This window comes from Amia ocellicauda, unplaced genomic scaffold (genome assembly GCF_036373705.1).
Source record: "Amia ocellicauda isolate fAmiCal2 unplaced genomic scaffold, fAmiCal2.hap1 HAP1_SCAFFOLD_181, whole genome shotgun sequence".
In the NCBI taxonomy this organism is placed as follows: domain Eukaryota; kingdom Metazoa; phylum Chordata; class Actinopteri; order Amiiformes; family Amiidae; genus Amia; species Amia ocellicauda.
Window position 1 is genome coordinate 511 of NW_027102744.1, and position 71532 is coordinate 72042.

General features: G+C 41.6%; 14 non-coding genes and 8 pseudogenes across 14 annotated transcripts; 10 read left to right on the forward strand and 12 right to left on the reverse strand.

The window, feature by feature from the left end:
• Window positions 1-9083: 9083 nt before the first annotated feature.
• Window positions 9084-9198, forward strand: LOC136724327 (U5 spliceosomal RNA). Its single transcript, XR_010807021.1, has one exon. It is a non-coding gene; the product is annotated as a U5 spliceosomal RNA (small nuclear RNA).
• Window positions 9199-16740: 7542 nt separating this feature from the next.
• Window positions 16741-16859, forward strand: LOC136724333 (uncharacterized; annotated as a pseudogene).
• Window positions 16860-17075: 216 nt separating this feature from the next.
• On the forward strand, window positions 17076-17194 carry LOC136724325 (uncharacterized; annotated as a pseudogene).
• Window positions 17195-17403: 209 nt separating this feature from the next.
• LOC136724331 (uncharacterized) lies at window positions 17404-17522 on the forward strand (annotated as a pseudogene).
• Window positions 17523-17730: 208 nt separating this feature from the next.
• Window positions 17731-17849, forward strand: LOC136724332 (uncharacterized; annotated as a pseudogene).
• Window positions 17850-18066: 217 nt separating this feature from the next.
• LOC136724324 (uncharacterized) lies at window positions 18067-18185 on the forward strand (annotated as a pseudogene).
• A 215-nt stretch (window positions 18186-18400) lies between these two features.
• Window positions 18401-18519, forward strand: LOC136724322 (uncharacterized; annotated as a pseudogene).
• Window positions 18520-18737: 218 nt separating this feature from the next.
• Window positions 18738-18856, forward strand: LOC136724330 (uncharacterized; annotated as a pseudogene).
• A 209-nt stretch (window positions 18857-19065) lies between these two features.
• Window positions 19066-19184, forward strand: LOC136724323 (uncharacterized; annotated as a pseudogene).
• A 979-nt stretch (window positions 19185-20163) lies between these two features.
• LOC136724328 (U6 spliceosomal RNA) lies at window positions 20164-20270 on the forward strand. Its single transcript, XR_010807022.1, has one exon. It is a non-coding gene; the product is annotated as a U6 spliceosomal RNA (small nuclear RNA).
• A 1422-nt stretch (window positions 20271-21692) lies between these two features.
• trnak-uuu (transfer RNA lysine (anticodon UUU)) lies at window positions 21693-21765 on the reverse strand. The gene has a single exon. It is a non-coding gene; the product is annotated as a tRNA-Lys (tRNA).
• A 219-nt stretch (window positions 21766-21984) lies between these two features.
• trnay-gua (transfer RNA tyrosine (anticodon GUA)) lies at window positions 21985-22073 on the reverse strand. Its single transcript is given in 2 exon segments — window positions 21985-22020; window positions 22037-22073. It is a non-coding gene; the product is annotated as a tRNA-Tyr (tRNA).
• Window positions 22074-25317: 3244 nt separating this feature from the next.
• Window positions 25318-25390, reverse strand: trnak-uuu (transfer RNA lysine (anticodon UUU)). The gene has a single exon. It is a non-coding gene; the product is annotated as a tRNA-Lys (tRNA).
• A 235-nt stretch (window positions 25391-25625) lies between these two features.
• trnas-gga (transfer RNA serine (anticodon GGA)) lies at window positions 25626-25714 on the reverse strand. The gene is given in 2 exon segments: window positions 25626-25661; window positions 25678-25714. It is a non-coding gene; the product is annotated as a tRNA-Ser (tRNA).
• Window positions 25715-31724: 6010 nt separating this feature from the next.
• On the reverse strand, window positions 31725-31797 carry trnak-uuu (transfer RNA lysine (anticodon UUU)). Its single transcript has one exon. It is a non-coding gene; the product is annotated as a tRNA-Lys (tRNA).
• A 235-nt stretch (window positions 31798-32032) lies between these two features.
• On the reverse strand, window positions 32033-32121 carry trnay-gua (transfer RNA tyrosine (anticodon GUA)). Its single transcript is given in 2 exon segments — window positions 32033-32068; window positions 32085-32121. It is a non-coding gene; the product is annotated as a tRNA-Tyr (tRNA).
• Window positions 32122-38388: 6267 nt separating this feature from the next.
• Window positions 38389-38461, reverse strand: trnak-uuu (transfer RNA lysine (anticodon UUU)). The gene has a single exon. It is a non-coding gene; the product is annotated as a tRNA-Lys (tRNA).
• Window positions 38462-38696: 235 nt separating this feature from the next.
• trnay-gua (transfer RNA tyrosine (anticodon GUA)) lies at window positions 38697-38785 on the reverse strand. Its single transcript is given in 2 exon segments — window positions 38697-38732; window positions 38749-38785. It is a non-coding gene; the product is annotated as a tRNA-Tyr (tRNA).
• A 5969-nt stretch (window positions 38786-44754) lies between these two features.
• trnak-uuu (transfer RNA lysine (anticodon UUU)) lies at window positions 44755-44827 on the reverse strand. The gene has a single exon. It is a non-coding gene; the product is annotated as a tRNA-Lys (tRNA).
• Window positions 44828-45062: 235 nt separating this feature from the next.
• trnay-gua (transfer RNA tyrosine (anticodon GUA)) lies at window positions 45063-45151 on the reverse strand. Its single transcript is given in 2 exon segments — window positions 45063-45098; window positions 45115-45151. It is a non-coding gene; the product is annotated as a tRNA-Tyr (tRNA).
• A 5970-nt stretch (window positions 45152-51121) lies between these two features.
• On the reverse strand, window positions 51122-51194 carry trnak-uuu (transfer RNA lysine (anticodon UUU)). The gene has a single exon. It is a non-coding gene; the product is annotated as a tRNA-Lys (tRNA).
• A 235-nt stretch (window positions 51195-51429) lies between these two features.
• Window positions 51430-51518, reverse strand: trnay-gua (transfer RNA tyrosine (anticodon GUA)). Its single transcript is given in 2 exon segments — window positions 51430-51465; window positions 51482-51518. It is a non-coding gene; the product is annotated as a tRNA-Tyr (tRNA).
• Window positions 51519-71532: the final 20014 nt, after the last annotated feature.

Sequence of the window (71532 nt, forward strand, 5' to 3'; positions counted from 1 at the left end):
TCTCTCTCTCTCTCTCTCTTTCTCTCTCTCCCTCTCAATTCAATTCATTTGTATTGTCAAAGCAATTGGACATACATACATATACATATATATATATATATATATATATATATATATATATATATATATATACACACATACATACATACATATATACATATACACGGAAAATGAATAATAGAATTATGAATCACGTAATCAAGTACAGAAAAAGAAAATGTAATAAAATGTGATCTTTAATACATACAAATAAAGAAAATAGGTTTACTATTTCCAGATTCCTTTTTTGAAATACAACGACATGCATTACAAACGAGTATTTACATTATATTTACAGTCGGTGCTCGTGTGTCACTGTGTCCCTCAGGCTGTGGTAGGCGCTGACATATTGGGCAGCCAGGGTGGCTGTGTGTCCCTACCCCAGGAGGACTGAGCGTTTTTCTTTTTTCTCAGTTTTGTCACAGGTTGGGTGGGCATCCATTATGTTGTTACAGAATGTGTCCCTTATTTTGGGCTAAAGTTTTCCGTGGAGGGGAACGTGAATCAGTTTGTACCATTTTTGGGAGGATCTGCCTTGTTGGGGCGGAGCTGTGATCCAGGTGAACAGCAGATCGGGCATAGGTGGGCATGTGGGCAGAGGAGTAGGAAGGCCGGTCAAGCAAATAAGCTTGCTAAGGTACGCAGAAGCAGCAAGCAGCCCCCCCATCCAGCCAGCCAGCCAGTCTGGCTGGCAGTGACTGGGTGGTTGACAGACGGCAAGCAATGGAATGTACGTGCTCTGTGATGTCATAGAAGTCAGCTGAGAGAGGCTCGTGATGTCATCGCTGAGCTGGCTGGCTGGCTGGCTCTGTGTGTGTGTGTGTGTGTGTGTCTGTGTCTGTCTGTTTTTCTGTTTGTCAGTCTGTCTGTTTGTCTCTCTCTCTCTCTCCCTCTCAATTCTATTCATTTGTATTGTCAAAGCAATTGGACATACATACATTCATACATATATATATATATATATATATATATATATATATATATATATACATACATACATACATGCTAGAAAGTCATTACTATGTTATCTTAAAGGCTAACTAAGCAGAACATATATCATTATAGAACAGAGTTCATAGGTCTACACATGGTATTAGGGAACAGGCACGTAGGTCATTCTGTTTGACATTGTCTCCAAGGTTCTCATTGTAAATAACAAAGAGAAATCAAACTACCTTATGGCCTCCTGACCTTCTAGCTTGACCTTATCTTTCTTAAGTATACAAGAAAGAAAAACAGTTGTGAGAAAAGAAATTCTAACTTTCCTTCCACACATACATACATACATACATACATACATACATACATACAAACCAGAGGCATGCAAAAAAATATAAAGAGGAAGAAAATGTTGTATAGCACATACAAAAGGGATGGTGATGAAACAAAATACATAGAATATGTTGAGCTGCAAAGAGATCTTAAGAAAGGGATCAGGAAAGCAAAGAGGGAAATAGAAAGAAACATAGCTCTTGGAGCTACAACCAATGCAATGAGCTTTTTTCAAAATTACAACAGCAAGCGGTCAATTAAGGAGGAGGTGAAACAGATAAAGAGCAAAAATGGAGGTATCTTGGAAAACGAACAAGATGTGTCAAATATTCTAAATGAGTATTTCACAGAGGTTTTTAGAAAAGAAGAAACAGATGACATGCCACAGGTTGACAATCAATCCAGTCAAACCCTAAGAGAGATCAGGATAAATGAGGAGGAGGTACTAAAGGGACTAGCAGAATTAAAATCAAACAAATCACCTGGGCCAGATGGGATATTTCCAACAGTACTTAAAGAAATGAGGGAAATTATGTATAGGCTGCTAACTCGATTATTCCAAATGACACTTAGAACAGGGGATGTTCCCACTGACTGGAAGACAGCAAATTTCATACCAATCCACAAGAAAGGGGACAAAACTGAGCCAGGAAATTACAGACCAATCAGTCTCACCTGCATCACCTGTAAAATGTTGGAAAAAATGATTAGACAGAAAATAAGAGGAGCATCTCAATGAAAACCATATTCTTGGAGATAGTCAACTTGGGTTTAGACGAGGCAGATCATGTCTTACTTACTTAATAAATTTTTTTGAACATGCAACTGCAGCTGTAGATCACGTGAAAGCATATGATATGATATACTTAGATTTCCAAAAAGCTTTTGATAAGGTTCCACACCAAAGACTGATCCTCAAATTGGAAGCTGTCGGCATTCAGGGTAATGTAAGTAGATGGATTATGAACTGGTTGATGTATAGGAAACAGATTAGAGGAGTCACTTCTAACTGGAGTGAGGTTGTTAGTGGAGTTCCACAGGGATCAGTACTAGGGCCTTTGCTTTTTCTAATCTATATTAATGATCTGGACTCTGGGATACTTAGCAACCTTGTCAAATTTGCAGATGATACTAAAATAGGTGGCTCAGCAGATACAATCTTGGCAGCACATGCTATTCAGAGGAACTTAGATAAATTCAGTTGTGGGCTGACACCTCGCAAATGAAATTCAATGTGGACAAGTGCAAGGTAATACATGCAGGAAACAAAAATGTCCACTATAATTACACTATGGGAGGTACAGATCTAGATGAAGTAATGCATGAGAAAGACCTAGGAATCTATGTGGATTCACTTTCTCCATCCAAACAATGTGGGGAAGCAATACAAAAGGCATACAGAATGCTAGGGTATATCGTCAAAAGTGTAGAATTTAAAACAAGGGAAGTAATGTTAAGACTGTACAATGCGCTAGTTAAACCTCATCTGGAATACTGTGTACAGTTCTGGGCACCACACTTCAAGAAGGATATTGCTGCTTTAGAGGCAGTTCAGAGGAGAGCAACCAGACTTATTCCAGGTCTGAAGGGAAAGTCCTACTCGGAGAGACTGAGGGAACTGAACCTTTTCACCCTGGAACAGAGGAGATTACGTGGGGACTTGATCCAAGTCTTCAAAATCATGAAAGGTTCCTCAAACCAGAGGAGCTTTTCCAGATCAGCAGGGACACACACACCAGGGGACACAAATGGAAATTGGGCTTCAAGGCATTCAAGATGGAAAGTGGTAGAAGCTGAAAGTTTGGGAACATTTAAAAATAGACTGGATAGGATCCATGGATCACTTAGATATTAATGGACACCAAACGAGCATGATGGGTCGAATGGCCTCCTCTCGTTTGTAAACTTTCTTATGTTCTTATGTTCTTATGTTCTTATGAATGTTCCCTAAGCATGTTTCAAATGTTCCCTAATTTATGTTACAAATGTGCCTTAGCACCTCTCTCTCTCTGTCTCTCTCTCTCTCTCTCTCTCTCTCTCTCTCTCTCTCTCTGTCTCAATTCAGTGCATTTGTATTGTCAAAGCAATTGGACATGCATACATACATACATACATATATATGGAAAATAAACAATATGTGTACATCTCTGCATTAATGGTGCCCTAACAGATGTGCAAGTTACATGACAGACAGACAGACAAACACTCACACACACTTTCACACACACACACACACACACACACTTTCACAGACAGACAGACAGACAGACAGACAGACACACACACACACTATCACAGACAGACACACACACTTACAGACACACACACAGACACACTTTCACACACACACAGGGGAATAGGCACCCCACCCTGACACGTATAGAAGACTGGATAGGGAGATATAAATAGCAACGGGGAGACTCTTGTACTTGGTGTGGCTCTATCCATATAGTGGGGCCAGCAGCCACTTAGCAGGTGTAGCAATAGAAGCTCAGCCTGGGGAGACTGGATTTAGCATTTCCTCTCCATTTTGATAAGTATCCTTAATCATTTCTGCAAAATACTTCTATGATACCTATGTATGTTTTTTACTTGTACTATATTATACTATCAAGTATCAGTGTACACATACAATGTGACCTGTTACATTAATACAGAGGCCACGGAAGGCCAGATCACTAATAGCCACTGTCCCCTGATATTACACTTTTTTACAATCACTTTGGCACTCATTTCAGAACCTTGATGTCATTTTTCAAAACTCTAGACACTAAACTCACACCCGATGATCAAAATGCACATTTTTCAAAACTCTAACACTTTTTTACAATCACTTTGGCACTCATTTCAGAACCTTGATGTCATTTTTCAAAACTCTAGACACTAAACTCACACCCAATGATCAAAATGCACATTTTTCAATTGCTTGGATACAATACACATCAACCTCAGATCATTTGTTCATTGAACTAAAATGACACAACTTAACATCAAAGAATTACCATTTCAAAATGCAATTCACACATTACATCTGAGATCACTGTCTATTCATTTCATTACAAAGATCTAACTATCAATTGATACAGCTGCTCAAAATGATAAGTGACTGTTGCATTACTCTTAATTCATAGTTTTATGGAAACTGACGAAGAGTATTCCATGTTTCGATAATGAAAGTTTCAGGATAATGAGATCCATTGACACCAATAACCGAGGAGCATGAACCAGTTGGACTACATTATCTATGGATGTAATATTTCATCATCATTCATCATCATGTAGCACTTTTCCACACCATGTTTTCAGTGTGGAAGGAAAGTTGGAAATTCTTTCTCTAATACCTGTTTTTCTTTCTTGTATACTTAAGAAAGATAAGGTCAAGCTAGAAGGTCAGGCCAGAAGGTAGTTTGATTTCTGTTTTTTATTTACGATGAGAATCTTGGAGACAATGTCAAACAGTATGATTGAAGTGCCTGCTCCCTAATCCATGTGTTGATCTATGAACTCTGTCCTATAATGATATAAATTCTGCTTAGCTAACTTTTAAGATAACATAGTAATGACTTTCTGATTATAACCAGCTCTTTGATTTTTGTGTATAAAAGCTCTGACTGTTAAAATGAAGGCAGAGTGACTTTGGGATCTTCTTGAGTCACTGTTCCTCTCCACGCTGCGTGTATTAAAGGCATTGCAACTAACGCTCCAACCTGGTTGAAGATGATTGTTCTTCCACATCAGATTTGACATTACTGTATGTATGCAGGCCCTTGTAATTGCTTTTCCAATACTGCCAACTGGTTATTGATGATTGATTTCACATTGTGGTACGAGTATCGAGTGAAATGAGTGCTATCCACCCCAGCAACACAGTGATAACATGGAGCCGGCAGGTCATCCAGGTCACAATAGAGGTAAAGCAGTGGGAGGAGGAAGACGTGGTGGTCAAAGGAATGGAAGGGGACATGCACCCCTTCTGAGAGGTGGTCATGGGCCTCGTCATAGAGGAGGGCTTAGGGCTCACCAGAGAGGCAGCCATGGGCCTCATTTGAGAGGTGTTGGGGGAACGTGGTAGAGGACAAGGCCACGGACCAGACAGCGGCAGCAACAGCAAATAGTGTCCAGTGAAATCCGAGAAATAGTTGTAGAGCATGTTGTAAATCATGGCATGACCATGACTGAGGCAGCTACAATGATTCAATCAAACCTCAGAATCAACTCAGGATCAACTGTGGCCTCAATCATCAGAAATTTCCGTACTGAGAAGCGGCAAGTCTTCAGCATGCACAAAACATTAGGCTACTCTCAATTGTCAAATGACTGTATACTGCATACCAATGTGTAGCACAGAGTATAGTGTGCCTTTTGAAAGAAATGCAGACAGAGTGAAGCAGCTGATGACTGAATATGTTCAGGTATGTTCAGTTTCAAGATGCCTCTTGTGAAAAATGGTTGTGAGAACCTGAACCTGAACACAGGGCTGATGGAAATTTAGAAGTACGGTAATCAATCCTTTGTTTTGCTTTTTACACTAAGCCAGGTGAGGAACACTGCAGTTGACATTTTACTGTAGTTTTGTTCTTTTTTGTAGCTAATTATTGTTGCATGGATTCAAAGAAACCTATGGTGTGATTTGATTGTATTGTATTGTATTGTATTTCAGATTTTGTTCAATGATTCCACTGTGTCTGTAGTATTCTCTCTACTAGTCCTTTTACAGTGATGTATTTATGTGTAGTACCATAATGAAACATGTATCACATATTTTGTACTACAATATTTAATGATTGTACGAACAACTACACAGTGAAACTATCGGTATCTTCTGTTTTACTATGTTACTATGGTATTTCATGATAAATGAGTTATTTGAACCAACAAGTCTGCAAGTGCAAGGTTTCTTTAAAGATATGAATGCACAATGCAATGTCTTGAACATTGGACAGCCTGTGTTACAAGTGATGACCGTTTTGAGTTTTGTGTCTAGAGTTTTGAAAAATGACATCAAGGTTCTGAAATTAGTGACAAAGTGATTGTAAAAAACTGTATATTCATCCTATTTAATGTGCTCTTTTAAAATGTACTTTTCTTTTTTATGTTGCCATTTCTGTTCTACCAATGTTTCAGTTGTTAGCCAAAGATTGACAGAGTACATCTCATACACACAGGCCAGACAGCAAGGATTTCTTTTTGAAATTCAATTAAAAATGCTGCATGAACTCATCAATACGATTAGAGCTCCTGAAAGCAATATAACTAACTCACTCTACAGCATCTCATTAGCAGTGAAAAGAAACCAAGAAAGTTGGGACAGTCGACTGTTTACCACTATGTAACATCACCTTTTCTTTTAATAACACTTATTAAGCACTTGGGCACTGAAGACACCACTTGGTTAAGTTTAGCAAGCGGGATTTTCCCCCATTCATCCATTATGCATTTCCTCAGCTGCGCAACTGCACAGGGCCTTCGTTGTCTTAATTTGCACTAGTGCGCCACACATTCTCAATTTGGAGACAGGTCAGGACTGCAGGCAGGCCATGCTAGCACCCGCACTCTCTGCCTATGCAACCATGCGCTTGAAATCTGGGCAGAATGTGGTTTGGCGTTATCCTGTATGTATGTGTGTGTGTGTGTGTGTCTGTCTCTGTGTGAAAGTTAGTGTGTGTGTCTGTACGTGTGTGTGCCTGTCTCTGTGTGAAAGTGAGTGTGTGTGTGTGTATGTCTCTCTGTGAAAGTGTGTGTGTGTGGGGGTGTGACAGTGTGTGTGAGTGTCTGTCTGTCTGTCTGTCTGTTTGTCTGTCATATAACTCGCACATCTGTGAGGGCACCATTTTTGCAGAAGAGATGTACACATTTTGGAGCAACATATGCTGCCATCCAGACCTCATCTTTTCCAGTGACGTCCCTGCATTTTCAAAAAGATCACATTTTATTACATTTTGTTTATCTGTACTTTATTACATCTTATTGTGATTTATACTTGTAATGTTTCTTTTCCATATATATGTATGTACAGTGGGGGAAAAAAGTATTTGATCCCCTGCTGATTTTGTACGTTTGCCCACTGACAAAGAAATGATCAGTCTATAATTTTAATGGTAGGTGTATTTTAACAGTGAGAGACAGAATAACAGCCAAAAAATCCAGAAAAATGCATTTCAAAAAAGTTATAAATTGATTTGCATGTTAATGAAGGAAATAAGTATTTGATCCCCTATCAATCAGCAAGATTTCTGGCTCCCAGGTGTCTTTCATACTCTGTTGAAGTGCTCCTAATCTCAGCTCGTTACCTGTATAAAAGACACCTGTCCACAGAAGCAATCAATCAATCAGATTCCAAACTCTCCACCATGGCCAAGACCAAAGAGCTGTCCAAGGATGTCAGGGACAAGATTGTAGACCTACACAAGGCTGGAATGGGCTACAAGACCATCACCAAGCAGCTTGGTGAGAAGGTGACAACAGTTGGTGCGATTATTCGCAAATGGAAGAAACACAAAATAACTGTCAGTCTCCCTCAGTCTGGGGCTCCATGCAAGATCTCACCTCGTGGAGTTTCAATGATCATGAGAACGGTGAGGAATCAGCCCAGAACTACATGGGAGGATCTTGTTAATGATCTCAAGGTAGCTGGGACCATAGTCACCAAGAAAACAATTGGTAACACACTATGCCATGAAGGACTGAAATCCTGCAGCGCCCGCAAGGTCCCCCTGCTCAAGAAAGCACATATACAGGCCCGTCTGAAGTTTGCCAATGAACATCTGAATGATTCAGAGGAGAACTGGGTGAAAGTGGTCTCAGATGAGACCAAAATCAAGCTCTTTGCCATCAACTCAACTCGCCGTGTTTGGAGGAGGAGGAATGACCCCAAGAACACCATTCCCACCATCAAACATGGAGGTGGAAACATTATGCTTTGGGGCTGTTTGTCTGCTAAGGGGACAGGACAACTGCACCGCATCAAAGGGACGATGGACGGGGCCATGTACCGTCAAATCATGGGTGAGAACCTCCTTCCCTAAGCCAGGGCATTGAAAATGGGTCAAATACTTATTTCCCTCATTAACATGCAAATCAATTTATAACTTTTTTGAAATGCATTTTTCTGGATTTTCTTGTTGTTATTCTGTCTCTCACTGCTAAAATACACCTACCATTAAAATTATAGACTGATCATTTCTTTGTCAGTGGGCAAACGTACAAAATCAGCAGGGGATCAAATACTTTTTTCCCCCACTGTACATACATATATATGGAAAAGAAACATTACAAGTATAAATCACAATAAGATGTAATAAAGTACAGATAAACAAAATGTAATAAAATGTGATCTTTTTGAAAATGCAGGGACGTCACTGGAAAAGATGAGGTCTGGATGGCAGCATATGTTGCTCCAAAATGTGTACATCTCTTCTGCAAAAATGGTGCCCTCACAGATGTGCGAGTTATATGACAGACAACAAGACAGACAGACAGACAGACACTCACACACACTGTCACACCCCCACACACACACACTTTCACAGAGAGACATACACACACACACACTCACTTTCACACAGAGACAGGCACACACACGTACAGACACACACACTAACTTTCACACAGAGACAGACACACACACACACACATACATACATACATACATATGGAAAAGAAACAATACATTTATAAATCACAATAAGATGTAATAAAGTACAGAAAAACTAAATGTAAGAAAATGTGATCTTTAATACACACAAATATGTATGGCTGGTCGGATGCGTCTTGGACTCGGGTTCCTCTTCATTACGTATAACGCTTTTGCCTTTTGCTAAAGCTTTCCGTGGAGGGGATCGTGGGTGAGTTTGTACCATTTTTGGGAGGCTCTGCCTTGTTGGGGCGGAGCTGTGATCCAGGTGAACAGCAGATCGGGCATAGGTGGGCATGTGGGCGGAGGAGGAAGGCCGGTCAAGCAAATAAGCTTGCTAAGGTACGCAGCAGCAGCAAGCAGCCCCCCCATCCAGCCAGCCAGCCAGTCTGGCTGGCAGTGACTGAGTGGTTGACAGACGGCAAGCAACGGAATGTACATGCTCTGTGATGTCATAGCAGTCAGCTGAGAGAGGCTCGTGATGTCATCGCTGAGCTGGCTGGCTGGCTGGCTCTGTGTGTGTGTGTGTGTGTGTGTGTATCTGTGTCTGTCTGTTTTTCTGTTTGTCAGTCTGTCTGTCTGTCTGTCTCTCTCTCAATTCAATTCATTTGTATTGTCAAAGCAATTGGACATACATACATACATATATATATATATGTAGCGTAAGGTACACTTATAAATTTCAATTAAAGAAGTGAATTCATAGTATCACCTTATCACGAATCCTGGAGTCTTTTAGAACTCAATTTCTGTAATAATTGGACGCAGACACCAATTCCAAAGATATAAATTGTCAAATTTATTTAAAAACAAAGACTAAATGTAGCACTACACTAATTATACAAAAGGGAAAAACTAATTAAAATTCAACTCTAGATCAACAAATCAAAGACAAATCACTTCCGTGACCAAATCAAAGACCATGGGATCACATAGGATAACACACAAATCGTTAAACAAAAAAGGTTATAAACACATTGACTACAATACCGGTTAGTAATTCTAGGAATCACTAAGAAACAGTTGAAAGTGCTAAATTGCAGTTTCAGAAGATGAAAAAAAACTGTAACTGATGGGATATGTAGTACTTTATACTCGAGTGGTCTATGCGATTACACCCTGTTGGTGTTATTAAGAACGCCAAGTACCAGAATGCAGAGCGGGACTGTTTTTTGTGCCGTGACTTGTCGGGGGAAAAACGCGCAGAAAAAACGGATGAGAAGGTGAAGGTAGTATGGCGGTGATGCACGCGTTGGTGAAGTGGGAAAGCGGGGTCGACAAAGACTCTTACAGCGTGATTCCCACTGCTTGCTTTCGCAATTTTGATTTATTCAGCATTGCTGATGATGACGAAGAGACGACTCGAAACTTCAGAGCAGAGTGGAGAGACATGAACAAACCTCCAAAAGGTGGATGGCCTGTCCATGAAGCGCAGATCATTATGACTGGTAAAAATGTTTATTTAAAAAAAAAAAACATTAAAGTCTTTACATGCTATTTGATATATACAATCACAGTATATTTGAAATGAATGTTTAAGTTATTAATGTGTTGTACTTCTAACATACTCTTATAACATGGTAGGTGGTGGTGAGGGCACTAAAAACTCGTCATACTTGACTGGCATTTGTAAGAACGATTTATTGTGTGTTGTGCTTTACAATAAAATCCCCCAAATCACAAAATAAATTAAACCAGATATAATTTAACTTCAGTTTTGATTCAGTGTTGGCTGTTCATCTTAATTTGTATGGTCAAAGCACAGTATTTTTATGACAAATAAATATAATCCCCAAATATCTGTGGACATAATGCAGGGTTTTATTTATTTTATTTTTATTTTAGGAAAAGAAGGTGAACTAAGAAGAAAACTTAATGACCTAACAAAAATGCCCTCTCCTAAAATGAAGAGAGTACCTAAAACAAACAAAAAACTTCAAATTTCAGATGATAGTGACCTTGATGAACCACAGTTACCGGTGAGATAATTACTGCAAATATTAAATAAATGTATTGCAGGATTGTTTTTTTTTAATCATTTTCATATATATATATATATATATATATATATATATATATATATATATATATATATATATTCATTTTAAACTCTTTTTCTCTCTGAATACAGCACAAAATAAGAAAGAAAACCGATGGAGCTTCAAGAATTAGATCCCATCACATTCTACAGACATTTAAAGAGTCCAGTGAAGTTGAGCTACAGCAAAAAGTTAAGCAGCTCGATAAGGAAAACACAAGACTTAAAAATGAAAACCAATGTCTTCGAAACCGTATGGTTGATGGTAAGTTTTTTTATTTATAGCAAATAATTCCTTACCTTGATAAATGTTATTCTTAAGTAATTTAGATTCCAGAGTAATGTATTATAGTTGATCATACTGAAGTAATCTAGAACCACAATACAGACTCGTAATGTGCACTGTCTAATAGTTTAATAATACTGATTATTAAATAAAGTTTTTCAACATAACTTCATAATCCTACATTAATGACTATATGCATTACATTAGACCTGGTAATTGTTGTATTTTATCTTTTTTATTTTTTTCGTAGCTAATGTTAATGACCCACAAAAAGGTCAGTTTGCCAATAACATAGAGCAAGTCTCTCAAGTATAATTGCAGGCATTGATGGTTTTGTTTTCACTTTGTATTAAATATATTACTAGAAATGATTATCAATCAATTTTGGACAATCTGAAAAAAATTGTAACAAAAGCCACATTTATCAGCAATGAAGACAAAAGTGTGTCACCATCAAGTGGTTCTGACAGCCCCACAGCAAATTGTTCTGAATCTGACAAAGAATCACCAAAACAGGTGTAACACTCTTGGTCTACAATATTACAAAGACAAGGTAAAAATATATATATTGAAAACAAATATTGGTTGTAAACAATCTAATGATGCTACATTATCAGGTATATTCATAGTTATAGTTGATAATAAGAATGTAATTGAATTATGGGTGTCACAGATTCACTGACTTTATTATGTCTGTAAATTAATAAACTTAGAATTGAGACATACTGTGGTCTTTAATAACACATTTCTGTAACAAAATCACAGCCTCACTGATAATGTCTGAGTATTCCACTTAACATAATATAAGAATAGTTTGGGGATAAACTTGTTTTTTATTTACCATTGTCTTTTAGGTGGAAATATTCCCAGGCACTGGAGTTTACATTGACAAACTGTCCTGGATCCTTGCAGAGAGGTGCAGCACGAATACGTCATATGCAAGAACCCTGACGGTTGCTGTCTTTGACTTTCCAACATTACTAAAGAGCAATCTTCGTGGTGGTGGCAGAAAGAGAGATCCAACTTCGGAGACATTAAGATCCTCATTGATGTTATTGAGGATCATATACAGCTGCCTTCGGAAGGACACGACGTGTTTCAGTTGCGGGGCTTTGCAGCCCAGCGGGACCCTCTTAATGCCGGACATCAGCTGCCCGAGCCGGTGCGGATGAACAGAGGGACGTTAGACAGCGTTACCTTCCGGGCAGGAGCAGCGAGCGGCAACACCGGGGTGAAAGTGTCGTCTAACACTGTGCCATTAGCCACTAGCTGATTGAGCAGATCAGTGGTTTTTAAGAAGATAACAATGGCAGCAGACTTGATATTTTCACACCCTGCTACCTCCCCAACCGCTAACACACACTGCTCTAGGGGGCAGAACTGCACCGGAGCGATCTTGACTCCATGGCGTCGGGTCAGTTTTTCTTATCAAAGACGCATTCAGGGGGTCCGACCCCCCGACCCGGGAAGAACTACCGGAACTCCCCCCTCCCCTCCCCTGTTCCCCCACAATAAGAAAAGCACTGAAAACAGAAGACAAAATAAACAAACTGAAAAAAGTAAAGCAACAAAAAAACGCAGCCAAAGGACAGAGCTCTCAGCAGCACTCCCGCTCACTGCAGACCCCTCCCACACACTCCCAGCTGAGAGAGAGAGAGAGAGAGAGTGTTAGTGTCTGTCTGTCTCTCTCTCTCTGTAGATGCATCATAGGGAACATATGTAACAATCTCTCTTTTTGTTTACCAAAAATGAGAATTAATGTATTTCAAGTGGGTGTTGCCTTGGTTGGAAACGTTTTAAGATTATTTATGAAGTGTAAAGTGGATTTGTCTCAGTTCTCTGTAGTTTTCAATGTATGTGCCATTCAGTAGCGTTCATGTTACAGATATGCCCTATGCAGTGGTAGGGTCAATAAAATGTCAGTAAAACTTTATTTTAGCAATTATGGAGGGGAAGAACTGCAAATAGAGGGTCCCCACTAATTATCTAACTTACCAACAACGTTTAAAATTAGGTCTTGCGAAGCTGCCAAATAATGCTGTATAATCGTATGTGTCTTCATACAACGGCTGCTATAGTCTGATAGCTTTGATTATATATATATATATATATATTTTCTTGTGAACCACAAATGCTATTTGCTTGATTTTTACAGAGTATGTTATAAATACCATTCTTATGAAGCCTGACAAATTGTATGCTGTAATTATGAATATTTTCAAATCATTTGTTTGTTTTTCCTAACATGTTACAAATGTTCCCTATGTGAAAGATGCATTATATCTTAATAATGTCTAAACAATTAAAGATATACAGATTATTATTTTTGGTAAAGTTATAATACATTGCTATTAACTATGTGTGTCAGTAAAAGTTTAAATTTCCTAAAGGATTTTTATTGATCTTGCAAAATAAGTGTTTAGGGAACATTTGTAACATAGAGGTGGGTTAGCCACCGAGTAAGGGCAGCGGCTCCGGCTCCAGCACCATCACCATGTCGCTGGAAAAGCACTAAGTGAGCTCACAGTGAGCTCAGTGTAATGTCTGCTCTGGTGAGCTCACAGTGTGACCTAGTCGTGAGTTCACGTCTTCACTGGGTAGTCCTTGACAACTTAATTGACTCAAATCTTGGGCTTAATTGGTCAAAATGACCATTGGTTGAAGGTACTCAGGGACTGATGTGTAGAGAGACTTATTAAACCTGCAGGATTGTGGTTTTCCCAGATCAGAATTAACCAGATCACCACAAAGGAACATGGTAGGTGCTATTGCAACACACATTACACAAATACATTGAAATCCAAGTTTGCAGTGGTCCTTGGGCCATTGTGTGGTGATCCAGATCACTTCAGCAGGAATTTTGCAGCGGTCTGGACTACCTCTCTCTCTCTCTCTCTCTCAATTCAGTGCATTTGTATTGTCAAAGCAATTGGACATGCATACATACATACATACGTCTGATGAGTCTCGATTTCAGAGTCAGAATTTGGTGTATACAGAATGAGAACATGGATCCATCATGCCTTGTTACCACTGTGCAGGCTGGTGGTGGTGGTGTAATGGTGTGGGGGATGTTTTCTTGGCACACTTTAGGCCCCTTAGTGCCAATCGGGCATCGTTTAAATGCCACGGCCCATTGTTTCTGACCATGTCCATCCCTTTATGACCACCATGTACCCGTCCTCTGATGGCTACTTCCAGCAGGATAATGCACCATGTCACAAAGGTCGAATCATTTCAAATTGGTTTCTTGAACATGACAATGAGTTCACTGTACTAAACTGGCAACCACAGTCACCAGATCTCAACCCAATAGAGCATCTTTGGGATGTGGTGTGTAGCGTTATGTTGGGTGTATTTGGATAAGAGTATTTGGGCTCTGAGCTGAAGCACGGATCTAAAGAAGACCTCTCCCCCCCAAAGTTATCAGATTTCCTTAGCTCATCAGCTTGGAACTGGTTTGCATCAAAGTGACAGTTTTGGGGAGGATGGCACCGAGAAGAGGCCAAATAGTTTGTTATTCTGCTATGAGATGTCTGGAGAAAGGGGCCTGTTGGTGATAAAAACTCTTTGAAGTGGATGAGAGCTGAAATCCCGACATAGAGCTACGAACCCAGGCCAACCGGCATTTCCAAAAGATGGCATGGATTGACATCAGTCATAAATCAAGCCCCCCTCCAATAGGACACTGGGGGCTGAAACCGAAATCCAATCTCAAGAACTCAGGAACCAATCACCTATTGATCTGACAGACTATAAAGGACAAACACGGCCTTTCTTTCTCTCTCTCTCTCACCTGAACCAGTAACTCGCTGCCACAGCATAACCTGTAGCTCTGTTGCCAGAACCGGAATCAGAAACCAACCAAGTCTTTGCCGGCAACAGAAGAGTTAAACTGGGAGAAGGAGATTGAGCCGTACGAAGAATTCTTTTAAAGGACTTTATTAAATAAAGAACTTTACAGACTGCACTGCCCGCCTGTGCCCACCTGATCAGTGGAGTTTTACAGCTGGACAATTGACTAAGTCGACTGAATACGAAAGTGTCAGTCATTTAAATAGCTATTTGAGTCTTAAGAAACTTGACCCTTGGAACAAACAGGGCCCTGCTTTCCTCAAAGACTTCATCTTCAAGTAACTACGGTGGAACCCCAGCTTACAAAGAAGATTTTGTGCACAACCTTGGAGCCTTCAAACCAGTGGAAAATCTGTTTGGAAACGACTCTACTTTCGCGAAACCCCAACTTCCAGGTGCATCGACTGAGTGGAAGTTCTTGGACAAAGCCGAACCGGACTGCCTTTGTTCCAACCACACGGAACTCGTGCCGTGTGCTGTTATCTGAGCCGGAAGCCAGAGAGGCCTATCTGCGACGAAGTTCACATAAGTTTAACAGTTTGGAGTTCATGATTCATGACATTTGAGAAATCAATTAGAAATGTTAATCTGTGATTCATAACTCTAGAATGTGTAATATCATTTAGTTTTCTTAAATATAAATGTGTGTTGCATTAAACTGTTTTGTTGATAATTTTAGAAATAAAATCTGTCAACGCCGAGAAATATCTTCTCATTCCTGTTTTACTGTTTATTCTGAAATTGACACAAGTTAATAGACATTAGATTAGTGGTGGCCCTGCCTATCCTTAATCATTGAATAATAATCAGTTAAGGGAAATTGTGGTAACAAGTAATGATAGGATCTTTCTTGGCACCTAAACGTAAATGAGACTGATATATATATATATATATATATATATATATATATATATATATATATATATATAATGAGAAGTTACCTGACATAAATACTAACCTGCGTAGTTATTTAATGTGTGACTAATAATACTAACGAGAGACTCACCTTCGTCTTACTAACCGGTATTGTAGTCAATGTGTTTATAACCTTTTTTGTTTAACGATTTGTGTGTTATCATATGCGATCCCATGGTCTTTGATTTGGTCACGGAAGTGATTTGTCTTTGATTTGTTGATCTAGAGTTGAATTTTAATTAGTTTTTCCCTTTTGTATAATTAGTGTAGTGCTACATTTAGTCTTTGTTTTGAATAAATTTGACAATTTATATCTTTGGAAATGGTGTCTGCGTCAAATTATTACAGAAATTGAGTTCTACAAGATTCCAGGATTCGTGATAAGGTGATACTATAAATACACTTCTATAATTGAAATTTATAAGTGTACCTTACGCTACATAATTGGTGCCCCGTGAGAGGAATCTTAGACTGAAAAGAACTAAGTTCTGTAATAGTTATTGGAGAGCTTTGTCCAGAAATCCAGATTCCAAAGGTTAGTAACAAGAAAACTTTTGTAGGCACGATACACTGTTTGTACTCTAGGGGACGCTCTAGAATTGCCCACGTGGTATGTGTATTTTTCTTTTTTTTTTTTTTTTTGCTGGAAGTTCTGTCAATACCCTCCAGCCTTTAAGAGACATCATGCAGCCAGGCCTCTTGGCTTGCGGCCACACCGTTCTGAACGCGCCCGATTTCATCAGATCTCGGAAGCTAAATGGAGCAGCGCCTGATCAGTACTTGGATGGGAGACCTCCTGGAAATACCAGGTACTGCAAGCTTTTTACGTCTCCTGGGTAACTTCATCGTAGATCTTAATACTCTCTTTCTGTCTGGAGGAGATATAATTGATGAAATGTACACGTACCCGGCTACTTTCAACACCCTTTGCTGCACTGATATTTTTTCCTCCATTATTCTTTTTCTTTTTTCTTTTTTCTGGAAGTTCCGTCAATATCCGCCAGCCTTTAAGAGACATCATGCAACCAGGCCTCTCGGCTTGCGGACACACAGTCCTGAACGCGCCCGATCTCGTCAGATCTCGGAAACTAAACGGGGCAGGACCTGGTCAGTACTTGGATGGGAGATCTCCAGGAAATACCAGGTGCTGCCAGCTTTTTACGTCTCCTGGGGAACTTCATCGTAGCTCTTAATACTCTCTTTCTGTCTGGAGAAGATATAATTGAAGAATTGTACACGTACCCGGCTACTTTCAACACCCTTTGCTGCACTGGTATTTTTCCCTCTATTTTTCTTTTTTTTTTTGCTGGAAGTTCCGTCAATACCCGCCAGCCTTTAAGAGACATCATGCAGCCAGGCATCTTGGCTTGCGGCCACACCATCCTGAACGCGACCGATCTCGTCAGATCTCGGAAGCTAAACGGGGCAGGACCTGGTCAGTACTTGAATGTGAGACCTCCTGGAAATACCTGGTGCTGCAAGCTTTTACGTCTCCTGGGAAACTTCATCGTAGCTCTTAATACTCTCTTTCTGTCTGGAGAAGATATAATTGAAGAATTGTACACGTACCCGGCTACTTTCAACACCCTTTGCTGCACTGGTATTTTTCCCTCTATTTTTCTTTTTTTTTTTGCTGGAAGTTCCGTCAATACCCGCCAGCCTTTAAGAGATATCATGCAGCCAGCCCTCTTGGCTTGCGTCCACACCGTCCTGAACGCGCCCGATCTCGACAGATCTCGGAAGCTAAACGGGGCAGGGCCTGGTCAGTACTTTGATGGGTGATCTCCTGGAAATACCAGGTGCTGCCAGCTTTTTACGTCTCCTGGGAAACTTCATCGTAGCTCTTAATACTCTCTTTCTGTCTGGAGGTGTTATAATTTAGGAATTGTACACGTACCCGGCTACTATCAACAGCCTTTGCTGCACTGATATTTTTCCCTCCATTTTTCTTTATTTTTATTTTTTTTTGCTGGAAGTTCCGTCAATACCCGCCAGCCTTTAAGAGACATCATGCAGCCAGGCCTCTTTGCTTGCGGCCACACTGTCCTGAACGCGCCCAATCTTGTGAGATCTTGGAAGCAAATCGTGGCAGGGCCTGGTCAGTATTTGGATGGGTGACCTCCTGGAAATACCAGGTACTGCAAACTTTTTACGTCTCCTGGGTTACTTCATCGTAGTTCTTAATTCTCTCTTTCTGTCAGGAGGAGATATAATTGAAGAATTGTACACGTACCCGGCTACTGTCAACACCCTTTGCTGCACTGATATTTTTCCCTCCATTTTTCATTTTTTTTTTTTTTTTGCTGGAAGTTACGTCAATACCCGCCAGCCATTAAGAGACATCATGCAGCCTGGCCTCTTGGCTTGCGGCCTCACCGTCCTGAACACGCCCGATCTCATCAGATCTCGGAAGCTAAACGGGGCAGGGCCTGATCAGTACTTGCATGGGAGACCTCCTGGAAATACCAGGTACTGCAAGCTTTTTACGTCTCCTGGGTAACTTCATTGTAGCTCTTAATTCTCTCTTTCTGTCTGGAGGAGATATAATTGAAGAATTGTACACGTACCCGGCTTCTTTCAACACCCTTTGCTGCACTGATATTTTTCCATCCATTTTTCTTTTTTTTTTTTTTTTTTTTGCTGGAAGTTCCGTCAATACCCGCCAGCCTTTAAGAGACATCATGCAGCCAGGCGTCTCGGCTTGCGGCCTCACCGTCCTGAACGCTACCGATCTTGTCAGATCTCGGAAGCTAAACGGGGCAGGGCCTGGTCAGTACTTGGATGGGTGACCTCCTGGAAATACCAGGTGCTGCAAGCTTTTTATGTCTCCTGGGTAACTTCATTGTAGCTCTTAATTCTCTCTTTCTGTCTGGAGGAGATATAATTGAAGAAATGTACACGTACCCGGCTACTTTCAACACCCTTTGCTGAACTGATATTTTTCCCTCCATTTTTCTTTTTTTATTTGCTGGAAGTTCCGTCAACACCCGTCTGCCTTAAAGAGACATCATGCAGCCAGGCCTCTCGGCTTGCGGCTACACCGTCCTGGACGCACCCCGTCTCGTCAGATCTCGGAACTTAAACGGGTCAGGGCCTGGTCAGTACTTGGATGGGAGACCTCCTGGAAATACCAGGTGCTGCAAGCTTTTTACGTCACTTGGGTAACTTCATCGTAGCTCTTAATACTCTCTTTCTGTCTGGAGGAGATATAATTGAAGAATTTTACACGTACCCCGCTACTTACAACACCCTTTGCTGCACTGATATTGTTCCCTCCATTTTTTTTTTTTATTTTTTTTTTTTTGCTGGAAGTTCCGTCAATACCCACCAGCCTTTAAGCGACATCATGCAGCCAGGCCTCTCTGCTTTTGGCCACACCATCCTGAACGCGCCCGATCTCGTCAGATCTCGGAAGCTAAACGGGGCAGGCGACCGATTGTCATTTCTCACTACTTCTTTCTTAGCAGACGCCCTCTTCCTGTGCGACTTGCCAAGGCACAAGAGATTTTTATAATGGTGCAATTCAGAATCAAATTACCCACCAAGGCTTAGTACCAATGACGTGTTCAAGACGTTACACAGGTGCAGTGGAGAAATCTACAGGTCACGCACGTCCTGCAGCCCACATTGTGAGCTAATCATTGCAGACCAGGTATGGAGTCATCGTTAATGGCTCAGGGGAGGGGGGCTGTAAGGGAACATCAAGATACGATACGATACGATACGATACACCTCACCTCACCAGCGCAGCCCCGGCCGCTCCGCCTGGCGGCTGGCAGGGGGGAAGCATCTCTGCCCACTACTTCGGCGTATCGGGGATTGTAGTGGATTTCTGCTCCGTTTTCCAATGACACTTGGGATTACGGTTGATTGATTACCTCTCCGGATTTGCACATTCCCCCAGCATGCCTCTGCCCGGCATGGGGATGGGGTGAAGTGTCCCTGTCTGCCATGGTGGTACGGACGTTTGGTGAAAGAGAGGCGCTAGAGTCTCTCCAGGGAAGGCCCCCGGCCTCACCGCCAACGAGCAGGGAGTGGGACAGGCTTCCCGGCCCCAAACAGCGAGTCGCCTCGCTCCCCCGGCCCACCTGGGTACAAAGGCGGGTGCTCTCTAACCCAGCCCTTGTGTTCGCGACGGCAATACGTATAATAAAACTGGAACGATACAGAGAAGATTTGCATGGCCCCTGTGCAAGGATGACACGCAAATTCGTGAAGCGTTCCATATCTTGGTCAGTTTCTCGGTAGCGCGCCGGTTCCCATTGTCCTTGCGGGCATCTGGTGCTTGCGTCGCGGGCGGTTTCTCACACCGTGGGTATCTCTCCCTCTCGCGCCCGTGCTCGGTGGTGTCGAGTCCTCTCGCACTCCTGCGTCACAGCGGATCTCTCGACCCCGTTCGGCGCAAGCGAATTTTCCCTCCGTTTTTGTTCTTTCCACTGCTAGCGCTGCCTCTGTGAAGGCGGATGGTGCTTGTGAGAAGTCAACAGCGTGTCCACCGAAAAGGGTGTCTGACTCCTGGTTTTGGATCCGGAAGGGTTGATAACAGACCGAAACGGTTACAATATGATACTGCTTAGATTAATTGTGAATATGTATTGTGATCGTGCTCGGCTCAGGTGTGCGTTCAGTCCGCACACAAAACATTTCGGTCGCGAAACGTCTAATCAAATCGAATAAAATGGCGGGGATAGCATGTTTGATCCGTGTGCTATTGTTTTTCAACAATTGTAATGCCCTTTGTAACGTTTAACCACTTCGTTACATACAGCTTGTTATAGGATATTTTGAACTGAACCTATTTTGCTGTGAATTTATATTTACTGCGAATAGTTTATTGTGGCTGGTCTTGGTCTGTCTGCACTAAATAAATGATTTGTATCAAGGGATTATTTAGTTTGTCTGTGTACTTTTTTACCTAACCACTAAAGGCCACTCCTTGCACTTCACACATTTGCCCTTTTAATTACTCCCTTACTGACATACATTAACATGCAATGTGCGTGTGATAATAGTTTTAGCAGCCTGTTGCCATTCAGGTGAGACAATAACTAGTAAATCCTTTTATTTATTTTTTCATGTTGGTGCGCCGCGAAGGTTTTTGGTCTCAGCAAAGTGTGCCGTGGCATTACAACGCTTGGGAACCACTGGCTTGGCTTGTTGGGCATCCAGGTATGCACTGAGATTACGATCGGCACGATGATTGTCGTTCTCAGGAGAATTGTGTTTCTTTGCTGATCACGTTCTCTGTCGCTTTTTACACAGTTCTTACAAGTGGCACATTGGGGATGAGGAGCAGAGCATGCTGACATGCATAGCTGTGGACTTCTGCATGGCATGGGGCCACAGGTCATTCCAAGTATTTCAAGACGACTGCAAATGTGTGGACACGTTGTGTTGGCCCAACCCTCACAGATTGTGCCAAGTCAAGTAGAGATGCATGTTGTGCTGTTCTAAAGTGACACGTCGTCAACGGCAAAAACACCTCTCAGAGTTCCTGGCTTGACTTGCCTCTGGAAGACAACACTTGCCCAGGCTGGATATTTGCCGAAAGAAGCAAAGAGGACTAGACACCTTGCCTAGACGCAACTGCATATTTCATTGTCACCTGTAAGGCCATCCAGGCTTTTCACCATCATGGCCCTCGGTCAACAAGGCGCCCGAACAGAGACTCGAACCCTGGACCCTCAGATTAAAAGTCTGATGCTCTACCGGCTGAGCTACCCGGGCTTCAGTGAAGTGCTTCATGATTGTTCCAGACCGCTTTCTGGCCGGTTTAGAAAACTGGGCTCAGGGTGAAAAGGGTCACATGCATATGAGATGTTTGGGCAATGCGAGTTCTCCACAGCAAATCCAAATTTCCGGTGTTTTCTCCTTGTCCTCATGCAATTCCAATGGCTTGACATTTGGGAGCTCGTCCAAAACCGATGTCAAACCATAATCACGCCTTCCTTCGAGCCGGAATTGAACCAGCGACCTAAGGATGCCCGCTGCCTGAAACCTACAGTCCTCCGCTATACCAACTGAGCTATCGAAGGGAAGCTTCTCACCGTCTTCCCCTGGCAGTCTCAGTGGCCGTGCAAAGCCAAGAAGCACCGTGGCTTGGCTCAGTGGTTTTCAACCCGTGTGCCGTGAGGACTACCCAATTGTGTCGTGAGATTTTTATCCCCTGAAAAATATTATGTCATTTTGTTTGGTCAACTTCATAAATCTTGTATCAAATCAAACTTATTCAAATGTGTGAAAATATTACATTTATACATCACCTGTAGAAAGCGTTTCATAACTGAAATGTTGTGTTTGCCGGACTGAACGCACACCTACACTGAGTTGCAGTGCTATCAGTTGTATCGTAAGGTACACTTATAAATTTCAATTTAAGAAGTGAATTTATAGTATCACCTTATCACGAATCCTGGAATCTTGTAGAACTCAATTTCTGTAATAATTGGACACAGACACCAATTCCAAAGATATAAATTGTTAAATTTATTCAAAACCAAAGACTAAATGTAGCACTACACTAATTATACAAAAGGGAAAAGCTAATTAAAATTCAACTCTAGATCAACAAATCAAAGACAAATCACTTCCGTGACCAAATCAAAGACCATGGGATCGCATATGATAACACACAAATCGTTAAACAAAAAAGGTTATAAACACATTAACTACAATACCGGTTAGTAAGACGAAGGTGAGTCTCTCGTTAGTATTGTTAGTCAGACATTAAATAACTACGCAGGTTAGTATTTATGTCAGGTAACTTCTCGTTATATATATATCAGTCTCATTTACGTTTAGGTGCCGAGAAAGATCCTATCATTACTTGTTACCACAATTTCCCTTAACTGATTATTATTCAATGATCAAGGATAGGCAGGGCCACCAATAATCTAACGTCTATTGACTTGTGTCAATTTCAGACTAAACAGTTAAACAGTAATGAGAAGATATTTCTCGGGGTTGACAGATTTTATTTCTAAAATTATCAACAAAACAGTTTAATGCAACACACATTTATATTTAAGAAAACTAAATGATATTACACATTCTAGAGTTTTGAATCACAGAATAACATTTCTAATTGATTTCTCAAATGTCATGAATCATGAACTCCAAACTGTTAAACTTATCTGAACTTCGTCGCAGAGAGGCCTCTCTGTCTTCGGGCTCAGATCACAGCACACGGCACATGGTCCGTGTGGTTTGGAACAAAGGCAGTGCGGTTCGGCTTTGTCCGAGAACTTCCACTCAGTCGATGCACCTGGAAATTGGGGTTTCGTGAAATTAGAGTCTTTTCCAAACAGATTTTCCACTGGTTTGAAGGCTCCAAGGTTGTGCACAAAATCTTCTTTGTAAGCAGGGTTCCACCGTAGTTACTTGAAGACAAAGTCTTTGAGGAAAGCAGGGCCCTGTTCGTTCCAAGGGTCAAGTTTCTTAAGACTCAAATAGCTATTTAAATGACTGAACACTTTCATATACATTCGACTTACTCAATTGTCCAGCTGTAAAACTCCACTGATCAGGTGGGCACAGGCGGGCATGCGCAGTCTGTAAAGTTCTTTATTTAATAAAGTCCTTTAATAGAATTCTTCGTACGGCTCAATCTCCTTCTCCCAGTTTAACTCTTCTGTTGCCGGCAAAGACTTGGTTGGTTTCTGGTTCCGGTTCGGGCAACAGAGCTACAGGTTGAGCTGTGGCAATGAGTTACTGGTTCAGGTGAGAGAGAAAGAGAGAGAGAGAGAGAGAGAGACTGTGCACTGTTCCTTATAGTCTGTCAGATCAATAGGTGATTGGTTCTTGAGTTCTTGAGATTGGATTTCGGTTTCAGCCCCCAGTGTCCTAATGGAGGGGGGCTTGATTTATGACTGATGTCAATCCATGCCATCTTTTGGACATGCCGGTTGGCCCGGGTTCGTAGCTCTATGTCGGGATTTCGGCTCTCGTCCACTTCAAAGAGTTTTTATCACCTACAGGCCCCTTTCTCCAGACATCTCATAGCAGGATTCAACCTATTTGGCCTCTTCTCGGTGCCATCCTCCCCAAAACTGTCACTTTGATGCAAACCAGTTCCAAGCTGATGAGCAAAGGAAATCTGATAACTTTGGGGGTGGAGAGGTCTTCTTTAGATCAGTGCTTCAGCTCAGAGCCCGAATGCTCTTATCAAAATACACCCAACATAACGCTACACAGTGGAACTGCAAGGCAATTGATTAAAGGGACATGTGGTGAATTCCTTTTTATCTTTATACTGTTGTTGGATGTCTCCTGTTCCTCTAAGTCTCATTTGGCCTTGGTTTTCCCCCTCTGTGTTGAATAATCGGGCTCTAAATAGCCCCGGCGTTTCTCCTGCAGTTCTTCGTTCTTTCCACTGCTAGCGCTGCCTTTGTGCAGCTTGTTATAGGATATTGTGAACTGAACCTATTTTGCTGTGAATTTATATTTACTGCGAATAGTTTATTGTGGCTGGTCTTGGTCTGTCTGCACTAAATAAATGATTTGTATCAAGGGATTATTTAGTTTGTCTGTGTACTTTTTTACTTAACCACTAAGGGCCACTCCTTGCACTTCACACATTTGCCCTTTTAATTACTCCCTTACTGACATACTTTAACATGCAATGTGCGTGTGATAATAGTTTTAGCAGCCTGTTGCCATTCAGGTGAGACAATACCTAGTAAATCCTTTTTTTTTTTTTTCATGTTGGTGCGCCGCGAAGGTTTTTGGTCTCAGCAAAGTGTGCCGTGGCATTACAACGCTTGGGAACCACTGGCTTGGCTTGTTGGGCATCCAGGTATGCACTGAGATTACGATCGGCACGATGATTGTCGTTCTCAGGAGAATTGTGTTTCTTTGCTGATCACGTTCTCTGTCGCTTTTTACACAGTTCTTACAAGTGGCACATTGGGGATGAGGAGCAGAGCATGCTGACACGCATAGCTGTGGACTTCTGCATGGCATGGGGCCACAGGTCATTCCAAGTATTTCAAGACGCCTGCAAATGTGTGGACACGTTGTGTTGGCCCAACCCTCACAGATTGTGCCAAGTCAAGTAGAGATGCATGTTGTGCTGTTCTAAAGTGACACGTCGTCAACGGCAAAAACATCTCTCAGAGTTCCTGGCTTGACTTGCCTCTGGAAGACAACACTTGCCCAGGCTGGATATTTGCCGAAAGAAGCAAAGAGGACTAGACACCTCGCCTAGACGCAACTGCATATTTCATTGTCACCTGGAAGGCCATCCAGGCTTTTCACCATCATGGCCCTCAGTCAACAAGGCGCCCGAACAGGGACTCAAACCCTGGACCCTCAGATTAAAAGTCTGATGCCCTCCTGGCTGAGCTACCCGAGCTTCAGTGAAGTGCTTCACAATGTGTTGGCTTCATGATTGTTCCAGACCGCTTTCTGGCCGGTTTAGAAAACTGGGCTCAGGGTGAAAAGGGTCACATGCATATGAGATGTTTGGGCAATGCGAGTTCTCCACAGCAAATCCAAATTTCCGGTGTTTTCTCCTTGTCCTCATGCAATTCCAATGGCTTGACATTTGGGAGCTCGTCCAAAACCGATGTCAAACCATAATCACGCCTTCCTTCGAGCCGGAATTGAACCAGCGACCTAAGGATGCCCGCAGCCTGAAACCTCCAGTCCTCCGCTCCACCAGCTGAGCTATCAAAGGGAAGCTTCTCACCGTCTTCCCCTGGCAGTCTCAGTGGCCGTGCAAAGCCAAGAAGCACCGTGGCTTGGCTCAGTGGTTTTCAACCCGTGTGCCGTGAGGACTACCCAATTGTGTCGTGAGATTTTTATCCCCTGAAAAATATTATGTCATTTTGTTTGGTCAACTTCATAAATCTTGTATCAAATCAAACTTATTCAAATGTGTGAAAATATTACATTTATACATCACCTGTAGAAAGCGTTTCATAACTGAAATGTTGTGTTTGCCGGACTGAACGCACACCTACACTGAGTTGCAGTGCTATCAGTTGTATCGTAAGGTACACTTAAAAATTTCAATTTAAGAAGTGAATTTATAGTATCACCTTATCACGAATCCTGGAATCTTGTAGAACTCAATTTCTGTAATAATTGGACACAGACACCAATTCCAAAGATATAAATTGTTAAATTTATTCAAAAACAAAGACTAAATGTAGCACTACACTAATTATACAAAAGGGAAAAGCTAATCAAAATTCAACTCTAGATCAACAAATCAAAGACAAATCACTTCCGTGACCAAATCAAAGACCATGGGATCGCATATGATTACACACAAATCGTTAAACAAAAAAGGTTATAAACACATTAACTACAATACCGGTTAGTAAGACGAAGGTGAGTCTCTCGTTAGTATTGTTAGTCAGACATTAAATAACTACGCAGGTTAGTATTTATGTCAGGTAACTTCTCGTTATATATATATCTGTCTCATTTACGTTTAGGTGCCGAGAAAGATCCTATCGTTACTTGTTACCACAATTTCCCTTAACTGATTATTATTCAATGATCAAGGATAGGCAGGGCCACCAATAATCTAACGTCTATTGACTTGTGTCAATTTCAGACTAAACAGTTAAACAGGAATGAGAAGATATTTCTCGGGGTTGACAGATTTTATTTCTAAAATTATCAACAAAACAGTTTAATGCAACACACATTTATATTTAAGAAAACGAAATGATATTACACATTCTAGAGTTTTGAATCACAGAATAACATTTCTAATTGATTTCTCAAATGTCATGAATCATGAACTCCAAACTGTTAAACTTATCTGAACTTCGTCGCAGAGAGGCCTCTCTGTCTTCGGGCTCAGATCACAGCACACGGCACATGGTCCGTGTGGTTTGGAACAAAGGCAGTGCGGTTCGGCTTTGTCCAAGAACTTCCACTCAGTCGATGCACCTGGAAATTGGGGTTTCGCGAAATTAGAGTCTTTTCCAAACAGATTTTCCACTGGTTTGAAGGCTCCAAGGTTGTGCACAAAATCTTCTTTGTAAGCAGGGTTCCACCGTAGTTACTTGAAGACAAAGTCTTTGAGGAAAGCAGAGCCCTGTTCGTTCCAAGGGTCAAGTTTCTTAAGACTCAAATAGCTATTTAAATGACTGAACACTTTCATATACATTCGACTTACTCAATTGTCCAGCTGTAAAACTCCACTGATCAGGTGGGCACAGGCGGGCATGCGCAGTCTGTAAAGTTCTTTATTTAATAAAGTCCTTTAATAGAATTCTTCGTACGGCTCAATCTCCTTCTCCCAGTTTAACTCTTCTGTTGCCGGCAAAGACTTGGTTGGTTTCTGGTTCCGGTTCGGGCAACAGAGCTACAGGTTGAGCTGTGGCAGCGAGTTACTGGTTCAGGTGAGAGAGAAATAGAGCGAGAGAGAGAGAGAGAGAGAGAGAGAGAGAGAGAGAGAGAGAGAGAGAGAGAGAGAGAGAGAGAGAGAGAGAGAGAGAGACTGTGCACTGTTCCTTATAGTCTGTCAGATCAATAGGTGATTGGTTCTTGAGTTCTTGAGATTGGATTTCGGTTTCAGCCCCCAGTGTCCTAATGGAGGGGGGCTTGATTTATGACTGATGTCAATCCATGCCATCTTTTGGAAATGCCGGTTGGCCCGGGTTCGTAGCTCTATGTCGGGTTTTCGGCTCTCGTCCACTTCAAAGAGTTTTTATCACCTACAGGCCCCTTTCTCCAGACATCTCATAGCAGGATTCAACCTATTTGGCCTCTTCTCGGTGCCATCCTCCCCAAAACTGTCACTTTGATGCAAACCAGTTCCAAGCTGATGAGCAAAGGAAATCTGATAACTTTGGGGGTGGAGAGGTCTTCTTTAGATCAGTGCTTCAGCTCAGAGCCCGAATGCTCTTATCAAAATAAACCCAACATAACGCTACACAGTGGAACTGCAAGGCAATTGATTAAAGGGACATGTGGTGAATTCCTTTTTATCTTTATACTGTTGTTGGATGTCTCCTGTTCCTCTAAGTCTCATTTGGCCTTGGTTTTCCCCCTCTGTGTTGAATAATCGGGCTCTAAATAGCCCCGGCGTTTCTCCTGCAGTTCTTCGTTCTTTCCACTGCTAGCGCTGCCTTTGTGCAGCTTGTTATAGGATATTGTGAACTGAACCTATTTTGCTGTGAATTTATATTTACTGCGAATAGTTTATTGTGGCTGGTCTTGGTCTGTCTGCACTAAATAAATGATTTGTATCAAGGGATTATTTAGTTTGTCTGTGTACTTTTTTACCTAACCACTAAGGTCCACTCCTTGCACTTCACACATTTGCCCTTTTAATTACTCCCTTACTGACATACTTTAACATGCAATGTGCGTGTGATAATAGTTTTAGCAGCCTGTTGCCATTCAGGTGAGACAATACCTAGTAAATCCTTTTTTTTTTTTCATGTTGGTGCGCCGCGAAGGTTTTTGGTCTCAGCAAAGTGTGCCGTGGCATTACAACGCTTGGGAACCACTGGCTTGGCTTGTTGGGCATCCAGGTATGCACTGAGATTACGATCGGCACGATGATTGTCGTTCTCAGGAGAATTGTGTTTCTTTGCTGATCACGTTCTCTGTCGCTTTTTACACAGTTCTTACAAGTGGCACATTGGGGATAAAGAGCAGAGCATGCTGACACGCATAGCTGTGGACTTCTGCATGGCATGGGGCCACAGGTCATTCCAAGTATTTCAAGACGCCTGCAAATGTGTGGACACGTTGTGTTGGCCCAACCCTCACAGATTGTGCCAAGTCAAGTAGAGATGCATGTTGTGCTGTTCTAAAGTGACACGTCGTCAACAGCAAAAACATCTCTCAGAGTTCCTGGCTTGACTTGCCTCTGGAAGACAACACTTGCCCAGGCTGGATATTTGCCGAAAGAAGCAAAGAGGACTAGACACCTTGCCTAGACGCAACTGCATATTTCATTGTCACCTGGAAGGCCATCCAGGCTTTTCACCATCATGGCCCTCGGTCAACAAGGCGCCCGAACAGGGACTCGAACCCTGGACCCTCAGATTAAAAGTCTGATGCTCTAACACACAAATCGTTAAACAAAAAAGGTTATAAACACATTAACTACAATACCGGTTAGTAAGACGAAGGTGAGTCTCTCGTTAGTATTGTTAGTCAGACATTAAATAACTACGCAGGTTAGTATTTATGTCAGGTAACTTCTCGTTATATATATATCAGTCTCATTTACGTTTAGGTGCCGAGAAAGATCCTATCGTTACTTGTTACCACAATTTCCCTTAACTGATTATTATTCAATGATCATGGATAGGCAGGGACACCAATTATCTAACGTCTATTGACTTGTGTCAATTTCAGACTAAACAGTTAAACAGGAATGAGAAGATATTTCTCGGGGTTGACAGATTTTATTTCTAAAATTATCAACAAAACAGTTTAATGCAACACACATTTATATTTAAGAAAACTAAATGATATTACACATTCTAGAGTTATGAATCACAGAATAACATTTCTAATTGATTTCTCAAATGTCATGAATCATGAACTCCAAACTGTTAAACTTATCTGAACTTCGTCGCAGAGAGGCCTCTCTGTCTTCGGGCTCAGATCACAGCACACGGCACATGGTCCGTGTGGATTGGAACAAAGGCAGTGCGGTTCGGCTTTGTCCAAGAACTTCCACTCAGTCGATGCAGCTGGAAGTTGGGGTTTCGCGAAATTAGAGTCTTTTCCAAACAGATTTTCCACTGGTTTGAAGGCTCCAAGGTTGTGCACAAAATCTTCTTTGTAAGCAGGGTTCCACCGTAGTTACTTGAAGACAAAGTCTTTGAGGAAAGCAGGGCCCTGTTCGTTCCAAGGGTCAAGTTTCTTAAGACTCAAATAGCTATTTAAATGACTGAACACTTTCATATACATTCGACTTACTCAATTGTCCAGCTGTAAAACTCCACTGATCAGGTGGGCACAGGCGGGCATGCGCAGTCTGTAAAGTTCTTTATTTAATAAAGTCCTTTAAAAGAATTCTTCGTACGGCTCAATCTCCTTCTCCCAGTTTAACTCTTCTGTTGCCGGCAAAGACTTGGTTGGTTTCTGGTTCCGGTTCGGGCAACAGAGCTACTGGTTGAACTGTGGCAGCGAGTTACTGGTTCAGGTGAGAGAGAAAGAGAGAGAGAGAGAAAGAGAGAGAGAGAGAGAGAGAGAGACTGTGCACTGTTCCTTATAGTCTGTCAGATCAATAGGTGATTGGTTCTTGAGTTCTTGAGATTGGATTTCGGTTTCAGCCCCCAGTGTCCTAATGGAAGGGGGCTTGATTTATGACTGATGTCAATCCATGCCATCTTTTGGAAATGCCGGTTGGCCCGGGTTCGTAGCTCTATGTCGGGATTTCGGCTCTCGTCCACTTCAAAGAGTTTTTATCACCTACAGGCCCCTTTCTCCAGACATCTCATAGCAGGATTCAACCTATTTGGCCTCTTCTCGGTGCCATCCTCCCCAAAACTGTCACTTTGATGCAAACCAGTTCCAAGCTGATGAGCAAAGGAAATCTGATAACTTTGGGGGTGGAGAGGTCTTCTTTAGATCAGTGCTTCAGCTCAGAGCCCAAATGCTCTTATCAAAATACACCCAACATAATGCTACACAGTGGAACTGCAAGGCAATTGATTAAAGGGACATGTGGTGAATTCCTTTTTATCTTTATACTGTTGTTGGATGTCTCCTGTTCCTCTAAGTCTCATTTGGCCTTGGTTTTCCCCCTCTGTGTTGAATAATCGGGCTCTAAATAGCCCCGGCGTTTCTCCTGCAGTTCTTCGTTCTTTCCACTGCTAGCGCTGCCTTTGTGCAGCTTGTTATAGGATATTGTGAACTGAACCTATTTTGCTGTGAATTTATATTTACTGCGAATAGTTTATTGTGGCTGGTCTTGGTCTGTCTGCACTAAATAAATGATATGTATCAAGGGATTATTTAGTTTGTCTGTGTACTTTTTTACTTAACCACTAAGGGCCACTCCTTGCACTTCACACATTTGCCCTTTTAATTACTCCCTTACTGACATACTTTAACATGCAATGTGCGTGTGATAATAGCTTTAGCAGCCTGTTGCCATTCAGGTGAGACAATACCTAGTAAATCCTTTTTTTTTTTTTTCATGTTGGTGCGCCGCGAAGGTTTTTGGTCTCAGCAAAGTGTGCCGTGGCATTACAACGCTTGGGAACCACTGGCTTGGCTTGTTGGGCATCCAGGTATGCACTGAGATTACGATCGGCACGATGATTGTCGTTCTCAGGAGAATTGTGTTTCTTTGCTGATCACGTTCTCTGTCGCTTTTTATACAGTTCTTACAAGTAGCACATTGGGGATGAGGAGCAGAGCATGCTGACACGCATAGCTGTGGACTTCTGCATGGCATGGGGCCACAGGTCATTCCAAGTATTTCAAGACGCCTGCAAATGTGTGGACACGTTGTGTTGGCCCAACCCTCACAGATTGTGCCAAGTCAAGTAGAGATGCATGTTGTGCTGTTCTAAAGTGACACGTCGTCAACGGCAAAAACATCTCTCAGAGTTCCTGGCTTGACTTGCCCAGGCTGGATATTTGCCGAAAGAAGCAAAGAGGACTAGACACCTTGCCTAGACGCAACTGCATATTTCATTGTCACCTGTAAGGCCATCCAGGCTTTTCACCATCATGGCCCTCGGTCAACAAGGCGCCCGAACAGGGACTCGAACCCTGGACCCTCAGATTAAAAGTCTGATGCTCTACCGGCTGAGCTACCCGGGCTTCAGTGAAGTGCTTCACAATGTGTTGGCTTCATGATTGTTCCAGACCGCTTTCTGGCCGGTTTAGAAAACTGGGCTCAGGGTGAAAAGGGTCACATGCATATGAGATGTTTGGGCAATGCGAGTTCTACACAGCAAATCCGAATTTCCGGTGTTTTCTCCTTGTCCTCATGCAATTCCAATGGCTTGACATTTGGGAGCTCGTCCAAAACCGATGTCAAGCCATAATCACGCCTTCCTTCGAGCCGGAATTGAACCAGCGACCTAAGGATGCCCGCTGTCTGAAACCTACAGTCCTCCGCTCTACCAACTGAGCTATCGAAGGGAAGCTTCTCACCGTCTTCCCCTGGCAGTCTCAGTGGCCGTGCAAAGCCAAGAAGCACCGTGGCTTGGCTCAGTGGTTTTCAACCCGTGTGCCGTGAGGACTACCCAATTGTGTCGTGAGATTTTTATCCCCTGAAAAATATTATGTCATTTTGTTTGGTCAACTTCATAAATCTTGTATCAAATCAAACTTATTCAAATGTGTGAAAATATTACATTTATACATCACCTGTAGAAAGCGTTTCATAACTGAAATGTTGTGTTTGCCGGACTGAACGCACACCTACACTGAGTTGCAGTGCTATCAGTTGTATCGTAAGGTACACTTATAAATTTCAATTTAAGAAGTGAATTTATAGTATCACCTTATCACGAATCCTGGAATCTTGTAGAACTCAATTTCTGTAATAATTGGACACAGACACCAATTCCAAAGATATAAATTGTTAAATTTATTCAAAAACAAAGACTAAATGTAGCACTACACTAATTATACAAAAGGGAAAAGCTAATTAAAATTCAACTCTAGATCAACAAATCAAAGACAAATCACTTCCGTGACCAAATCAAAGACCATGGGATCGCATATGATAACACACAAATCGTTAAACAAAAAAGGTTATAAACACATTAACTACAATACCGGTTAGTAAGACGAAGGTGAGTCTCTCGTTAGTATTGTTAGTCAGACATTAAATAACTACGCAGGTTAGTATTTATGTCAGGTAACTTCTCGTTATATATATATCAGTCTCATTTACGTTTAGGTGCCGAGAAAGATCCTATCGTTACTTGTTACCACAATTTCCCTTAACTGATTATTATTCAATGATCAAGGATAGGCAGGGCCACCAATAATCTAACGTCTATTGACTTGTGTCAATTTCAGACTAAACAGTTAAACAGGAATGAGAAGATATTTCTCGGGGTTGACAGATTTTATTTCTAAAATTATCAACAAAACAGTTTAATGCAACACACATTTATATTTAAGAAAACTAAATGATATTACACATTCTAGAGTTTTGAATCACAGAATAACATTTCTAATTGATTTCTCAAATGTCATGAATCATGAACTCCAAACTGTTAAACTTATCTGAACTTCGTCGCAGAGAGGCCTCTCTGTCTTCGGGCTCAGATCACAGCACACGGCACATGGTCCGTGTGGTTTGGAACAAAGGCAGTGCGGTTCGGCTTTGTCCAAGAACTTCCACTCAGTCGATGCACCTGGAAATTGGGGTTTCGCGAAATTAGAGTCTTTTCCAAACAGATTTTCCACTGGTTTGAAGGCTCCAAGGTTGTGCACAAAATCTTCTTTGTAAGCAGGGTTCCACCGTAGTTACTTGAAGACAAAGTCTTTGAGGAAAGCAGGGCCCTGTTCGTTCCAAGGGTCAAGTTTCTTAAGACTCAAATAGCTATTTAAATGACTGAACACTTTCATATACATTCGACTTACTCAATTGTCCAGCTGTAAAACTCCACTGATCAGGTGGGCACAGGCGGGCATGCGCAGTCTGTAAAGTTCTTTATTTAATAAAGTCCTTTAATAGAATTCTTCGTACGGCTCAATCTCCTTCTCCCAGTTTAACTCTTCTGTTGCCGGCAAAGACTTGGTTGGTTTCTGGTTCCGGTTCGGGCAACAGAGCTACAGGTTGAGCTGTGGCAGCGAGTTACTGGTTCAGGTGAGAGAGAAAGAGAGAGAGAGAGAGAGAGAGAGAGAGAGAGACTGTGCACTGTTCCTTATAGTCTGTCAGATCAATAGGTGATTGGTTCTTGAGTTCTTGAGATTGGATTTCGGTTTCAGCCCCCAGTGTCTTAATGGAGGGGGGCTTGATTTATGACTGATGTCAATCCATGCCATCTTTTGGAAGTGCCGGTTGGCCCGGGTTCGTAGCTCTATGTCGGGATTTCGGCTCTCGTCCACTTCAAAGAGTTTTTATGACCTACAGGCCCCTTTCTCCAGACATCTCATAGCAGGATTCAACCTATTTGGCCTCTTCTCGGTGCCATCCACCCCAAAACTGTCACTTTGATGCAAACCAGTTCCAAGCTGATGAGCAAAGGAAATCTGATAACTTTGGGGGTGGAGAGGTCTTCTTTAGATCAGTGCTTCAGCTCAGAGCCCAAATGCTCTTATCAAAATACACCCAACATAACGCTACACAGTGGAACTGCAAGGCAATTGATTAAAGGGACATGTGGTGAATTCCTTTTTATCTTTATACTGTTGTTGGATGTCTCCTGTTCCTCTAAGTCTCATTTGGCCCTGGTTTTCCCCCTCTGTGTTGAATAATCGGGCTCTAAATAGCCCCGGCGTTTCTCCTGCAGTTCTTCGTTCTTTCCACTGCTAGCGCTGCCTTTGTGCAGCTTGTTATAGGATATTGTGAACTGAACCTATTTTGCTGTGAATTTATATTTACTGCGAATAGTTTATTGTGGCTGGTCTTGGTCTGTCTGCACTAAATAAATGATTTGTATCAAGGGATTATTTAGTTTGTCTGTGTACTTTTTTACCTAACCACTAAGGTCCACTCCTTGCACTTCACACATTTGCCCTTTTAATTACTCCCTTACTGACATACTTTAACATGCAATGTGCGTGTGATAATAGTTTTAGCAGCCTGTTGCCATTCAGGTGAGACAATACCTAGTAAATCCTTTTTTTTTTCTTTCATGTTGGTGCGCCGCAAAGGTTTTTGGTCTCAGCAAAGTGTGCCGTGGCATTACAACGCTTGGGAACCACTGGCTTGGCTTGTTGGGCATCCAGGTATGCACTGAGATTACGATCGGCACGATGATTGTCGTTCTCAGGAGAATTGTGTTTCTTTGCTGATCACGTTCTCTGTCGCTTTTTACACAGTTCTTACAAGTGGCACATTGGGGATGAAGAGCAGAGCATGCTGACACGCATAGCTGTGGACTTCTGCATGGCATGGGGCCACAGGTCATTCCAAGTATTTCAAGACGCCTGCAAATGTGTGGACACGTTGTGTTGGCCCAACCCTCACAGATTGTGCCAAGTCAAGTAGAGATGCATGTTGTGCTGTTCTAAAGTGACACGTCGTCAACGGCAAAAACATCTCTCAGAGTTCCTGGCTTGACTTGCCTCTGGAAGACAACACTTGCCCAGGCTGGATATTTGACGAAAGAAGCAAAGAGGACTAGACACCTTGCCTAGACGCAACTGCATATTTCATTGTCACCTGGAAGGCCATCCAGGCTTTTCACCATCATGGCCCTCGGTCAACAAGGCGCCCGAACAGGGACTCGAACCCTGGACCCTCAGATTAAAAGTCTGATGCTCTAACACACAAATCGTTAAACAAAAAAGGTTATAAACACATTAACTACAATACCGGTTAGTAAGACGAAGGTGAGTCTCTCGTTAGTATTGTTAGTCAGACATTAAATAACTACGCAGGTTAGTATTTATGTCAGGTAACTTCTCGTTATATATATATCAGTCTCATTTACGTTTAGGTGCCGAGAAAGATCCTATCATTACTTGTTACCACAATTTCCCTTAACTGATTATTATTCAATGATCAAGGATAGGCAGGGCCACCAATAATCTAACGTCTATTGACTTGTGTCAATTTCAGACTAAACAGTTAAACAGGAATGAGAACATATTTCTCGGGGTTGACAGATTTTATTTCTAAAATTATCAACAAAACAGTTTAATGCAACACACATTTATATTTAAGAAAACGAAATGATATTACACATTCTAGAGTTTTGAATCACAGAATAACATTTCTAATTGATTTCTCAAATGTCATGAATCATGAACTCCAAACTGTTAAACTTATCTGAACTTCGTCGCAGAGAGGCCTCTCTGTCTTCGGGCTCAGATCACAGCACACGGCACATGGTCCGTGTGGTTTGGAACAAAGGCAGTGCGGTTCGGCTTTGTCCAAGAACTTCCACTCAGTCGATGCACCTGGAAATTGGGGTTTCGCGAAATTAGAGTCTTTTCCAAACAGATTTTCCACTGGTTTGAAGGCTCCAAGGTTGTGCACAAAATCTTCTTTGTAAGCAGGGTTCCACCGTAGTTACTTGAAGACAAAGTCTTTGAGGAAAGCAGGGCCCTGTTCGTTCCAAGGGTCAAGTTTCTTAAGACTCAAATAGCTATTTAAATGACTGAACACTTTCATATACATTCGACTTACTCAATTGTCCAGCTGTAAAACTCCACTGATCAGGTGGGCACAGGCGGGCATGCGCAGTCTGTAAAGTTCTTTCTTTAATATAGTCCTTTAATAGAATTCTTCGTACGGCTCAATCTACTTCTCCCAGTTTAACTCTTCTGTTGCCGGCAAAGACTTGGTTGGTTTCTGGTTCCGGTTCGGGCAACAGAGCTACAGGTTGAGCTGTGGCAGCGAGTTACTGGTTCAGGTGAGAGAGAAAGAGAGAGAGAGAGAGAGAGACTGTGCACTGTTCCTTATAGTCTGTCAGATCAATAGGTGATTGGTTCTTGAGTTCTTGAGATTGGATTTCGGTTTCAGCCCCCAGTGTCCTAATGGAGGGGGGCTTGATTTATGACTGATGTCAATCCATGCCATCTTTTGGAAATGCCGGTTGGCCCGGGTTCGTAGCTCTATGTCGGGATTTCGGCTCTCGTCCACTTCAAAGAGTTTTTATCACCTACAGGCCCCTTTCTCCAGACATCTCATAGCAGGATTCAACCTATTTGGCCTCTTCTCGGTGCCATCCTCCCCAAAACTGTCACTTTGATGCAAACCAGTTCCAAGCTGATGAGCAAAGGAAATCTGATAACTTTGGGGGTGGAGAGGTCTTCTTTAGATCAGTGCTTCAGCTCAGAGCCCAAATGCTCTTATCAAAATACACCCAACATAACGCTACACAGTGGAACTGCAAGGCAATTGATTAAAGGGACATGTGGTGAATTCCTTTTCATCTTTATACTGTTGTTGGATGTCTCCTGTTCCTCTAAGTCTCATTTGGCTTTGGTTTCCCCCCTCTGTGTTGAATAATCGGGCTCTAAATAGCCCCGGCGTTTCTTCTGCAGTTCTTCGTTCTTTCCACTGCTAGCGCTGCCTTTGTGAAGGCAGATGGTGCTTGTGAGAAGTCAACAGCATGTCCACCGAAAAGGGTGTCTGACTCCTGGTTTTGGATCCGGAAGGGTTGATAACAGACCGAAATGGTTACAATATGATACTGCTTAGATTAACTGTGGATATGTATTGTGATCGTGCTCGGCTCAGGTGTGCGTTCAGTCTGCACACAAAACATTTCGGTCGCGAAACGTCTAATCAAATCGAATAAAATGGCGGGGATAGCATGTTTGATCCGTGTGCTATTGTTTTTCAACAATTGTAATGCCCTTTGTAACGTTTAACTACTTCGTTAAATACAGCTTGTTATAGGATATTGTGAACTGAACCTATTTTGCTGTGAATTTATATTTACTGCGAATAGTTTATTGTGGCTGGTCTTGGTCTGTCTGCACTAAATAAATGATTTGTATCAAGGGATTATTTAGTTTGTCTGTGTACTTTTTTACCTAACCACTAAGGGCCACTCCTTGCACTTCACACATTTGCCCTTTTAATTACTCCCTTACTGACATACTTTAACATGCAATGTGCGTGTGATAATAGTTTTAGCAGCCTGTTGCCATTCAGGTGAGACAATACCTAGTAAATCCTTTTTTTTTTTTTTCATGTTGGTGCGCCGCGAAGGTTTTTGGTCTCAGCAAAGTGTGCCGTGGCATTACAACGCTTGGGAACCACTGGCTTGGCTTGTTGGGCATCCAGGTATGCACTGAGATTACGATCGGCACGATGATTGTCGTTCTCAGGAGAATTGTGTTTCTTTGCTGATCATGTTCTCTGTCGCTTTTTACAAAGTTCTTACAAGTGGCACATTGGGGATGAGGAGCAGAGCATGCTGACACGCATAGCTGTGGACTTCTGCATGGCATGGGGCCACAGGTCATTCCAAGTATTTCAAGACGCCTGCAAATGTGTGGACACGTTGTGTTGGCCCAACCCTCACAGATTGTGCCAAGTCAAGTAGAGATGCATGTTGTGCTGTTCTAAAGTGACACGTCGTCAACGGCAAAAACATCTCTCAGAGTTCCTGGCTTGACTTGCCTCTGGAAGACAACACTTGCCCAGGCTGGATATTTGCAGAAAGAAGCAAAGAGGACTAGACACCTTGCCTAGACACAACTGCATATTTCATTGTCACCTGGAAGGCCATCCAGGCTTTTCACCATCATGGCCCTCGGTCAACAAGGCACCCGAACAGGGACTCGAACCCTGGACCCTCAGATTAAAAGTCTGATGCTCTACCGGCTGAGCTACCCGGGCTTCAGTGAAGTGCTTCACAATGTGTTGGCTTCATGATTGTTCCAGACCGCTTTCTGGCCGGTTTAGAAAACTGGGCTCAGGGTGAAAAGGGCCACATGCATATGAGATGTTTGGGCAATGCGAGTTCTCCACAGCAAATCCGAATTTCCGGTGTTTTCTCCTTGTCCTCATGCAATTCCAATGGCTTGACATTTGGGAGCTCGTCCAAAACCGATGTCAAACCATAATCACGCCTTCCTTCGAGCCGGAATTGAACCAGCGACCTAAGGATGCCCGCTGTCTGAAACCTACAGTCCTCCGCTCTACCAACTGAGCTATCGAAGCGAAGATTCTCACCGTCTTCCCCTGGCAGTCTCAGTGGCCGTGCAAAGCCAAGAAGCACCGTGGCTTGGCTCAGTGGTTTTCAACCCGTGTGCCGTGAGGACTACCCAATTGTGTCGTGAGATTTTTATCCCCTGAAAAATATTATGTCATTTTGTTTGGTCAACTTCATAAATCTTGTATCAAATCAAACTTATTCAAATGTGTGAAAATATTACATTTATACATCACCTGTAGAAAGCGTTTCATAACTGAAATGTTGTGTTTGCCGGACTGAACGCACACCTACACTGAGTTGCAGTGCTATCAGTTGTATCGTAAGGTACACTTATAAATTTCAATTTAAGAAGTGAATTTATAGTATCACCTTATCACGAATCCTGGAATCTTGTAGAACTCAATTTCTGTAATAATTGGACACAGACACCAATTCCAAAGATATAAATTGTTAAATTTATTCAAAAACAAAGACTAAATGTAGCACTACACTAATTATACAAAAGGGAAAAGCTAATTAAAATTCAACTCTAGATCAACAAATCAAAGACAAATCACTTCCGTGACAAAATCAAAGACCATGGGATCGCATATGATAACACACAAATCGTTAAACAAAAAAGGTTATAAACACATTAACTACAATACCGGTTAGTAAGACGAAGGTGAGTCTCTCGTTAGTATTGTTAGTCAGACATTAAATAACTACGCAGGTTAGTATTTATGTCAGGTAACTTCTCGTTATATATATATCAGTCTCATTTACGTTTAGGTGCCGAGAAAGATCCTATCGTTACTTGTTACCACAATTTCCCTTAACTGATTATTATTCAATGATCAAGGATAGGCAGGGCCACCAATAATCTAACGTCTATTGACTTGTGTCAATTTCATACTAAACAGTTAAACAGGAATGAGAACATATTTCTCGGGGTTGACAGATTTTATTTCTAAAATTATCAACAAAACAGTTTAATGCAACACACATTTATATTTAAGAAAACTAAATGATATTACACATTCTAGAGTTATGAATCACAGAATAACATTTCTAATTGATTTCTCAAATGTCATGAATCATGAACTCCAAACTGTTAAACTTATCTGAACTTCGTCGCAGAGAGGCCTCTCTGTCTTCGGGCTCAGATCACAGCACACGGCACATGGTCCGTGTGGTTTGGAACAAAGGCAGTGCGGTTCGGCTTTGTCCAAGAACTTCCACTCAGTCGATGCAGCTGGAAGTTGGGGTTTCGCGAAATTAGAGTCTTTTCCAAACAGATTTTCCACTGGTTTGAAGGCTCCAAGGTTGTGCACAAAATCTTCTTTATAAGCAGGGTTCCACCGTAGTTACTTGAAGACAAAGTCTTTGAGGAAAGCAGGGCCCTGTTCGTTCCAAGGGTCAAGTTTCTTAAGACTCAAATAGCTATTTAAATGACTGAACACTTTCATATACATTCGACTTACTCAATTGTCCAGCTGTAAAACTCCACTGATCAGGTGGGCACAGGCGGGCATGCGCAGTCTGTAAAGTTCTTTATTTAATAAAGTCCTTTAAAAGAATTCTTCGTACGGCTCAATCTCCTTCTCCCAGTTTAACTCTTCTGTTGCCGGCAAAGACTTGGTTGGTTTCTGGTTCCGGTTCGGGCAACAGAGCTACAGGTTGAGCTGTGGCAGCGAGTTACTGGTTCAGGTGAGAGAGAAAGAGAGAGAGAGAGAAAGAGAGAGAGAGAGAGAGAGAGAGAGACTGTGCACTGTTCCTTATAGTCTGTCAGATCAATAGGTGATTGGTTCTTGAGTTCTTGAGATTGGATTTCGGTTTCAGCCCCCAGTGTCCTAATGGAGGGGGGCTTGATTTATGACTGATGTCAATCCATGCCATCTTTTGGAAATGCCGGTTGGCCCGGGTTCGTAGCTCTATGTCGGGATTTCGGCTCTCGTCCACTTCAAAGAGTTTTTATCACCTACAGGCCCCTTTCTCCAGACATCTCATAGCAGGATTCAACCTATTTGGCCTCTTCTCGGTGCCATCCTCCCCAAAACTGTCACTTTGATGCAAACCAGTTCCAAGCTGATGAGCAAAGGAAATCTGATAACTTTGGGGGTGGAGAGGTCTTCTTTAGATCAGTGCTTCAGCTCAGAGCCCAAATGCTCTTATCAAAATACACCCAACATAACGCTACACAGTGGAACTGCAAGGCAATTGATTAAAGGGACATGTGGTGAATTCCTTTTTATCTTTATACTGTTGTTGGATGTCTCCTGTTCCTCTAAGTCTCATTTGGCCTTGGTTTTCCCCCTCTGTGTTGAATAATCGGGCTCTAAATAGCCCCGGCGTTTCTCCTGCAGTTCTTCGTTCTTTCCACTGCTAGCGCTGCCTTTGTGCAGCTTGTTATAGGATATTGTGAACTGAACCTATTTTGCTGTGAATTTATATGTACTGCGAATAGTTTATTGTGGCTGGTCTTGGTCTGTCTGCACTAAATAAATGATTTGTATCAAGGGATTATTTAGTTTGTCTGTGTACTTTTTTACCTAACCACTAAGGGCCACTCCTTGCACTTCACACATTTGCCCTTTTAATTACTCCCTTACTGACATACTTTAACATGCAATGTGCGTGTGATAATAGTTTTAGCAGCCTGTTGCCATTCAGGTGAGACAATACCTAGTAAATCCTTTTTTTTTTTTTTCATGTTGGTGCGCCGCGAAGGTTTTTGGTCTCAGCAAAGTGTGCCGTGGCATTACAACGCTTGGGAACCACTGGCTTGGCTTGTTGGGCATCCAGGTATGCACTGAGATTACGATCGGCACGATGATTGTCGTTCTCAGGAGAATTGTGTTTCTTTGCTGATCACGTTCTCTGTCGCTTTTTACACAGTTCTTACAAGTGGCACATTGGGGATGAAGAGCAGAGCATGCTGACACGCATAGCTGTGGACTTCTGCATGGCATGGGGCCACAGGTCATTCCAAGTATTTCAAGACGCCTGCAAATGTGTGGACACGTTGTGTTGGCCCAACCCTCACAGATTGTGCCAAGTCAAGTAGAGATGCATGTTGTGCTGTTCTAAAGTGACACGTCGTCAACGGCAAAAACATCTCTCAGAGTTCCTGGCTTGACTTGCCTCTGGAAGACAACACTTGCCCAGGCTGGATATTTGCCGAAAGAAGCAAAGAGGACTAGACACCTTGCCTAGACGCAACTGCATATTTCATTGTCACCTGGAAGGCCATCCAGGCTTTTCACCATCATGGCCCTCGGTCAACAAGGCGCCCGAACAGGGACTCGAACCCTGGACCCTCAGATTAAAAGTCTGATGCTCTAACACACAAATCGTTAAACAAAAAAGGTTATAAACACATTAACTACAATACCGGTTAGTAAGACGAAGGTGAGTCTCTCGTTAGTATTGTTAGTCAGACATTAAATAACTACGCAGGTTAGTATTTATGTCAGGTAACTTCTCGTTATATATATATCAGTCTCATTTACGTTTAGGTGCCGAGAAAGATCCTATCGTTACTTGTTACCACAATTTCCCTTAACTGATTATTATTCAATGATCAAGGATAGGCAGGGCCACCAATAATCTAACGTCTATTGACTTGTGTCAATTTCAGACTAAACAGTTAAACAGGAATGAGAAGATATTTCTCGGGGTTGACAGATTTTATTTCTAAAATTATCAACAAAACAGTTTAATGCAACACACATTTATATTTAAGAAAACTAAATGATATTACACATTCTAGAGTTATGAATCACAGAATAACATTTCTAATTGATTTCTCAAATGTCATGAATCATGAACTCCAAACTGTTAAACTTATCTGAACTTCGTCGCAGAGAGGCCTCTCTGTCTTCGGGCTCAGATCACAGCACACGGCACATGGTCCGTGTGGTTTGGAACAAAGGCAGTGCGGTTCGGCTTTGTCCAAGAACTTCCACTCAGTCGATGCAGATGGAAGTTGGGGTTTCGCGAAATTAGAGTCTTTTCCAAACAGATTTTCCACTGGTTTGAAGGCTCCAAGGTTGTGCACAAAATCTTCTTTGTAAGCAGGGTTCCACCGTAGTTACTTGAAGACAAAGTCTTTGAGGAAAGCAGGGCCCTGTTCGTTCCAAGGGTCAAGTTTCTTAAGACTCAAATAGCTATTTAAATGACTGAACACTTTCATATACATTCGACTTACTCAATTGTCCAGCTGTAAAACTCCACTGATCAGGTGGGCACAGGCGGGCATGCGCAGTCTGTAAAGTTCTTTATTTAATAAAGTCCTTTAAAAGAATTCTTCGTACGGCTCAATCTCCTTCTCCCAGTTTAACTCTTCTGTTGCCGGCAAAGACTTGGTTGGTTTCTGGTTCCGGTTCGGGCAACAGAGCTACAGGTTGAGCTGTGGCAGCGAGTTACTGGTTCAGGTGAGAGAGAAAGAGAGAGAGAGAGAAAGAGAGAGAGAGAGAGAGAGAGAGACTGTGCACTGTTCCTTATAGTCTGTCAGATCATTAGGTGATTGGTTCTTGAGTTCTTGAGATTGGATTTCGGTTTCAGCCCCCAGTGTCCTAATGGGGGGGGGCTTGATTTATGACTGATGTCAATCCATGCCATCTTTTGGAAATGCCGGTTGGCCCGGGTTCGTAGCTCTATGTCGGGATTTCGGCTCTCGTCCACTTCAAAGAGTTTTTATCACCTACAGGCCCCTTTCTCCAGACATCTCATAGCAGGATTCAACCTATTTGGCCTCTTCTCGGTGCCATCCTCCCCAAAACTGTCACTTTGATGCAAACCAGTTCCAAGCTGATGAGCAAAGGAAATCTGATAACTTTGGGGGTGGAGAGGTCTTCTTTAGATCAGTGCTTCAGCTCAGAGCCCAAATGCTCTTATCAAAATACACCCAACATAACGCTACACAGTGGAACTGCAAGGCAATTGATTAAAGGGACATGTGGTGAATTCCTTTTTATCTCTATACTGTTGTTGGATGTCTCCTCTTCCTCTAAGTCTCATTTGGCCTTGGTTTTCCCCCTCTGTGTTGAATAATCGGGCTCTAAATAGCCCCGGCGTTTCTCCTGCAGTTCTTCGTTCTTTCCACTGCTAGCGATGCCTTTGTGCAGCTTGTTATAGGATATTGTGAACTGAACCTATTTTGCTGTGAATTTATATTTACTGCGAATAGTTTATTGTGGCTGGTCTTGGTCTGTCTGCACTAAATAAATGATTTGTATCAAGGGATTATTTAGTTTGTCTGTGTACTTTTTTACCTAACCACTAAGGGCCACTCCTTGCACTTCACACATTTGCCCTTTTAATTACTCCCTTACTGACATACTTTAACATGCAATGTGCGTGTGATAATAGTTTTAAAAGCCTGTTGCCATTCAGGTGAGACAATACCTAGTAAATCCTTTTTTTTTTTTTTCATGTTGGTGCGCCGCGAAGGTTTTTGGTCTCAGCAAAGTGTGCCGTGGCATTACAACGCTTGGGAACCACTGGCTTGGCTTGTTGGGCATCCAGGTATGCACTGAGATTACGATCGGCACGATGATTGTCGTTCTCAGGAGAATTGTGTTTCTTTGCTGATCATGTTCTCTGTCGCTTTTTACAAAGTTCTTACAAGTGGCACATTGGGGATGAGGCATAGCTGTGGACTTCTGCATGGCATGGGGCCACAGGTCATTCCAAGTATTTCAAGACGCCTGCAAATGTGTGGACACGTTGTGTTGGCCCAACCCTCACAGATTGTGCCAAGTCAAGTAGAGATGCATGTTGTGCTGTTCTAAAGTGACACGTCGTCAACGGCAAAAACATCTCTCAGAGTTCCTGGCTTGACTTGCCTCTGGAAGACAACACTTGCCCAGGCTGGATATTTGCCGAAAGAAGCAAAGAGGACTAGACACCTTGCCTAGACGCAACTGCATATTTCATTGTCACCTGGAAGGCCATCCAGGCTTTTCACCATCAGGGCCCTTGGTCAACAAGGCACCCGAACAGGGACTCGAACCCTGGACCCTCAGATTAAAAGTCTGATGCTCTACCGGCTGAGCTACCCGGGCTTCAGTGAAGTGCTTCACAATGTGTTGGCTTCATGATTGTTCCAGACCGCTTTCTGGCCGGTTTAGAAAACTGGGCTCAGGGTGAAAAGGGTCACATGCATATGAGATGTTTGGGCAATGCGAGTTCTCCACAGCAAATCTGAATTTCCGGTGTTTTCTCCTTGTCCTCATGCAATTCCAATGGCTTGACATTTGGGAGCTCGTCCAAAACCGATGTCAAACCATAATCACGCCTTCCTTCGAGCCGGAATTGAACCAGCGACCTAAGGATGCCCGCTGCCTGAAACCTACAGTCCTCCGCTCTACCAATTGAGCTATCGAAGGGAAGCTTCTCACCGTCTTCCCCTGGCAGTCTCAGTGGCCGTGCAAAGCCAAGAAGCACCGTGGCTTGGCTCAGTGGTTTTCAACCCGTGTGCCGTGAGGACTACCCAATTGTGTCGTGAGATTTTTATCCCCTGAAAAATATTATGTCATTTTGTTTGGTCAACTTCATAAATCTTGTATCAAATCAAACTTATTCAAATGTGTGAAAATATTACATTTATACATCACCTGTAGAAAGCGTTTCATAACTGAAATGTTGTGTTTGCCGGACTGAACGCACACCTACACTGAGTTGCAGTGCTATCAGTTGTATCGTAAGGTACACTTATAAATTTCAATTTAAGAAGTGAATTTATAGTATCACCTTATCACGAATCCTGGAATCTTGTAGAACTCAATTTCTGTAATAATTGGACACAGACACCAATTCCAAAGATATAAATTGTTAAATTTATTCAAAAACAAACACTAAATGTAGCACTACACTAATTATACAAAAGGGAAAAGCTAATCAAAATTCAACTCTAGATCAACAAATCAAAGACAAATCACTTCCGTGACCAAATCAAAGACCATGGGATCGCATATGATAACACACAAATCGTTAAACAAAAAAGGTTATAAACACATTAACTACAATACCGGTTAGTAAGACGAAGGTGAGTCTCTCGTTAGTATTGTTAGTCAGACATTAAATAACTACGCAGGTTAGTATTTATGTCAGGTAACTTCTCGTTATATATATATCAGTCTCATTTACGTTTAGGTGCCGAGAAAGATCCTATCGTTACTTGTTACCACAATTTCCCTTAACTGATTATTATTCAATGATCAAGGATAGGCAGGGCCACCAATAATCTAACGTCTATTGACTTGTGTCAATTTCAGACTAAACAGTTAAACAGGAATGAGAAGATATTTCTCGGGGTTGACAGATTTTATTTCTAAAATTATCAACAAAACAGTTTAATGCAACACACATTTATATTTAAGAAAACTAAATGATATTACACATTCTAGAGTTATGAATCACAGAATAACATTTCTAATTGATTTCTCAAATGTCATGAATCATGAACTCCAAACTGTTAAACTTATCTGAACTTCGTCGCAGAGAGGCCTCTCTGTCTTCGGGCTCAGATCACAGCACACGGCACATGGTCCGTGTGGTTTGGAACAAAGGCAGTGCGGTTCGGCTTTGTCCAAGAACTTCCACTCAGTCGAAGCACCTGGAAGTTGGGGTTTCGCGAAATTAGAGTCTTTTCCTAACAGATTTTCCACTGGTTTGAAGGCTCCAAGGTTGTGCACAAAATCTTCTTTGTAAGCAGGGTTCCACCGTAGTTACTTGAAGACAAAGTCTTTGAGGAAAGCAGGGCCCTGTTCGTTCCAAGGGTCAAGTTTCTTAAGACTCAAATAGCTATTTAAATGACTGAACACTTTCATATACATTCGACTTACTCAATTGTCCAGCTGTAAAACTCCACTGATCAGGTGGGCACAGGCGGGCATGCGCAGTCTGTAAAGTTCTTTATTTAATAAAGTCCTTTAAAAGAATTCTTCGTACGGCTCAATCTCCTTCTCCCAGTTTAACTCTTCTGTTGCCGGCAAAGACTTGGTTGGTTTCTGGTTCCGGTTCGGGCAACAGAGCTACAGGTTGAGCTGTGGCAGCGAGTTACTGGTTCAGGTGAGAGAGAAAGAGAGAGAGAGAGATAGAGAGAGAGAGAGAGAGAGAGAGAGACTGTGCACTGTTCCTTATAGTCTGTCAGATCAATAGGTGATTGGTTCTTGAGTTCTTGAGATTGGATTTCGGTTTCAGCCCCCAGTGTCCTAATGGAGGGGGGCTTGATTTATGACTGATGTCAATCCATGCCATCTTTTGGAAATGCCGGTTGGCCCGGGTTCGTAGCTCTATGTCGGGATTTCGGCTCTCGTCCACTTCAAAGAGTTTTTATCACCTACAGGCCCCTTTCTCCAGACATCTCATAGCAGGATTCAACCTATTTGGCCTCTTCTCGGTGCCATCCTCCCCAAAACTGTCACTTTGATGCAAACCAGTTCCAAGCTGATGAGCAAAGGAAATCTGATAACTTTGGGGGTGGAGAGGTCTTCTTTAGATCAGTGCTTCAGCTCAGAGCCCAAATGCTCTTATCAAAATACACCCAACATAACGCTACACAGTGGAACTGCAAGGCAATTGATTAAAGGGACATGTGGTGAATTCCTTTTCATCTTTATACTGTTGTTGGATGTCTCCTGTTCCTCTAAGTCTCATTTGGCCTTGGTTTTCCCCCTCTGTGTTGAATAATCGGGCTCTAAATAGCCCCGGCGTTTCTCCTGCAGTTCTTCGTTCTTTCCACTGCTAGCGCTGCCTTTGTGCAGCTTGTTATAGGATATTGTGAACTGAACCTATTTTGCTGTGAATTTATATTTACTGCGAATAGTTTATTGTGGCTGGTCTTGGTCTGTCTGCACTAAATAAATGATTTGTATCAAGGGATTATTTAGTTTGTCTGTGTACTTTTTTACCTAACCACTAAGGGCCACTCCTTGCACTTCACACATTTGCCCTTTTAATTACTCCCTTACTGACATACTTTAACATGCAATGTGCGTGTGATAATAGTTTTAGCAGCCTGTTGCCATTCAGGTGAGACAATACCTAGTAAATCCTTTTTTTTTTTTTTCATGTTGGTGCGCCGCGAAGGTTTTTGGTCTCAGCAAAGTGTGCCGTGGCATTACAACGCTTGGGAACCACTGGCTTGGCTTGTTGGGCATCCAGGTATGCACTGAGATTACGATCGGCACGATGATTGTCGTTCTCAGGAGAATTGTGTTTCTTTGCTGATCATGTTCTCTGTCGCTTTTTACAAAGTTCTTACAAGTGGCACATTGGGGATGAGGAGCAGAGCATGCTGACACGCATAGCTGTGGACTTCTGCATGGCATGGGGCCACAGGTCATTCCAAGTATTTCAAGACGCCTGCAAATGTGTGGACACGTTGTGTTGGCCCAACCCTCACAGATTGTGCCAAGTCAAGTAGAGATGCATGTTGTGCTGTTCTAAAGTGACACGTCATCAACGGCAAAAACATCTCTCAGAGTTCCTGACTTGACTTGCCTCTGGAAGACAACACTTGCCCAGGCTGGATATTTGCCGAAAGAAGCAAAGAGGACTAGACACCTTGCCTAGACGCAACTGCATATTTCATTGTCACCTGGAAGGCCATCCAGGCTTTTCACCATCATGGCCCTCGGTCAACAAGGCGCCCGAACAGGGACTCGAACCCTGGACCCTCAGATTAAAAGTCTGATGCTCTAACACACAAATCGTTAAACAAAAAAGGTTATAAACACATTAACTACAATACCGGTTAGTAAGACGAAGGTGAGTCTCTCGTTAGTATTGTTAGTCAGACATTAAATAACTACGCAGGTTAGTATTTATGTCAGGTAACTTCTCGTTATATATATATCAGTCTCATTTACGTTTAGGTGCCGAGAAAGATCCTATCATTACTTGTTACCACAATTTCCCTTAACTGATTATTATTCAATGATCAAGGATAGGCAGGGCCACCAATAATCTAACGTCTATTGACTTGTGTCAATTTCAGACTAAACAGTTAAACAGGAATGAGAAGATATTTCTCGGGGTTGACAGATTTTATTTCTAAAATTATCAACAAAACAGTTTAATGCAACACACATTTATATTTAAGAAAACTAAATGATATTACACATTCTAGAGTTTTGAATCACAGAATAACATTTCTAATTGATTTCTCAAATGTCATGAATCATGAACTCCAAACTGTTAAACTTATCTGAACTTCGTCGCAGAGAGGCCTCTCTGTCTTCGGGCTCAGATCACAGCACACGACACATGGTCCGTGTGGTTTGGAACAAAGGCAGTGCGGTTCGGCTTTGTCCAAGAACTTCCACTCAGTCGATGCACCTGGAAATTGGGGTTTCGCGAAATTAGAGTCTTTTCCAAACAGATTTTCCACTGGTTTGAAGGCTCCAAGGTTGAGCACAAAATCTTCTTTGTAAGCAGGGTTCCACCGTAGTTACTTGAAGACAAAGTCTTTGAGGAAAGCAGGGCCCTGTTCGTTCCAAGGGTCAAGTTTCTTAAGACTCAAATAGCTATTTAAATGACTGAACACTTTCATATACATTCGACTTACTCAATTGTCCAGCTGTAAAACTCCACTGATCAGGTGGGCACAGGCGGGCATGCGCAGTCTGTAAAGTTCTTTCTTTAATATAGTCCTTTAATAGAATTCTTCGTACGGCTCAATCTCCTTCTCCCAGTTTAACTCTTCTGTTGCCGGCAAAGACTTGGTTGGTTTCTGGTTCCGGTTCGGGCAACAGAGCTACAGGTTGAGCTGTGGCAGCGAGTTACTGGTTCAGGTGAGAGAGAAAGAGAGAGAGAGAGAGAGAGAGACTGTGCACTGTTCCTTATAGTCTGTCAGATCAATAGGTGATTGGTTCTTGAGTTCTTGAGATTGGATTTCGGTTTCAGCCCCCAGTGTCCTAATGGAGGGGGGCTTGATTTATGACTGATGTCAATCCATGCCATCTTTTGGAAATGCCGGTTGGCCCGGGTTCGTAGCACTATGTCGGGATTTCGGCTCTCGTCCACTTCAAAGAGTTTTTATCACCTACAGGCCCCTTTCTCCAGACATCTCATAGCAGGATTCAACCTATTTGGCCTCTTCTCGGTGCCATCCTCCCCAAAACTGTCACTTTGATGCAAACCAGTTCCAAGCTGATGAGCAAAGGAAATCTGATAACTTTGGGGGTGGAGAGGTCTTCTTTAGATCAGTGCTTCAGCTCAGAGCCCAAATGCTCTTATCAAAATACACCCAACATAACGCTACACAGTGGAACTGCAAGGCAATTGATTAAAGGGACATGTGGTGAATTCCTTTTTATCTTTATACTGTTGTTGGATGTCTCCTGTTCCTCTAAGTCTCATTTGGCCTTGGTTTTCCCCCTCTGTGTTGAATAATCGGGCTCTAAATAGCCCCGGCGTTTCTCCTGCAGTTCTTCGTTCTTTCCACTGCTAGCGCTGCCTTTGTGCAGCTTGTTATAGGATATTGTGAACTGAACCTATTTTGCTGTGAATTTATATTTACTGCGAATAGTTTATTGTGGCTGGTCTTGGTCTGTCTGCACTAAATAAATGATATGTATCAAGGGATTATTTAGTTTGTCTGTGTACTTTTTTACTTAACCACTAAGGGCCACTCCTTGCACTTCACACATTTGCCCTTTTAATTACTCCCTTACTGACATACTTTAACATGCAATGTGCGTGTGATAATAGCTTTAGCAGCCTGTTGCCATTCAGGTGAGACAATACCTAGTAAATCCTTTTTTTTTTTTTTCATGTTGGTGCGCCGCGAAGGTTTTTGGTCTCAGCAAAGTGTGCCGTGGCATTACAACGCTTGGGAACCACTGGCTTGGCTTGTTGGGCATCCAGGTATGCACTGAGATTACGATCGGCACGATGATTGTCGTTCTCAGGAGAATTGTGTTTCTTTGCTGATCATGTTCTCTGTCGCTTTTTACAAAGTTCTTACAAGTGGCACATTGGGGATGAGGAGCAGAGCATGCTGACACGCATAGCTGTGGACTTCTGCATGGCATGGGGCCACAGGTCATTCCAAGTATTTCAAGATGCCTGCAAATGTGTGGACACGTTGTGTTGGCCCAACCCTCACAGATTGTGCCAAGTCAAGTAGAGATGCATGTTGTGCTGTTCTAAAGTGACACGTCGTCAACGGCAAAAACATCTCTCAGAGTTCCTGGCTTGACTTGCCTCTGGAAGACAACACTTGCCCAGGCTGGATATTTGCCGAAAGAAGCAAAGAGGACTAGACACCTTGCCTAGACGCAACTGCATATTTCATTGTCACCTGGAAGGCCATCCAGGCTTTTCACCATCATGGCCCTCGGTCAACAAGGCGCCCGAACAGGGACTCGAACCCTGGACCCTCAGATTAAAAGTCTGATGCTCTACCGGCTGAGCTACCCGGGCTTCAGTGAAGTGCTTCACAATGTGTTGGCTTCATGATTGTTCCAGACCGCTTTCTGGCCGGTTTAGAAAACTGGGCTCAGGGTGAAAAGGGTCACATGCATATGAGATGTTTGGGCAATGCGAGTTCTCCACAGCAAATCCGAATTTCCGGTGTTTTCTCCTTGTCCTCATGCAATTCCAATGGCTTGACATTTGGGAGCTCGTCCAAAACCGATGTCAAACCATAATCACGCCTTCCTTCGAGCCGGAATTGAACCAGCGACCTAAGGATGCCCGCTGCCTGAAACCTACAGTCCTCCGCTCTACCAACTGAGCTATCGAAGGGAAGCTTCTCACCGTCTTCCCCTGGCAGTCTCAGTGGCCGTGCAAAGCCAAGAAGCACCGTGGCTTGGCTCAGTGGTTTTCAACCCGTGTGCCGTGAGGACTACCCAATTGTGTCGTGAGATTTTTATCCCCTGAAAAATATTATGTCATTTTGTTTGGTCAACTTCATAAATCTTGTATCAAATCAAACTTATTCAAATGTGTGAAAATATTACATTTATACATCACCTGTAGAAAGCGTTTCATAACTGAAATGTTGTGTTTGCCGGACTGAACGCACACCTACACTGAGTTGCAGTGCTATCAGTTGTATCGTAAGGTACACTTATAAATTTCAATTTAAGAAGTGAATTTATAGTATCACCTTATCACGAATCCTGGAATCTTGTAGAACTCAATTTCTGTAATAATTGGACACAGACACCAATTCCAAAGATATAAATTGTTAAATTTATTCAAAAACAAAGACTAAATGTAGCACTACACTAATTATACAAAAGGGAAAAGCTAATCAAAATTCAACTCTAGATCAACAAATCAAAGACAAATCACTTCCGTGACCAAATCAAAGACCATGGGATCGCATATGATAACACACAAATCGTTAAACAAAAAAGGTTATAAACACATTAACTACAATACCGGTTAGTAAGACGAAGGTGAGTCTCTCGTTAGTATTGTTAGTCAGACATTAAATAACTACGCAGGTTAGTATTTATGTCAGGTAACTTCTCGTTATATATATATCAGTCTCATTTACGTTTAGGTGCCGAGAAAGATCCTATCATTACTTGTTACCACAATTTCCCTTAACTGATTATTATTCAATGATCAAGGATAGGCAGGGCCACCAATAATCTAACGTCTATTGACTTGTGTCAATTTCAGACTAAACAGTTAAACAGGAATGAGAAGATATTTCTCGGCGTTGACAGATTTTATTTCTAAAATTATCAACAAAACAGTTGAATGCAACACACATTTATATTTAAGAAAACTAAATGATATTACACATTCTAGAGTTATGAATCACAGATTAACATTTCTAATTGATTTCTTAAATGTCATGAATCACAAACTCCAAACTGTTAAACTTATCTGAACTTCGTCGCAGAGAGGCCTCTCTGGCTTCGGGCTCAGATAACAGCACACGGCACGAGGTCCGTGTGGTTGGAACAAAGGCAGTCCGGTTCAGCTTTGTCCAAGAACTTCCACTCAGTCGATGCACCTGGAAGTTGGGGTTTCGCGAATGTAGAGTCTTTTCCAAACAGATTTTCCATTGGTTTGAAGGCTCCAAGGTTGTGCACAAAATCTTCTTTGTAAGCAGGGTTCCACCGTAGTTACTTGAAGACAAAGTCTTTGAGGAAAGCAGGGCCCTGTTTGTTCCAAGGGTCAAGTTTCTTAAGACTCAAATAGCTATTTAAATGACTGGCACTTTCGTATTCAGTCGACTTAGTCAATTGTCCAGCTGTAAAACTCCACTGATCAGGTGGGTCTGTAAAGTTCTTTATTTAATAAAGTCCTTTAAAAGAATTCTTCGTACGGCTCAATCTCCTTCTCCCAGTTTAATTCTTCTGTTGCCGGCAAAGACTTGGTTGGTTTCTGGTTCCGGTTCTGGCAACAGAGCTACAGGTTGCGAGTTTCTGGTTCAGGTGAGAGAGAGAGTAAGAGAGAGAGACCGTGCGCTGTTCTTTATAGTCTGTCAGATCAATAGGTGATTGGTTCTTGATTTTTTTAGATTGGATTTCGGTTTCAGCCCCCAGTGTCCTATTGGAGGGGGGCTTGATTTATGACTGATGTCAATCCATGCCATCTTTTGGAAATGCCGGTTGGCCCGGGTTCGTAGCTCTATGTCGGGATTTCGGCTCTCGTCCACTTCAAAGAGTTTTTATTACCTACAGGCCCCTTTCTCCTATCTCATAGCAGGATTCCAAACTATTTGGCCTATTCTCGGTGCCATCCTCCCCAAAACTGTCACTTTGATGTAAACCAGTTCCAAGCTGATGAGTTAAGGAAATCTGATAACTTTTGGTGGGGGGAGAGGTCTTCTTTAGATCAGTGCTTCAGCTCAGAGATAAAATGCTCTTATCAAAATACACCCAACATAACACTACAATAATATATGGTTTGCTAAGTTGTAAATAATGGCTAAAATGCATTTACTGTGCATTCGGTTAATCATTAATTACTAGGTTTATGTTTATTTATTGCATGAATGTGGATCCTTCAAATGTTTAATAAATAATGACTAATATGTAAAGTTAAAAATTAATTACGAGTGTGTTTGTGCTTAACTAATGCATACTTCTGGCCCCTTAAAATAAAGTGTTATCAGATCTCCTTTGAGATATGACTCCCTCCCCTTCAGGTTCTGCAACGTTGAATAAATAAACTTAGATAGCCGCGACTGTTTCCCAAAAATGTATTGTTTCAAATATGCCGTTTAACAGCATTTGTTAGGGGTGTAACGTTACGGTACACAAAACTGACAGTTCGGTACGTACCTCGGTTTTGAAGTCTCGGTTCGTTATGGGTTCGGTACAGCGGGGGGGGGAACTAAACATTAATTCCTTTGTGCATGTTTCTAAGCTATGCAAAAGAGATTTCACTTGTTTCTCAGTCTGTCTGGTGATGCATAGCCCACATAGGGCACGTGCAACACATAACACAACATTTAGAAAGCGGGTGACACTTATTTTGTTACATATAAGAGCGACACTACTCCAGACACTCCCTTGCTCGTGATCTAAAGTTAGACAGAGATGCTGTGCTTGGCTGGGGTCACCTATCAGACAGGCCTCACACTTATCAACTAATTCACGGCCAATACAATGTTGTAACACTAGCGCAATAATGCCCTTTATGGTGTGTGTCATCACTAGTGTTACATGATCATCATAGTTTTTACAATTATATCTCGGAACTTCCCTGTCTGAATCAAAACTCTTGTGGGTTCTAGCAAGGCAAGAACAGAAGCATGCAATGTTCAATCTTGTTCGGGGTCTTAAAGAGTTGACAGAGGAATCAATATCACTGGTGTCTGGTACTCCACTATTCTAATGAAGAGAAAAGAAAATAACACTTAAAACTGTAATGTGTGTCGGTCAGTAAAGAAGTACACAACTAAACACAGTTGTAGGACCTCTATATTTACCTCTCTTTCCATTGATGGTCCAACTCCATCATCAGTGTCTGAGGTTTTATCCTCCCTGCCATGTTCATGGTCCTTGTCATCATCTTCAGACTCATCACCAGTGTTGACACCTTCGTCTTCATCAGACATTGGGAGAGCATCCCTGGGGCTCAGAGGAGGAGCGCTGACACTATTCTTTTGATAAACATACAAAGAAGAAAACATGCATTTAAATTCACTTTGCATTGAAATTCATATATACACACATACGGCCTAACAGCATGTAAACACCGGCATACGTTTAAAATTAATAATAATATTCTAAACACGTTTTTAAAGTAAAATAAAGTGTTACCTCTTTTGGGTCCCTGTCTTCCGACCATCTTAATTTTGTGTTAGGTGCCCCCGCATCTTCATCAGCAGCGTGGTCGCTAGGGGGTGTCTTCTTAGCTGGTGTAGCCATAGTGCGCTATGGGGGTTTCCACCAGTTACCGCAGACCTGTTCTGTCCCGAACGGGTGACATGTTTTCTGTGTTTACCAGCATGCTCTTTATACTGTAAATGGTGGCCGGCGGCTCTACAGAGGAGGCGGGGTGTGGGCGGGGTTGGGGGCGTGTGTGGGGACACGTGGGTAAATGGGGGGCAGTGGCTATACAGAGGAGGAGGAGTGTGGACGGAGTTGGGTGCGTGTATGGGTGCCACGTGGGTACAGTCATTTGTACCCATTAGGCTCGTGTCCATAACAAATATGTGATAACAATTTATCTCTCCAAATGGTCACCTCACCCAGTGTGTACACGTTGTTTTGAACGTGAGACCATGACCATAGCACGCATAGATACAGATGTCTGTTGGAGATCAACTTTATCGGAGTGAAATAGACACCCCAACATTCCGCCCCAACTGAATTCTGTAATGAGAACAACATTTTTGGCGGTTTCCTGGTATGTTATGTGGAATACAATTTTGTGTGATTCTTAGAAAAATTATGAAATACCATTTTGCCCCCCCATAAATAAGCCGCTCCAAGCAGTTAATTTTACACATCCAATATAATATATGAAGGGACACACTCTTCATAATGGCATCTGACTGGGGTCCATTTGATGATGATGGGGTCCGTTTAATGGCCAGTTTTATTCAGATTCCATGGTATGCCATAGAACAAGTTGTTATATATTATAAATTAATTACATCTTCTAAAACATTATATTGTGTACATTTATGGGACCAATGTTTGTTTTTTGAATTGACAGTTGTTTAACCCACATAACTAAGCACTCCCCCACCCACCCCAAGTCACAGAGCAAACTTTGAATGGAGGTGTGTAACATTCACCGTTTTTACCAATGTTATTAATAATAATAATAATAATAATATTATTATATTTTGTATTTGTTCGAAATGTAGTGAAAAGTCACTGTATAAAGTGTAATTGACATGTTTGTTTTATTATAGCTAAAAATGCGGCACAGCCTGCATTGCCCTGCTTGAGAGGCGTGTCAAGTGGAAAACAGCTGAAGAGATCCGATCGTGCTGATAAAGGGAGGTCCGTTCTACAGCGGGGGAGACAGCCACCAGTCACACAAAGGGGAAACACAGCGCCCAGAAAAGCCTTGAGTAAGACAAACCGGGTGGCACACGACACCACCGATGTGGGGGTGCAATGTGTGAAAGTGAACCGACCGAGCTCCGCTACTGTAAAAAGAGGTAAACGGGGTAAAAGCACGGTTAAAGCCACCACTAGTGGGGATACTGAGATGAAATGTGATCAATCACCCTGTGTTGACATACAGACCCCTGGTGATTGTAGGGCCCTGGTGTTTAGCAAGCAAGCAAGTCAGCTTGTGGAGGCGTTAAACACCGCTCAGTGCAAAATACATGTTTTGACAAATTTGTTAAAACAAATAGGGAATTGCCCCGTTTCTGATGAGAGTTTGATGAATCTGTAATTAACACTGTGAATCAATCAGTCTCTGCACGATCGAGAAGGGTTGTTACAAAAAACAACCAATTCTGAAAACAACAATTGACAAACAATGAAAAAGGAGAAGCACAAAAACTGTCAGTCTGCTTGTGTAATTAGGGGGGTAATGAGAAATAAAATTAATGCTGCGAAAAGAATGCTGCGTAGGCTTAAATTTAGAACAAATGTGTCACAATTAGCACGGTCACAGACACTGTTGCACACTCTCCAGACGGGAGGCCATCCGGTAAACTTGGAAATTCAGGAATATATAGATCAGGATGTATCTAAGGAACTAGCATCGGTAGCTAATAACAATGATAATCAGATTGGGGGTGGTGATGCTGCAATGTTAGAGATGAATAATGAAAATGATGAACAAATGGCTGAGGGTGGCGTTGGCGGGGACCCTCCTCGGGGGTTTTTGGAGATTATTCGTCGCTATGACCGAGAAATTAATAGGTTTCGGGATATGGAGTTTTATGAAGAATTCAGGTTTGTGAACCTGGATCTGGTACAATCTTATATGAATGCTGTCCGTATTGTGCATGGAGCTGTGCAAGGATTGCTAAATGAAATATCACACAATGTGGGTCCTAATGATTTTGTACAGCTGAGACCGAGCTCGGGGTCATTAAATAATCCTTTCTAATCGAGGAGGCGAAATGTGGGGGAGCTGGACGCTGCAGATTTCTTAGAGAGCATAGCTAATTTACTACAAAGTCACACCGAAATTCTAACACATGGGAGTTTGCGAATAACGGTCACTGTGATTAGAAATATGCAAGGTGGTGGTGGTGCGCGGAGGCGCTTAAAAGGTATTTTATTTAGTAAAATAATAGACATAAACCAAGGTAACAATTTATGTTTTGCTGCCAGTGTGTACCGCCTGTGGAAGGGTAAAGAATGCACAGATTCCGAAATGTTAGATGGTGCCAAACGAATGCATAGCCAGCTAGGGTTTTCAATTCAGAAAAAAAAATGTTTATCAGATATTCTGGCATTTGAAAGACTATTGGGGGTCATTATCAAAGTATTGTACCATGAAAACGGATGGGAATATTTTACTACGGGGCCTACACCTATAAATTCTAAGTATCCGTTGCTCTTATCCTGTATCAAGTGTTGCTCATTGCTTCGCTGTCCTCGTCCTGTACCCTCAGTGTTTTCAGAGCCCGTTCTTGATCTTGTAGAAATATATTGCAGAAGAGCAGAACTACAATCACACTTTTTCAATGCTATTGCTGTTTTCTACCTCCCTGGTGAGGTACCAATGCGGGAAGTTTGAGAGAGTATTTCTAAAATGTGTATGATCCAATACACACAGTTATTTAAAAAGCTGACGTCTTGTACATGCTCACCAGAACCAAGCCTAATTAAATAACACATTTAATATAAAATAAGTACATGTGCAGTAGCCACTTGGACAATTACAGATCCCCAGGTCAAAACACAACAGAAAGACATGGAAGATCGTTTTTTCAAATCACACCTGTGGCCCCCCTAACTGTAATTTGGTATTAGTGGGTCAAAGGATTTATTTAGTTCAAGTCATAATAAGATCATATTTTGAAAGGAAACACTACAGGATGTAATATTTAAAATGACTGTGAGTACCTTTCATTAACATTGTTTTAAAGGCTGGGACCAATATGGTGGAATATCTCCAACACACGGACATTGAGAGACTCGACCCCTTTGTGCTGCTGCTCAGAGACCAACTCTCAGTTGTCTCTGAGTAGGCTATGGATCAACTTCCTTTCCTAATATGAAGGAGACAATGGATACAAAACTACAAAACCTATAGGCAACTATGAAAAACAGGTGATTATTGTTATTCTTCTCATTATAAACTACTTAATACATCTCTCCCATAAAGTACAACAGGATAGTGGTGACGTCATTCAGGATTGGATTGCCATTGGTCAAAAGCCCTCTGAGAGAAATTGTGTGGCGACACTCCACACTCTTAGAAGAAATTGTTCTGCACAGAACCATAAAGGGTTCCTCGAGTAATCGCTCTGGTGGATCCCTTTATGGCTCTATGTAGAACCCCTTCAAAGGGGTTACATGAAGAACCCCCAAACATAGCGTTCTATACAGAATCATTCGTTTTAAAATGTTATATATAGAACCCATTCAAAAGGGGGACACGTGCTATACCTGAATTTGTTTTCCAAATACAATCTTTAAAAAATGTATGAGTTCATATATACAAACACACATACACAACGTAGAAATCACACTACTAGTGAAGTAACTTCATTTACATTATATGCCACAACTCCTCAATTTGGAAAGCAAAAACAAGACATCTGATGTAAAAGTGTAAACTAATTACGAACAGCACTTTTGATTTTTATCTTCAATTCAGGGGCTACTTATTCGCACAGTAAACTGTATTCTCTCTTCAGAGTGACTGGAATGTTTTTACCTACATTCAACTTAAATATGAAAGTTTCCAAAAACGGCATAGTTTTCTTTAAGGCTATTCAATGCCAAACACAAAATTCTCTCTGCTTTCAGTGCTTGTCCTTCAGCATAATTACACAGGTTCATGATGTTCTCATTTCAATACATTGTTTTCTTATTTAAACTATTTGACTTTGAGCTTACATTGAGAATAAAATCACTTTTGCAAGTAAAACCTGGCCAAGAAAGGAAGCAGCACTACAATAAAACAATACACAGAATACAAAGCAGTTCCTTCAAAAGTGAAAGTGATAAAGAGTGATGTCTATCAGTAAATGACGTTGAGATCTATTGCATAATCTACAACACCTTATACATCAAACCCAATTTACTAATATTATTGTTATGCATTCATTTGTCACATCTGCCTTTGTTGGTAAGGATAACAGTACAGGATCATCAATATGTACTGTAACGAAACCTGTCCTAGTAAGGTCGTGTCCTAACTGGATTTGACAGAGGAGCGTGTAGCTGCCACCACCTTTGGTTTACCGGACGGTCCGGTCGAATAACCCTGGAAGCTAAAATTAGTGATGTAAAGGGAGAGTGAAAAGCCAAGAGGAAGTATATAACCAAGTCTTTTTAATAACCAATTTAATACGCTGGGTACACAATGTGCAATTTAGGCAAATAGAATAACAATCACAGTATCACTAAACAATCCATAAAAAGTCAATATCCATTAAACAGTTAAGTTAATTTCTCCCTCAAATACATACGACCAATTATTATAATAAAACCGCAATTGACCTTCATTAAAGAAATACTAAAAAAAAACATACAATAAACACCAATGTAAGTGAAAAGAAACCACAATATAAACATCAGATAAACCATACAATAAACACACCAATATAAGTTACCACAATTACAACAGCAATTTCAACTAAAAAAGAACACAATACAAACTCTTCAATGTAAAGCCAAAATTCACAACAATCCAAAAAAAAAAAAAGACAGAATAAAAGTATGAATGTTGTGTTTATGTGCTGCGTATGATGACATTGTCCCGGTGCTCCCGTTTGGTGCAGCACACACACCTCAACACAACATTCAGTCAGTGCGAGTGGTGCGGCCGAGCAGTGTGGCGAAAAAAAAATACGATCTTCCAACAGCAATTTCAACTAAAAAAAAAACACAATACAAACTCTTCAATGTAAAGCCAAAATTCACAACAAGCCAAAAAAAAACAAAAAAAAAACGGGTTAATTGCTGTTTTAGATCAATTGATTGGAATATAGCTAATAGGATCAGCAAAATCCAATCAATCAATCACTCACTTGGCCCTGTTACACAGACTGATTAATAGCAGTATGTTTAAGTCTAACCATAAATTCATGAATTAAAGCAAAGAAACTGTTACTATGGGCAAGGACTTGTATAAAACCAAGTTTAAACAATGAAAACATGTAATCAAATACACATAATCCCACAAACAAACACATATAGATTTAAAATAGAGTCAGAGAGCTCCCGTCAACTGAACAGCTCCCCAGTGGCTCCAGAGGTTCAGCTCCAGGCTGGATCTAAACATTTAACTGTATATAGAGTGCATATAGAGTGCATAAGGCATCACAAATTATAAATAAATTATATATTCTATTATGAGAATAATGTTAAAGTAATACACAATATACACTAAATAATAAAAATAAAGTAATAATAAAGTAAATAAATAGTAATGGTGTTGTCTAAGACCCAGAAGGACAAGGATTTGTTTGTTAAAAATCATATTATGGACAAATTCTATAAAGTCAAATTAAAGGGAAATGAAAGGCTGAAATCCACAGGAGCAGCACTCTGGTGCAGCCCTGACAGCCTGATGTAAAATCCAGGCAGGAGAATGTAAACAGAATAGTTATATATTATAGTCTTATTTTCAGAAAATGTTTGGGGCCAGCATAAAATACCTGAAATAAATGTTAAAATTAGACCTTGGATTTAAGATGAGTGAAATAGTCAAAGGGTACGAATTTGAAGGATACTATAGAAATATAAAATGACAAGCATTGAATAAGTGAGCTAAATTAACATTGAACCATTTAAAGGAGAAAATAAAAATAAAATACTATTTTACAAACCAGAACTACAAAATAAAATGTTGAAAATTGAATTTGAGCTAATTTCTGAAATGGGAATCTGAGGAAACAGTAAAATATGGTGAAGATATGAATACATAGATGTAGAACCGTCTCGGAAATAAGTGGAGAAATCGTGGAGATAAAGCAAATAGAACTTTAATCAAGCCGCTCGGAAGCCCCACGTCAGGCATAATTCCTTCAGTGAGAACTTAATGTTTACCAACATGAGTGCAGCTTTATAGGAAAATGACGTAACATCTTATGGCCGTTCATCCAATCAGAAGATACAGGTCCGGGTCCGTTTTATGATCTGTCCTCCCGTGAAGAGGTGATGGATCCAAAGCAGATGTCCGTCTTTGATGTGCACTAGGAAGATGCGATCCCACGGTCGTCATTTACCTAGTGTCAATCGCTCGTTAACAGAAACAATTCCTGCCTATCTGGAGAAATGATTAAGTCATAAACAAATTCTCAGCAGACATCTGTAGGCTATTTCGGCACTGGGTGATCTTTCATTTCTGACAGGAGTTTCTAACAAATCAACCTTGTTGACCCTTTACTTGTCCTGCTAAATCGAATCTGCTCAGTCTGTATACAAAACTACTTCTAATGCTAGTATTAATATAAAACATTATATAATTATCACAAAACACTTTCTTCAACTTCCTATACAGAGTCTTCAATAGATAACCAGATACTCCAGGAAATTAAAGGGTCATTTGGTAGCTGTGAGTTCCACAATGAAGAGTTTTTGAAATTCCCAGATATAAGATCCCTAAATACAGTGTGTAGGTAAGAAATTAACTATTGATCAGTTCAATCTGGTTTCGGGAACAGTTCTTCTGAACATGTACCGGTGTAGATTGGACTTCAATAGGAGGAAGTTGACACAATAAGGACATATGAGCCGCGCAGGTGGACAGTCTTAGTGCTCACGCAAACTCTTCATTGGGGAAATCATTGACTGGACACATTTTTTGAAACTTTGTTTTCCTGAGGTACCTGGGAATCATTATTGAAATCAATTAAAAGGCTTATTTTCTAAAAGATATTTTGTTAAGTAAATATTTTAGTTAAAATAATGGAGTGAAATGTGTGTATAAATAGTAATAATACATGTCAATAAATATAACTTGAATTTTCTTGTAAGAAATTAGGAAAAGGAGAAAGAACAGCTGTTAGGATACAGAGCAATTTAGTGGGTCTGAGCGATGTTGAGGAAGGTTTGAGGAAGTTGACGAGGGGTTTAAGAGTTAATAAGGCTTGGGAAGCTGGAAAAAGGGAGTTTGATATGTGTGAAAGACATGTGCTGCCACTTTCAGCATGAGAGTTGTGATGGTGGTTGAATGGAATATGAGGGAAAATAAGGAAGCTACTGAAGGTATAACTTAATGTAAAATAAATAAATCATTGAATGAGATATAGTTTAAAGTCTAAAGTCATGAAATTGTATGGAAATAGTCCTTTCACTAACAGAAATACCCTATCAATTAGGAAGGGATTCACCCCCCAGGAAGGAGGGGGGGGTCAGTGAAAGTGTCTGTGAGCTCAGCTGGGAAATTGAGAATAGTTACATTACTAATGCTAATAATATTGATGTTGATAGTCTTTGGCAAGATGGGCAAGATGGGCACTGCCTGTGGTATCTGTTCCAACAGAGCTCTCGATTGCTTAATTGAACCTTAATCAGAGCATTTTCATTATTTTTAACTGTAGAGGGTTTAAGTTAAGCATAGAATTGTATGAATAACATATTAAAGAACCAACTCTTTTTTACACAATTTGAAAAGTACAATCTAAGCCGGTTGTTCATTCAATGGAGTCATTAAGTGTCCGGTTGAACAGAAAGCAGCAGGTCGGGGCCTAACCGATGAGCCGCTGCCCTCTGCTCAAACCTGCAGCTCGCCAGGCAGGCGAGTAGATTCAACACAATTCATATTAAAGATGCGACTCGGGTCCGAGACCGGCAGCAGCCAATGAGAGTCGAGCACATCCACGAAAACAAGTTACATTATTTTGAGTTTTTGATTTTGATTTTCATAAGTATTGATTCAAATACCTCAAATAACAATAGTTGTTTTGGGGCATCATGATGCAAAAGACCTAAATTCCGTGAAATCCTGCCTGTCATTAAATGTGAGCAGCCCACCATTTTAAATATCGTCTGGGATTTAAAGAATCGCGTTAGCGTGGGTCTAGCTTTAATTTCAACACTTGTCAAGACACTTTTGGACTTTTGCACTTTTTTTACACGACATGTAATGAAAGCTTTTACTTTGCAGAACAATCTGAAGCAGAGTGACCATGATTTCACTTCGCTGTAAAATCATGGTTGCTCTGCGTCAGATTGTTGTACAGAGTAAAAGTGTGGAAGTGGAAACAGTGTAGCTCATTGCCAGAGCCAGGGATCGGACCTGGGGCTTCATACCTTCAGTCTGACGCGCTCCCGACTGAGCTACTCGGGCAACTCCGGAAAGACCCGGAAGAGCGCTATTAAGTGTGCGCTGTTTCTGCTGTCACTCATCTCCTGCAACAGGCCCGTAGCCAGCCTAGTGGAAGGGGGGTTCTTTTTTTCAAAAAGTGGACCTTTTTGCAGTTTTTCCCCTCATTTTGTATTCAATTATGAGGTTTAAATACTTCATTTTGGTTACTTTTTATGCACTAATTTGTGCTGGATTAGCTTGTCTGCTGGTATCTTAACGAGGACGCTTTTTGATGCACCGAAAATATTTACTACAATGCTGTCAAATTGCTTACCAAGATCATGTACCACCTTTTTCAGTCCAAACACACGCATGCACGCACACAGACACACAGACACATGCACACACACACACACACACACACACGTGAATGGAGCACCGACACATCACACATATTCAGGGTAAAAATCTTCTGAATCGGTCACTGTAGCTAGCTAGTCCCACTGGATGGATAATGGTCAGAATTTACTGTGTTCTTCCTTGACCCATGCTACACCCCTCCACTGAGTTTTGTGAAAATTGGTCTTGTAGTTTTTGTGTAATCCTGACAGACACAGACACACACGAGTAAAAACATTAGCTACCTTCTGCGTGGAGTTGACGACTGTTTGCTAGCACGTAGTTAGCGTTATCTATCTCAACTGTTAGATTAGGTAGTACATATAACAACCTTACCCTGTTTGGCAGTGTTTTTGAACATATGTTCAATATTCTGCGACAATGACGCTGCTGCCTGCTTTCTCTCCCGTCTCTCCTGCTCTTTTCACCCCATACTCACTATCCAGCTGGATGTCGTTTGCATAACGTCAGTTGCTGCGCACAGGGCCAATTTGGTGCCCTAGGCAAGATTTTAAGTGGTGCCCCCTGCATCGCAGGGTCATTGTGTTCATACACTCACAGACTGCATAGCTTTATGTCTTTGAGATCTTCTTTATTTTAGAAACAAAACCCCCACACAAACAGTATAAAAACATAATTTAAAGAAACAAGTGACATAAAATGAATTATAAATACAGTATTAAAAAAGTATTGCACGAAAAAATGATATTACAGACACCTTAGTGCAATATGCATAATGTAGCAATGTTCTACAGCAGGGGTAGTCAATTATGTTGTGTCAGGGTCCACATTTCTTGGTCAAGGTATAGTCAAGGTCCAGACATGGACTAAATCTGTGAATTAGTCATTTACCCCGTTGCTTATATTTAGTACATTCATTTCACAAAGTACAAAAATCAACTGGTTAAATAAATGTATATATTTGTATTAAAACTGTTTCAGACCACTTACATTTTAATTTGTTAAAGATTATTGTAGTCATATAGATAAACATAATAGAAACTTTCAAGCATTTTGTGTCTTATTAGATTAAAGTCTGTACCATTTCCCTTTGTCCCACTGTGCACTGCACAAAATTAGTGTTGAAAAATGAGGGCGAAGACGATTGAGTAATTCAGGGTGCGGGTTCTGGGGAAGATTTTAACAACTGGAGACAAGTCAAAAAACAGCTCAAAATCTCCATGAAATCAGGCAGATTTGGACTCAAACATATCTTTGCTTCACAACCACACATCAGCAGCGGAAAATCCCATATCAAGCAACATTATATATGCAAACTGGACGCGGTGCCGGTGGGTGTGATGGAAACGTGTCGCTGCTGAAACGCGTCTGCACTGAAATCCGCTGTGTCCGCCGCTGCCGGACGAGTTTCTAGGTGAACACAAGCTATGGCACCGTGACCCCCGGTCGTGTGCGCACTTTTATATTTTAGAGGCGAGGTTGACAATGTCCAATTTTAGCTGCTTATGTATAGAAATCAGCAAAACCCAATAGCTGTTTTTGTGTTGTTTTTGACAGTACAAAGTGCCGCTGTTGCCCAGTGCAACTCACTGACTGACTCCCTAACAGCAGCTCTATACAGGACATCCCATATTAACACTCACATCCTATTGGCTAATAACCAGGAATTGCTGTGACTTGGTTCCACACAATAACAAGCACTGAGTGCAACAAACCTCCGTACAAATGTTCACTCTTTCGGGCGCCCCTAGCATTTGCCTATTCCGATAGGGCCGGCCTTGGCTTCGCATGTAATACTCCTGTAAAGGATCATTTTAATGAAGACAAAAAAACGGACTTTGGCTACAGGCATGTGCAATGCCGTGTTTATGTGAGAGCTGTGACGCGCTGTAGCAGCAACTACATGTTTTCTACATCTCATCTCTAATGTGAGACAATAAATACATGCATGTGCAAATAGTGCTACATGTTCAATGAATCGCCAACATTGGAATCGGCAGGGACATGTATCTATGTATTTAATATTCGTTTAGTTATTTATTCCTGTAGTGTAAAATAAAAACCGCAAGAGTAGAAAAAGCATTTTTGCACGACCACGGTGTATTTCTGGACTCGATCATTGTAGCAGTGAATGACGTCATACAAACCCGCTGTGTCAATCACAGCCAATGGGCGGTGTCCAGTGCGCTTATTGGCCGACATTATACTTCAGCGTTTAGTGTCACCGTCTCACAAACACTGAAACCCCAGAGGAGATGAGATGTAGTAAACATGTAGTTGCTGCTACAGCGCGTCACAGCTCTCACATAAACACGGCATTGCAGGAGATGAGTGACGGCAGAAACAGCGCACAGTTAATAGCGCCCTTCCGCGCTGATGTTCCGTTGCCGGAGTAGCTCAGCTGGAGAGCAGCAGGGTGATGATCCGGAGGATCCGGGTTCGAGGTCTGGCCCGGCAATGTGTGACTTGACATCCAGCCAATGTTTTTTTATTTGCAGGACGATGTCAAGCAGCGACCATGATTGCACTGCGCTGTATAAGTCATGCTCGCACTGTCCCGGGCCTTTGCTTTTGTATGCAGGATAATCCATGCCAGAATTAAAAATGAATACACAGAGAAAATCATCAATGAATCAATACATGTTGAAATAAATAAATGAATACATCAATAAATAAATAGACATTTAGACAATAGACATAGGTCAATATGCAGCGGCTCGTTTGGAAAACCGAGCTCAACATCCTTCCCCAACAAATAGGCCACGACTTGCCGCAGCCCTGTAGACGGGGCGTCCATTTTCCACATGAATTTACTAGCTAAGAGTTGTATTGTTGTGCAGAAGCTATTTTTGACTTTGTTCTGAATCGCACTGTCTGTTACACGTGGCTCGAAGCCCAATGTTTGCGCTACAATGTTAACGTTCATATTTCACACTTTCTATTTTTGTCTTTTTTTTAGCCCAAGTGTCCAGGCTTTTCGCGCATGTAGACGATGTGCAAAAAGAAGCGCACTTTCCCGCTCCAGCGCCACGCTGTTATGTCATGCTGTAAATATAGTAGTACTGTGATGAGCCAGTCGGCTCTGTCACTGATTGAATTGGCTCTTATTAACCCTAATTGGACTGAGCATTGCGACCAATCACGGGATGTCATACCGGGAGCAGATGGGGATATAAGCAGTGCTCAGAAGACACAAGAGAGACTCTTTCTATGGCTAGCATTGCTTGTGTTGGTTTGTGTGCAGATAATAGGGGGCTGCTTGTTTTTACATGTGCAGTGTGCAGTGTGCAGTGTGCGCCAAATGCTGGGGAGCTGTTCAGTTGACGGGAGCTCTCTGACTCTATTTTAAATCTATATGTATTTGTTTGTGGGATTATGTGTATTTGATTACATGTTTTCATTGTTTAAACTTGATTTTATACAAGTCCTTGCCCATAGTAATAGTTTCTTTGCTTTAATTTATGAATTTATGGTTAGACTTAAACATACTGCTATTAATCAGTCTGTGTAACAGGGCCAAGTGAGTGAGTGATTGATTGATTGGATTGTGCTGATCCTATTAGCTATATTCCAATCAATTGATCTAAAACAACAATTAACCCGTTTTTTATTTTTTTTTGGCTTGTTGTGAATTTTGGCTTTACATTGAAGAGTTTGTATTGTGTTCCTTTTTTAGTTGAAATTGCTGTTGGAAGATCGTATTTTTTTTTCGCCACACTGCTCGGCCGCACCACTCGCACTGACTGAATCTTGTGTTGAGGTGTGTGTGCTGCACCAAACGGGAGCACCGGGACAATGTCATCATACGCAGCACATCAACACAACATTCATACTTTTTTTCTGTCTTGTATTCATTTATAAGAAATAAAAACATAAGAACAGACATCCTTTCTCAGACGGGACCCGGCACATTCGCGAACGACATCACTATTCTGTCCCTGTGCGCCGTGTTGATCTGGGTCCTGCTCCCAGGTCTGCCACCTCCCCTCCTGTCTGCTGTAGTCCACTTTCCAATGTGGGAGGTCTCTGCGGCTCGTATCAGACGCTCCCTCCTCTCCTCTCCCAGGGCAGGGTGATTAAGTGGGGACGCGTGTGAAGAGTGCAGGTGGACCCAGGTGAGTTGTGCGGTGGTGATTGGCTCAAAGAAACACAAATAATAAGGCACGCGTGCAAACAATCAAAATAATACTAAGTGAATAACAAATTAAACAATAAAGTGAAAGATAATCAACACACAAAATAATGGCAATATAGAACCAAACAAAATACACAAGCCATATTGCATAAAGTGAAGTGAAATATAAATATAATAAGTAATGGTGATTAAGGAGCTAATTAACACCGTCCGTGACATTTATATTGGTTGGGTGTGTGGATACCAGTAATAATTTTTGTTTTATTGAAATACAAAATAATTCTATTTTTCCGAAGTGCTGAACTTTAATACAGTCTAGAAAGATTAATATTTTTTGTCTTGGGCTATATTATTATTACCATAGTTTTTCTATTGTATAAGTATCTTGGAGTAGGGGCATCTCACCTGTCCTGTCCTGTAAGATTTGGGAGGGTAGGAATAGTGTAGTTATTTTCTCTGTTTACTTGTTGTGTGCCCCATTACTGTTAGTTCAGGTAGCCACTGTGAATTTAAATCCTGAACCCTACTTTGCCAAATAAGGTCACAGCTTTACTTTGGTATGTAAAAAAAAAAAGAAATAAGAAAAAAAAGAAAACGCAGGATAGGCACATACCTCAAATTTGGCACATACCCCCTGTGGCCCCCCTAACTGGCACCGTGGACAAAACACTGTCAGCACCCCCCCCACCACTAACATCATGGACAATACACCCCCCCGATGATGGCCCCGCTACGATTACAACTGGCCCCAGCCATGCCCCCCGAGATGAAAGGGGCTAGAACCACCGCTGAATGGCTTGTTAGTGAGTTTGACTTAGGATCATGTTTTTAGTGGTTTAATATCTGCAATATGAATAGCCTACAATCATTACACATAAGTTTGATTTAAAATAACTAATTAAAGGTTAGATATACTGTATAACTTTGAATACTATTCTATACGGAGACATTATGTATTCTTACCATGGCAACTTCGATATTCTTGTTTCTATTAACTTTTGCATGTAAAGATTACATATTGTGGTTATGGCATACTTCGTTGCATTTTTTGGCATGTTGTTGTCTTCTTTCATGTGTGACTTTTAACTTCATACCCTATAGGATCCAATAACTTTAAACAGTATAACAATAATAATATTATAAGAGAAGAACAGCTAATGTATTGTTTACATGCAAAACCTTGGAAAAACATACTATAGTAAGCAAATGTAAACTATGAGGAAATATAATATTTGCACCCACAGTATAATGGACTGGGGGATAATCAGTATTTAAAAACTTTAAACTTTCAATATTTCCTTAAGTGACATTACGTGTACATCTAGATTGGTGATTGTTTCGTTACTCTGTAGTATTTCCTTCTTTGTGTCATCCTGCCGAGCTCATGAATTCTTGCCAAGGATGTTTTTCCTTGACTCCTTTATTCTCCGCAGTGAGGCTGACTGGGACGAAGTATGGCTGTGGAGATGGGGGTGTGGGGCCTGCACGGTCATGGTCTCGCAATACCAGCCCCAGTCCAAGAGGATACTGTATATTTTCTGTGACATCTTCCGAGGAACAGTGCCTTCATTGAAACTGTGGCGACATAGAAACTAAAGCAATCTTCTGTCCTGTCTCGAAGCAGTACAAGGAGAAGCTGACATGGGAGACGTCAAACAGCAGCTAGATTATTTATTATTATTTGTAAACCTAATAAACTGCCTGGCTTGAAATGTCTCTATGGTGACATAGTGAAAAAAGGTGTTACGAGTTGGACGCCATGGCGTAACAAACTGAAAAAAACAGTTTTCGGCTAGAGAACATTTGACAGTACCTGATATTATGGCAACTGCCCTGTTTTGGAAATTACAACATTTAATATCTTTGGTTTATATTTACAATAGGGCTATTTAGAAACATTAAGGCAGATTGCATGCTTCTCCTGAAACCTCCGAAGTTTGCTTACTAATTACAGACTATAAAACATTTTTCACGACTTCAAAATCAATCAACAACTTTCGTTCAACAAACACAATACATTTTATTTAGCTTCATTGAGAGATTGACTAAAGTTAATCAAAGTAAAAACATTTCTGTGTGAATCTCAATTGTCAGATATAAGAGTAAAGTGGGTTACAGATAATCATATCATTATGTTATCTTTCAAGTCGGAAGCACTGCCCAAGGGGGAGGGGTTTCTGCGCACTTCCGTAGGAACCCGATCGAAACATCACTCTATCAAAGCTGGCATTGGCACCTGCGCGCGTCACTCAGAACAGGTCCCTTCCCACTTCCTGTTCTATAAAATGTGACGTCAGCGGAGGTTCATCCTCTTTTGCCTCTTCGCTGGACTCAGGAATGTAAGCTCTCTGTGTTTGTAATAAACATTCAAACTGCGTATTTCATCTGGCTAGCTGGCTCACTTCATAGTGTTGTTCACCACCGTTTTTCACTACACATAGTCTCTGTCTGGTGTGTGTTTAGTTATTATTGATAGCTAATCCCAATTCTGCCCCTTTCGGTTTCAGTTTCGTTCACAAGAAGACCCTTTAAAAAATAATAGTCGTATTTATATAGTTCTATATATATTCCGACTGCTTGCTGTGTTGGTTGTTTGTCCACAGGGCTTTTTCCTCCACAGCAGGAGTGCTAGCAGCGGCAGTAAAATCCATGAAGGTCTTCCTGTCATGCGATATGTTTATATTGTATATTGTTCAGCTCGGCTACTCTGCTGATTAGCCAGCTATGTATTATATTGTATTTTTCTCATTGGGTCTGTGACCCGCTCCTATTGGATCAGGGGTCCACTGCCATGATATTGCACGGAGGCCGCACAAGTGCTTGATTGCCTACACCAGACATTGTGCAAGTAGATTACGGCCTCGCTCCTAGCTGCACTAGTAGAGCAGCCGGCCTTGTTCTTGTAAGTGGAGGGCATAAGAGTTAACCTCTGTAGCCCCGCTTTGTATATGCTGATAGCAGACAGCTCCCGGTAGAGCGTGACTATGGTCCTCGCTCCTGGACGGCTCAGGTGCGGCCCTACGGGATCCCTGAGGTAACTGTCTGGAGTTGTGTTGCCTAGGCACACTTGCGGTGCACCTCGTGGCAGGCTCCCTTATCAGCTCGCTGCCTCTGCCCCTGCGACAGCTTTGTTATACAGCAACCCCTCCCCCTTGGGCAGTGCTTCCGACTTGAAAGATAACGATAGGTTGCGTATGCAATACAGTACACACAAACCATTATTTGAATAGGCACACAAAGCGCCAACTAAGCATGAATGATAGTATAAATGAAAAACACTTGTGGCTTTTGCTTTTTCATGTACAGGGCATAGCAGTTTGCAATAAAGTTTATTCATACATGTAGTAAACACACATACACACAGGCATCCAAATGTGTAAAGTATGCTTCCAACAAGGCCGACTTCATCTCCGCCTTCGCCTCCCACCACTCTCTGGATTTCCT